Below are 72,089 nucleotides of genomic sequence, written 5' to 3'. Positions count from 1 at the left end.
CACAGTTTGGGTGCAGCTGTAAATCATGGACTCCAACAGGACTTCAGCCACGTTGAAAAAGAAAATAGAGATATTATAAGAAGAAGAATTTGAAGAATTTAATCTGTTTTGCTGATAGGTTGGGAGAACACCATCTTAGCTCCACCCATATTATATTTGTATTTATGTTATATTTACTCATATTTATAGTATATTACACTTGGGAAATTTTCAGTGATTCAGCAGGCAGCTTGCTTTTTGATAGTATCAGTTTTTTTTAGGAAACTGAATCATTTCTTCCCTCAAATCCTCCCCGCCCTCTTTATTTCTTTGCCATTTATAATGAACAATGGTTCTTTAACTCACTGGAATGGTAGAGTGTCTCCACCAAAGGGAGTGACTTACAATAGCAATCTAATTGCTTTTTTGAAGGTAGGCTTTAGGCCTACCTTCAACAAACACAGTACCAAATGAAAAAGGCTTAGGCACAAATATATAGCTAGGGTGCCTTAAGACTTCTGCACAGTACTGTAGTAATTTTATGTACTGCACCTTAATAAAGCTGCTGTAAAAAAATAGAAATTTCATGATGGATGTGAGTGATGATAAACCGGATTCTGATATGGGTCTCTATTTTGGACTGAGAGTGGGAAGGGGTCAGGGAGGGAGTGGGAAGCATCAGAAAAATATTCTGTAATGATCAATAAACCAGTTATTTGGAATCAAATGGTGTCTCAGGGCTGGGTGTGTCTGTACCCACGCCACCTTCTGCACTGGCACAACTTCTCTGCCACCTGTCCGAAACCTTTCCCATGGTGCTCCACCCTCACCACTCCCAACATCCTTTGCTCCTGTCAGATTTGCAGACTTGCTCTCCACATTGACAAATACAGTACTGTGCAAAAGTCTTTGGTATTCTAGTTATATACATATGTGTGCCTAAGACTTTTGTACAGTACCGTATGCCAAAATAGACATTTAACAACTTTGAAGTTGACTTTTATCTGGCTTTTAGTCATCAGCAGTTCAACAAAACATATTATTTTGGTACTGTTTATTTTCTTTTATTTTAGCATTAATGCTTCTTCCAATGACTGAAATAATATTATTCCCTGCACAAGGAAGACTATTTGTCATTTTATAATATAAAAATAAAATGCAAACATCAAATACATTGTTTGAAGTCATAAATTCAATGTTCCCATTTTACTAGCGCACTTACCTAATTTCATCTTTAAACTGCATGTGGCAAACCACTACATCAAATGGACTACTGGGACCACATCAAAATAAGGAGTAGTAACATGTGCGCATATTGATGATAAATGTTGCAAATTCACTGATTGTAATATGCTAATATAGCAGTGATATCAATGGGAAGCAATAGGAAATCTGCAAATGCTGGAAATCCGAGCAACACACACAAATTGCTGGAGGAACTCAGCAGGCCAGGCAGCATCTATGGAAAAGAGTAAACAGACGATATTTTGGGCTGACACCCTTCATTAGGACCTCTGACGAAGGGCCTCAGCCCAAAACATCGACTTTTTACACTTTTTGATAGATGCTGCCTGGCCTGCTGAATCCTCCAGCATTTTGTGTATGACACCAATGATACCAATCTAAGTTGGTAAAAAAATAAGTTAAATAAATTTGGAATAAAATAATATTATCTGATATGGCAGCTTGGAGGTTATTGAATCGTTATGAAAACCTAACTGTTTTACTGAAACCTCATCTATTCTGGCTTAAAATGTATCTACAGTAACAACTGTTCCTAAAATAGCCCAGAAGGTCACTGGCACATAAGATAAAAATTACCTTTATTTGTCACATGTACATTGAAGTACATCATTCGCATCAAATCAAATCAGCGAGGGTTGTGCTAGGGACAGCCTGTAAGCATCGCCATACTTCTGGCACCAACGTAGCATGTTCACAGCTTACTAACCCTAGCCTTAACAGTATATCTTTGGAATGTGGGAGGAAGCCAGAGCACCCAGAGGAAGCCCACACAATCACGGGGAGAAGCTACGCTCAGCAGCGGAAATTGACGGTCAGTCTGTGATCATCGGCACTGTAGAGCCATTGCACTAATCACTAAGCTACCATGCTCCCCCTTAAAAATAAGAATAAAACCGTTATACCAGCGACATCTCAAGCAACAATACATTAGTAACAAAACATTAAGTGCCGAAAGAACAGTTGAAATGAACATGATAGAAGTCCATCTCAGAACTATTGCAGTACTGCATTAGAATTAGCCAATATCTTATTACTTAAAGACGATAAAAATAGTCTTATTGTGAGCTGATCTATTATAAGAGTCCAGGATGTGCTTGCCCCTCTAAGAGTATTCCCTTTGAAGTAATTTCTTTTGATTGTTTCATTATTTTTTTACAAACTCTGGAAGTAGAGCTGTGTCAATTCAAAGCTAAATACTTCCAATATTTTTATCATGTATTGTAGAAAAAACTTTATAGAGCTGTGTTATTATGTTGGATATTTAACTATGAACAAGTTCCTGTGAATAATGTTTTAAGGAGTGAGTACGAGCAGCCAAGACAGATGCTCGTAAAATGCCGGTGACTTTATTGAGAAAGATCATCGTGATCTCTAAACTGACTTGGAAAAGGCTTGTCGGTTTTTTTTCCCTAAAACATTCAGTGATGAGAATACTGGATAACCAGAGCAACCATCACTTGAAAGCATTTTGCAACAGATTAAAGCAAAATGTTTGATAGCAGATGATAATGTAATCAAAAGAAGAATCAACATATTTCTAGTTTTCTGTAGATTGGAATAAGTATCTACATTTGGCTAAATGTAATGAATCGCCAGTAAAACTAAAGTAGACACAATAAGCTTAGATGAATACTGAAATGGGAAAGTATAGAGTATTCATCGGATTGCTTGAGTATAACATTGGGGGATGATGGGGTAATGTGTGGGAGGGAAATTCTTGGACCCCCACCACCCAGAACATGTTCTCTTCTCGCTGCTGCAATCAGGAAGAAGGTTCAAGACCCTCAGGGCTAGCACCACCAGATTCAGGAACAGTTACTACCCCTCAACCATCAGGCTCTTGGTCCAGTAGGGATAACTTCACTCAACCTCGCTTGCCACATCATTGATGTGTTCCTACAAGCAATGGACTCAATTTCAAGGACTCTTCATCTCGTGTTCTCAATAGTTATTGCTTATTTATATTATTGTTTCTTCTTTTTGCATTTTCTCAGTTTGTTGTCTTCTGCCCTAGTTGGGCAGTCTTTCATTGATTCTGTTATAATTATAATTATTATTCTAGAGATTTATTTTGAGAATGCCCAGCAGAAAATGAATCTCAGTGTTGTATATGGTGACATATATGTATGTTAGTAACAAGTTTACTTGGAACTCTGAATTTTGATGGGGTAATGTGTTGGAGGAAAATGCTTGGATATACAAGGTGATCAATATCATGGAAGAAAGATGGCCTTCAGAAGCTGAGAAATAGCATAGGTATTTGTAATAGAACACTGATGTAAAGTATAGAGAAGGATAGTAGAGTGTACCCCTAATTGATGTAACAACCGTTTATCTTCATCTCCAACTTTACTGGGAACCTTTATGAGTAATTGCAAAGGAAATATTTGGTCAATCATTCCAACTCTCGGCTTGGTAGAAGCATCTCATAGTAATCCATTGACATTGGCTATAAAACTTAATAAATACCTTAATTTATAATTCCCCACAGGCCCTTTAGAAATAGCTCCATTAGCAATATTGTACAACATGGCTAACAAAGTGTAAAGTGCTAAAAATGTTGTCAGAATGCCAAGGAATTTGTAACTAATCTAAAAGACAACAAAGCCAATCAAGGTATTAATAGCAGGGAAACTAGCAATAAAATCAGACTGTATGTTTTACAAACGCATAAGAAGAAGGAGGTCAGCAAAGCATTTCTGTCCCTTAGAGAAGGGACAAGAAAACATTATGATAAAGAAATAGCAAAGTTATTAAACAACCATTTTGCACTTGGCCTCAGAGTAAAAGCCCAAAGGAATGTGTTTGAAATTATGTGGAAATGAGAAGAACAATTTAAATTAATTAGTATGAGGAAAGGAAAGGTAGTGGAGAAAATAATGGGACAAACAGCTGATGAATTCTCTATGCCTCATGGTCTACTATGTCTTGATAGGATGAATTTGTTGAGGTATTGGATATAGTAGGTTTGTTGTCTTGATTTTATTCAGATTTTGGATTGGCCCCTGTAAATTGGATATAATGATTGCTATCCAGGTGTTCAAGAAAAGTGAGAAAGAACAGTGAGCTGGAAACACAAGAGACTGCAGATGCTGAAATCGGGATAAAGAAACAAAAACTACTGAAGAGAAGGTTTGATAACCACATGGATGGGAGGCATTTGGTGGGCTGTGGTCCTGATGTAGGACGATGGGACTAGGCAGAATAACAATTCAACATGGACTAGATGGGCTGAAGGGCCTGTTTCTGTGCTGTATAACTCGAAATGCTGAAGGAACTCAATGGGTCTGTCAACATCTGTGGAAGAAAATAGACAGTCAACATTTTGGGTCAAAACCCTTCATATGGACAGAAAAAGAGGGGAGATAATCCACCTTTCTTTCCTGCTGGGAATTTTGAAATAATCAACTTTAGTTGGAAGAACTGAGAAGCTTAATTTATTTTCTTATAAAGAAGAGAAAGAAATTAAATTTGGTATTCAGGTGAACTTGGACATTATACAAATCAATGAGCAAGGCAAATTGGCACTGATCTTTGTGGTATTCAACTAGCTACACTTGCTGCCTTAATGATGACTTGTTCATTGATCCTTTATGCTTTCTATTTGCTAGCATTACTTCTAACCTTTTGCACAAAAACAATTAGAATGTCACTGTATTTGCCGCACTTTGTTGAAAGCATTTGGAAAATCCAAATAAACACACTTGTTGGCTTCTTGCAGTCCTGATGAAGTGTTTCAGCCTGAGATGTCGACGGTACTCTTTTCCATAGATGCAGCCTGGCCTGCTGAGTTCCTCCAGCAGTTTGCTGGCTTCTTCCAGATTTTCCCTGCAAAATAAACCCCAGTAAATCAACAAAAATATGCCCCCTTAGAGTTCTGTCATTATAGATCCATCCAGAATTGAGAGCAGCTGCTACTTATGGAATAGAAGGAATCCACACTAATTTCAGTGGTAATACTAGCTGTACCATGTGTATCTATCATGATTAGCTACAGATCTAACTAACTTCCATCTTCTAGGTTTGGGAGTCTAACTCATGAAAGGTACCTGAAAAGTACTCCGCATTACACACTGTCAACCAAACCAGACACACTCAATAAATTCAGCTACATTATTTATGTATGAAGGACAGTGCCGATCACCCAGAATTAAAGAGGCCCTGGCATTTTCCTGCAAAAAGTAATATTGCAGTTAAGTAAGCAGAATCAGATTCAGGTTTAGTATCACTGACATATGTTGTGAAATATGTTGTCTTGCAGTAGTGAAGTGGTTAGCACGATGCTTTATAGTACCAGTGACCCGAGTTCAATTCCATCTGCTGTCTGTAAGTAGTTAGTTCCTTCTCTGCAAGACCATGTGAGTCTCCTATGGGTACCCTGGTTTCTTCCCACAGTCCAAAGACTTACTGGCCGGTAGGTTAAATGGTCATTGTAAATGGTAAATTGATCAGGCTAGGGTTAAATTGGGGCATTGGGGGGTGGTGTGGCTCAAAGGGCCAAAAGGGCCTGTTCTCCGCTGTATCTCAATAAATTAATAAATACAGTGCAATACTCGTGATATACTCTAAATAACAATAAGAATTATATACGTAACCCTTGGTTCGGCTAGTGGCTTAATTTAGGGGATGATGGCACCCGGCCCGGCCAAACTTAAGACATCTCATTTGGGTGTATGGTGTGCAGTGTGTCCCCTGTTACGAATCAGTACCATGAAATAACAAACAGTACACAATACGCGATTAAACAATTGAGCTTTATAACTCTTAATTTGACTATATGGTCAGTAAAGAAACAAAAATAAGAAAAGGGCCCATTCTCATGAAACAGTCTAATGCGCAAACGTTGAAGCTCACAGTGTCGTCCATTTGTTCCCGTCATCCTCTTCTGAGCGTAGCTGACCCTCGGACCCTTGCTTCTCAGTCCACTCCATCCAACGGTCTACCAACTCTCTCCATTCACGTCCTCTCTCTTCATCTCCCCACTGACAAAAAACCATGAAATCTTTAAGTTAACCATGAAAGTTTTAAGTTCTGGGGTGTCAACATTTTAGGAGATCTGTCCTGGGCCAAGCAGATTGCTGTGAGCCCTATGAGTGATATCGTCCAGCATTTGTTTTGTGCTCAGTTCTCAATCAGGTTTGATACCATGTCTCGATCCTTGCTTTGGATAGTCCAGCACTTGGGTCCAAACCATCCTCGTCAAGAGCTCTCGTCACAACATGATTGAACCAGCATGGACTCAGTGGGGTATCAGAGTCTTTCATCCACTGTGGCCAACCACAGAGCCTGGAGACACACGACCTCCAGGTAGCCATTTGTCAACTTCTGCAAGAAGGAAGTCAGAGTTGCTTGGGAGAGCCAGTCGGTCACTCTGTGGAGCCAGTTCACCTCTGGATAGATTCCAGGGTTCCTTCCATAGCTTCCTCATCCAATGCTCATTAGTGTTTGAGCTCCAGCCATCCTGGTTCTCTTCCGAGCATGGAAAGGTGACCTTCATTATCTCTTTTCTGACTGGAAGAGTCCTGCCCTGCGAATGCAGTTCAGGGATTTGCTCAGATTTGGAGGAATTCATTGCTTCCATGCGGAAGGTGTTCCATCACTCCGCTGGAGCCAGCCAAGCCTTGGACTACCTGATGAAGATTCAACTAGGTGGGCAGTCAGCAGCCAACTACACAATCAAATTTTGGACATTAGCCCATGAGAGTGGCTGGAATGGAGAGGCCTTGGCCACTCAATACCACCACAGACTCCGAGATGGACTGAAGGATGCCCTCACTTTGGGAAAGCCTGTGATCAACTTAGAGGTTCTCATCAACCAATCTATTTGGCTCGATAATCATCTGGCAGAACATAAGTAGGACTACATCAAGCGGTCAAAGAGATTTAGCTTGAGCCCAGCCTCAACACATCGTAGTTTCAATCCCTGATCTCAGACCATGACCAGCCCATTTTCTGCTCAGGATTTTGTTGAGCCCATGCAAATCGGCCGCATAAGAATCTCTGCCAATGAGAGGTTCTGGCGTCAGAGTTGTGTTTGCCCCTATTACTGAGAGGAAGCGGGTGACTTGTGGGCTGAATGTCTGAAGCTGCAGCTGCTGGCAGAACTATTAAGACTGTCTGGTGTCAAGAGGACTGTGATGGTAGCAGCTACTACTCTAGCCTCACGGATTTTGGAGCAACACCTAGGATGGAGATCTCCTGGGGTATGAACTGACGACAGGTGAATGCCTTTTTGGGTTCTGGTTCAGCGGGAAATTTCCCGGACTTGGGAACCACTGGTAGGTCCAACGTCCCACTGCAAGAGTTGAGCCACTCCATGCCTGCAACTGTCTTGGACAGCCGTCTTCTTGGTTCCGGGCAGATCCAGCAGCAGACAGCAGTCTAGCAGATGAGGATAGAGGATCATACAGAGGACATTAGCTTCTATATCACTGAGTCTCCTCACATACCTCTAATTCTAGGGAACCCTTGGCTCTACCAGCATAAACCTTCCATGAACTGGAAGGATGGGAGGATCATTGCATGGTCCAGACACTGCAAGAAGGTATGTTTTCAGTTTGGTGTTCTGACTCCCAGACTCTCAAGACCAACGGCTGATGAGGGTTCATACTTCTGTTTGGGGTAACCGGGAGCCTTCAGGAAAGAAAGTTCTGTCTTCAAGGGGAGACAAGCTGGCTCCAGCCAACAGGCCCATGCGAGTCCCAATCCTGTCTAGTCAGAGGTGCACTGGAAATAGATGTCTAGTTCAGGAGGAAGCCAAGGACGTGCCTAAGCAGTCTGGAATTCCAGCAGCTAAGCCAAAGGGCCCCAGTTGCCAGGTCCCATCTAAGGGGAAGACTCCAAAACGGAGACCCTTGGAGCCTAGTCCCAAGAGCCCAGGAAACATTTGTTGCATCTTGCTGCTGAAGTCTGAAGATATGGATGAGGATTTGGACTGCGAGTTGGCCTCGGTTTTCACTAAAGAGTCTTGTGAATCTATGGAGGAGACTCTGGGATCTGCCAAATCAACTCCGCTACCTAGGGAGCCTCAAGAGTCATTCTTTGAGGAAGGTTCAGGGGTAATTGCAGCACCCAAGCCACCTACGAGGATTTGGAAGAGGTTTTCAGCAAGGGAAAGGCCATGACCTTTCCACCACACAGACACTATGACTGTGCTATAGATCTACTGCCTGGTACTTGTCCTCCACAGGGTTGATTATACCCGCTCTCAGGCCCGGAGTGAAGTGCTATGGAGGAGTATATAAAGGAGGTTCTTGCCCTGGGATTCATTCAGCCCTCCGCTTTCCAGCCGGTGCTGGCTTTTTCTTTGTAAAGAAAGAGGACAGGAGCCTGCAATCATGCATTGATTATAGAGGGCTGAATCACATAACAGTCAAGAATCATTACCCTCTTCCACCCATTAACACTGCCTTTGAGATTGTCCAAGGGGCAAGTGTATTTGACGCTAGATCAGCGGAGTGCGTACAACCTGGTTAGCATTAAAGCAGGGTGATGAGTTAAAGAAGGTATTCAACACACCGACAGGGCACTAAGAGTACCTGGTCATGTCCTTTAGCCTTGTGAACACGCCAACCATTTTCAAGGCCTGTATAAATGTTGTGTCCGGGTTGCTCTCCATAAGTAAGCCTTTGTCTACTTGGACGACATTCTATTTTCTTGAAATCCATAGAGGAGCATGTTACTCGGCTAGAGATATCCTAAAGGGGTTTCTTGATTATGGACTTTACGTTAAGCTTGAAAACCACCTTTTCATTTTTGGGTTTCATCATCTCTAATGGCAATCTCAAGATGGACCCCAGTAAGATGCAGGCAGTCAGAGATTGGCCACAACCTCCAGTGTGAAACAACTGCAACAAGTCCTGGGATTTGACAGCTTTGGCCGAAAGTTCATCAGAAACTTCAGCTCAGCTGACAGCACTAACCAAGAGATCCATAAACCTTTTTGTTTGGACTACTGGAGCAGAGGCTGCTTTTGCATGACAGCTCCTGTTTTGGTTGCACCTAACCTGGACGTTCACTTCATCGTGGAGGTGGGTGCCTTGGATGTCGGACTGTCTCAACGGACACCTTCGGACAGTAAACTGCACCTGCGTGTATTCTTTCTGACATTGAACTACGACATTGGAAGTAGAGAGCTGCTCACAGTCAAGTCGGCTCTGGAGGAATGGCATCGCTGGCTTGATGGAGCCAAGAACCCTTTAGTTTATGGACAGACCACAAGAACCTGACTTATAATCAGGAGGCCAAGAGACTGACACAGGTCAGATGGTCTCCTTTTCGTAACTGCTTCAATTTTGTCCTGACCTATCGACCGGGGTCAAAGAATTGGAAGCCAGATGCCTTCCCTGTCATTTTGATAAACCCGAAAGAGAGGAGCAGCAAACCACCATTTTGCCCGCAGTCAATGTGATAGTGCCAGTTCATTGGGAAATCAACACACTTGTTTGCAAGGCCCGGGCACATGGGGAGGTTCCTCAGAATAGCCTTCCAGGTCAGCTGTTCGTTCCTAGTCCTTTCCGCTCTCAGGTTCTTCAATGGGGATACGCATCGAGATCGACTTCTCACCGAGGGATTGCCAGGGCCCTCGAGTTCATTAAGCGAAGGTATCAGTGGCCTGGAATGTCGAAGGAGATCTGTCAATATTTCCTGTTAAGAAACCTTCCCAACTGCACCAGCTTCTGGGATTTAGGCACTCTAGTTCTCCAGAGTAGGGATAGTTGGCACGGCCCCTTTAAGGGTTCAGGATGGTCCACTAATTGGCAATCAGGTTTTGGTGCCAAGAATTGAGTATTTAATTATCACCTGAACGGAGGTTCAGTTCTCGATCGTAAGCCTGCTAGTGATATCATCTGGTGTTTGTTTGGTACTCAGTTCTCCATTCAGTTTGATATCGTGTCTCGATTCCTGCTTCTGATACTCCAGCATTTGGGTCCAAACAATCCTCATCAAGGACTCTCATCACAAGGAGATTTTGCATGTCACCAAAAATTCCAGCAAATTTCTCCAGATGCACTGTGGAGAGTATTCTAACTGGTATGAGGGCTCTATTACACAGGACTGAAAAAGCTGCAGAGGGCTGTAAACACAGACAACTTCATCATAGGAGTTAGTCTCCCTGCTATTGGGGACATCTTCAAAAGGGTGATGCTTCAAAAAGGCAGCAACCATAATTAAAGATTCACGCCAACCAGGAAATGATTTCTTCTCACTACTACCATCAAGGAGGAGGTACAGGGACCCAGAGAAGATCAAATTTTCAGAAACAGCTTGTTCCATCCAGAAAGAGATACAGGAAGGGGGGGGGGGGGGGGTTGCTGCTCGCTGCAGCTTACATGTGGGAAGGGGAGCTGGGGGGGGACCTTTGGGGTTCTCAGGTTTAATTGTCATTCATTCCTTGGGGCACTTGTCTGTTTTTGTGGAAGTTTTGTGAAGAAAAAGCATTTCAGGATGTATATTGTATAAATTTCTCTGACATTAAATTGAACCTTTGAACCTTTTCCCCTCCACCATCAGATTTTTGAATGGTCACTGAAAAGTATGATATTAATCCATCAAAATTGAACAAAACTCCCATCCTTCCTTTTTGTAGCAACTTTCATGTACTGTACATATACAGTACAGAGAAAGGTCCTTTGATCACAAAGTCTGCGCTGCTGGACAGAATGCAAAGTTACGCTTAATGTCTTCTGCCTATGTGTTCTTTTCTTGGGAGCATGAGAAGCTGAGGGAAAACCTGATGGAAGCTTATAAAATTATAAGAATAATTAATCAGAGTAGAAATGATACCTCTGGCAGCCCATTACAGGTACGTGCCACTCACCCTGTGCTGAAAAGACTTAGCCCACCCATTTCCCTCAATCTCCCTGACATACAGAGGGTTTTGGGATCCAAGTCCATAACTGTCTGAAAGTAACCATGCAAGAAGATAGGGGGATAAAGAAGGCGTATGGTATGCTGGCTTCCATTGGTTGAGGCATTGTATAAGAGCAAGGAGATCATGTTGTTGCTCTATAAAATTTTCACTAGGCTGCTCTTGGAGTATTTTGTGCAATTCCAGTCACCCCATTACAGGAAGGAGATCAAGATATTTTGCCCTGGGAGAGCAGATAGAGGACTTAATTCAATGGTTCACTGTCAATATAGAATCCTTTTAGTATCGCAGCGAAGCATCAGCCTAGCTTTTGGCTTTGGGTCCCTGGAATGAGATCTGCAAATTAGTGACACAGTTGTGAGCATGTTATTGAAAATCAGAGGAGTACAAATACTGGAAATTTTGGAAGCCCTCTGCATTTCAGATAGCATTTGTGAAATAAAATAAAGTCTATGTTTCAGATTAAAGAGCCTTCAGGGAATATTTTGACAAACAGTGATACAAATTGTGGAGTTGGCATATAGCAGTAATCTCATACAGAGCTAGTATTTCAGAGGGTTGGACTGATTTTCCTGGTTCAAATCTAAATTTAGTTAATTAAATTCTGGGGTGCCTATGTTGGTGACCCTAAAACTATTAATCATAAAAAAAGTTCAGTACAGTACTTCCAAGAAAATAAATTCTTGCTCTAAGATTTCTTCCCACCGCTGTCTGTAAGGAGTTCGTATGTTCTCCTCGTGACCAAGCGGGTTTCCTCCGGGTGCTCCGGTTTCCTCCCACAGTCCAAAGACGTACCGGTTGGAAGGTTAATTGTTCATTGTAAATTGTCCCATGTTTTAGGCTGTAATTAAATAGGTGGGTTGGGGGCGGCACAGGTCAAAGGACTGGAAGGGTTTGTATCACACTGTAGCTCAGCAAATAAGTAAGTAAATAAATGCCTCAGTTTAACAGCAATTAAGATTGAGTAATTAATGCTGATTGGCATAGGCAAACACCTTTTACAAAAAATGGATCAATTGTCCTAACAAAATGTATTTCCCACTCTCTCAAAAAAAGCTAGTCAAATCAAAAAATCAAAAATCAACATTTTCTATGGAGACGTACCAACAAACCACTTGAGGATGTAAATCAAATTTTTTAAACCATCGTAGAATTTCTAAATCTGCCTTTTTTGAGAAAGAAATACACTAATTTGCTTAAATTCCGTATTTGTTGTTTGTCATCCTCATTTCATCCCACCCCAGAGTTTATGAGCTATATTCAATTTAGGCAATAGGCTTAGTTGTAGGTGATTTCTGGGCCCCATGTAACTCACTTTAAAGTGCTCCTTTCTGTCAAATTAACCCATGTTTTGTTCTTCTATTTGCACAAATTTTCTTCTTTTGCACATTGGTTGTTTGTCAGACTTTGTGTATGATTTTCATAAATTATATTTCATTTTTAGGAGACTTAATGAAGGGTCTTGGCCCAAATTATTGGCCCTTTATTCCTCTCTGTTATGTAACTTCCAAACATTCAAAAGTAATTCAAAGAAAGACACGGGAGTCCAAAATGCAGGTGTAACATTGTCTTTACTTAAAGCGAGGCATGCACATATCATGTGTTAGTGAGATGACATATGCAATTCATGTATTTTTACATATAATCCATAACTAATTATTTAAACAAATAAGCATGCTTAATATATATATATATACACACACATATACGTACACAAGATTACACAAATATTACTTAATTATTAAATACACAACACCTTCCTTAGATGCTGCCTGACCTGCTGAGTTCCTCCAGCATTTTGTCTGTTTCTCTGGAATTTTTATCTGGTGTTTTTTATCTCTTTATTTTCCTGTAAATGCCTGCAAGAAAATTAATCTCAAGGTAGAATATGGTGACATACAATATATGTACTGTACTTCGATCATAAATTAACTTTGATTCTGACTTTGTCTTTGAAATGGAGCAAAATCAAAACACAATTGATGCCCAATGTCACCTTTTCAAATTGAGTTAAAAAATAATTCCTGGCTCATGACTGGTTGGGGCAGAGACATTATCTTGTAGAATTTCACCGAAGAAAATTGTTCAAGATCTGTGGCAAATTCTGCATCCAGGTTAACGACATGTCTTTTTCCAGTTGTTCACCAGCTGCCGCATATTGCATTACACAACTTTCACCTGAAGGGTTTTCGGAGGCTTCAGCCATACTTGTTATTTTGTCTAAAGGTGATTTGTCTTTGGTTTCTCCAATAGAATACTCTCTGGGCCTGCACTCACTGGAACTTAGAAGAATGAAATGGGATTTCATTGAAGCCTATTGAATGTTGAAAGGCCTAGATAGAGTGGATGTGGAGTGGATGTTTTCTATTGTTGAGAAGTCTAGGACCAGAGGACACAACCTCAGATTAGAGGGACATTCATTTAGAATGGAGATGAGGCGTAATTTCTTCAGCCAGAAGGTGTTGAATCTGTGAAATTCATTGCCACATGTGGCTGTGGATGCCAATTTATTGAATGTATTTAAAATGGAGGTTGATAGATTTTTGATAATTCAGGGTGTGAAAGGTGATGGAGAGAAGGCAGGAGAATGGGATCGAGAGGGAAATGGATTAGCCATGATGAAATGGTGGAACAGAGTTGATGGGCCAAATGAACTAATTCTGTTTCTATGTCTTTAAGGTCTTATTCCTGCAATATTCTTCATCATTTTTTTGTGTCCCAAACATAAGGAAGAAGAGCAATTTACTTTGTTTTATTCCAAGACACTTACTTTTATCTGTTTTGCCCAAAATTAGCAAAGTTAAGAAATCTAGACCATGAGGAATAAGAATATTGCTACTGTGCACTATTCAATTATAAAAAGGCATCTTGTTCCTTACTGGTTTTATAACACTGATGTTATAAAGGGAAGAACGATTGGAGGAAATCTAGTGCCATTGCTCTTTTGTACTGAGACACTATTATTGGACAACTTCCCGGCAGTTGTAAATAACCATTCCTCAGGGAACATTTCAAAAAATATAATGAAATATGGTGCGTCTCAACAGGATCTTTACAAATTTTTAACTTAAAAAAAGTAACAACAGACAAAAATACCACCAATGTATGCTGTTTACAACAAGGAAAATCTCCATTTGATGTTAACCGGGAGATGAAGCCTAAGATCTATACAACAGTCACGAACAGATGTGATGGAAACTTGGGTGGAGAATGAAACAGAAAATCACATAATATAAGTTAAAGTGCACTTTGTTAAGTAAAGTAAGCAAAGCAAATCACCCATGAAATGGTAAAACATTGAGGAAATTTAAGAGAAATGAAGAAAAAATGAGTATCACGATGTGAATAATACAGCTGAGAATTTAAATTAGAATGATCACTGAATGGAAAGTACATTTTTAATTTAAATATTTGAAAAGCTCTTCATTTGAGCAAAAACATCTTAGCTGAAGGATTTTGGACTAGAAGTGTCATCTTCCAGGCAAGGTATTAATCAGAGACTTTGGACTTCTTCCACACATGGATTTAGAGATACGATGGCATTGTTAAATTTATGGCATGTGGGTATGACTGGGAAATTCCGTTTGATAATCCAAGTCTAGATTTTATTGGGGATGTAGCTGATAGAACAGAAAGGAGGACCGATAGATTTTCAGGAAGTCCATGGACAGAAATAGTATAATATGGATGACTGTGAAGTATTCCACATTGGTAGGAGATGCAAAAGTAGAGTATTACTTAAATAGTGATGGATAGGGAAATATTAATGTATGAAGAAATCTAGAAGTGTACCAGTTTCAGAAAGCAAACATGCAGGCCCAGTTAAGGAGGTAAATTTAATGTTGGCAGTAATTACAGGAGGTTTCCGGTACAGGAACAAGGATGCCTTAACACAATTAGGCAGCCTGGTGACAGTAAAATTTGAGTAACGAGTAAAATTTAGGTTTCCTTACCTAATGAAAAGAGATTTTCCATTGTAGGAATGCAGCGAAGGTTCATCTCAAGATCAACTTCTGAGGTGACAGGACTGGAAATGTCCTGATAAAGTCGTCAATGTAGTGAAGGAAAACCTTCAGACTTAACCAGTTCCCCTCTACCACCACTCTCCTCCGTCTAGCGGAATTAGTCCTTACTCTTAACAATTTCTCCTTTAGCTCCTCCCACTTCTTCCAAACTAAAGGTGTAGCCATGGGCACCTGTATGGGTCCCAGCTATGTCTGCCTTTTTGTTGGCTCTGTGGAACAGTCCATGTTCCAAGCCTATACTGGTATCTGTCCCCCACTTTTCCTTTGCTACATCGACGACTGCATTGGCATTGCCTCCTGCACGCATGCTGAGCTCATTGACTTCATTAACTTTGCCTCCAACATTCACCCTGCCCTTAAATTTACCTGGTCCATTTCCGACACCTCCCTCCCCTTTCTTGATCTTTCTGTCTCTAGCTCTGGAGACGGCTTATCTACTGATGTCTACTATAAGCCTACAGACTCTCACAGCCACACGTACAACACACTGGAGGAACTCAGCAGGTCAGGCAGCATCTGTGGACATGAACAGTCATTGTTTTGGGCCGAGACCCTTCGTCAGGACTGAAGAGGGAGGGGGCAGGGGCCCTATAAAGAAGGTGGGGGGAGGGTGGAAAACCAATCAGAGGAAAGATCAAACTGTGGGGGAGGGAAAGCAGGGAGGGGATAGGCAGGAGAGGTGAAGAAGGAATCTAAGGGGAAAGCACTATGGGTAGTAGAAGAAGGCAGAGCCATGAGAGGTGATAGGCAGCTAGAAGAGGAGATAGAGTGAAGGTGGGATGGGGGAAGGGAAAGGGAGGGAACTACCTGAAGCTGGAGAACTTGATGTTCATACATCTCATATACCATCTGAGTAGTCTCCAGCCCCTTGATATGAACTTCGAATTCTCCAACTTCTGGTAATTCCCTCCCTCTCCCTTCCCCCATCCCACCTTCACTCTGTCTCCTCTTCTAGCTGCCTATCACCTCTCATGATTCTGCCTTCTTCTACTACCCATAGTGCTTTCCCCTTAGATTCCTTCTTCACCTCTCCTGCCTATCCCCTCCCTGCTTCCCCTTCCCCACCCCTTGATCTTTCCTCTGATTGGTTTTCCACCCTCTCCCCAACCTTCTTTATAGGGCCCCTGCCCCCTCCTTCTTTAGTCCTGATGAAGGGTCTTGACCCAAAACGTTGACTGTTTCTTTCAACGGATGCTGCCCGACCTGCTGAGTTCATCCAGCTGGTTTGTACATCTTGACTTGACCACAGCATCTGCAGTGTACTTTGTGAAGGCTGGTAGGTGCCAGGTGAAAAACCAGTAAGAGGAAAGATCAAGGGGTGGGGGAGGGGAAGCAGGGAGGGGATAGGCAGGAAAGGTGAAGAAGGAATGTAAGGGGAAAGCACTATGGGTAGTAGAAGAAGGTGGTACTATGAGGGAGGTGATAGGCAGCTGGAGGAGGAGGCAGAGTGAAACTGGGAAAGGGGAAGGGAGGGGGAGGGAATTACCGGAAGTTGGAGAATTCAATGTTCATGCCAAGGGGCTGGAGACTACCCAGATGGTAAATGAGATGTTGCTCCTCCAACCTGAGTTTGGCCTCATCTTGGCAGTAGAGGAGGTCATGTATTGACATATCTGAATGAGAATGTGAAGCAGCGTTGAAGTGGGTGGCAACCGGGGGATTCTGTCTGTTGTGGTGGACGGAGCGGAGGTGCTTGATGAAGCGATTTCCCCCAATCTGCGTCGGGTCTCACCAATGTAGAGGAGGCCACATCGGGAGCACCCGATGCAATAGATGACCCCAACAGGCTCACAAGTGGAGTGTTGCCTCACCTGGAAGGACTGTTTGGGGCCCTTGAATGTGTAAGAGAGGAGGTATAGGGACAGGTGTAGCACTTACGCTTGCAGGGTTGTGCCAGGTGGGAGATCTGTGGGGAGAGACATGTGGACAAGGGAGTTGCGGAGGGAACAATCCCTGTGGAAGGCAGAGAGGGAAAGATATGCTCAGTGGTGGGGTCCTGTTGAAGGTGGCGGAAGTTGCAGAGGATAATATGTTGGATCTGGAGGCTGGTGGGGTGGTAGGTGAGGTCAAGGGGAATTCGGTCCCTGTTGTGGTGACGGAAAGATAGGGTGAGGACTGAAGTGCGGGAAATGGAGGAATGGTGGTGAGGGCATCATTGATGATGGCAGAAGGGAAACCACGATCTTTAAAGAAAGGGGACATTTGAGATGTCCTGGAACAGAAAGCCTCATTCTGGGAGCAGATGCGGCGGAGACGGAGGAACTGGGAATAGGGAACAGCATTTTTGCATGTGGCAGGGTGGGAAGAGGGAGAGTCTACTCTACATAGGTGAGACCCGACACAGATTGGGGAACCGCTTCGTTGAGCACCTCCGCTCCATCCATAGTGTTTTCCCCTTACATTCCTTCTTCATCTTTCCTGCCTATCCCCTCCCCCACCCCTTGATCTTTCCCCTTACTGGTTTTTCACCTGGCACCTACCAGCGTTCTCCTTCCCACCTTCCCCCCACCTTCTTTATAGGACTCCTGCCCCCTCCCTCTTCAGTCCTGACGAAGGGTCTCGGCCTGAAACGTTGACTGTTTGAGTGCACGGATGCTGCCCGGCCTGCTCAGTTCCTCCAGCGTGCTGTGCGTGTTGCTTTGGCCCCAGCATCTGCAGAGAATTTTGTGTTTAGGATTCTCACAGCTACCTGGACTATTCCTCTTCCTGTCCTGTCTCTTGCAAAAATGCTATCCCCTTCTCACAATTCCTTCATCTCCGCCGCATCTGCTCTCAGGATGAGGTTTTTCATTCCAGGATGAAGGAGATGTCATCTTTTAAACAAAGGGGCTTCCCTTCCTCCACCATCAACTCTGCTCTCAAACGCATCTCTCCCATTTCATGCACATCTGCCCTCACCCCATTCTCCCGCCACCCCACTAGGAATAGGGTTCCCTTGTCCTCACCTACAACCCCACCAGCCTCCGGGCCCAACGTATAATTCTTCATAACTTCCGCCACCTCCAATGGGATCCCACCGCCAAGCACATCTTTCCCTCCACCCCCCCTTTCTGCCTTCCGCAGGGATCGCTCCTTATTCGACTCCCTTGTCCATTCGTCCCCCATCCCTTCCCACCGATCTCCCTCTTGGCACTTATCCTTGTAAGCGGAACAAGTGCGACACCTGCCCTTACACTTCCTCCCTCACCACCATTCAGGGCCCCAGACAGTCCTTCCAGGTGAGGCGACACTTCACCTGTGAGTCGGCCGGTGTGGTATACTGTGTCCGGTGCTCCCAGTGTGGCCTTTTATATATTGGTGAGACCCAATGCAGACTGGGAGACCATTTCGCTAAGCACCTACGCTCAGTCCGCCAGAGAAAGCAGGATCTCCCAGTGGCCACACATTTTAATTCCACATCCCATTCCCATTCTGATCTATCCATGGCCTCCTCTTCTGTCAAGATGAAGCCATACTCAGGTTGGAGGAACAACATCTTATATTCCGTCTGGATAGCCTTCAACCTGATGGCATGAACATTGATTTCTCTAACTTCCGTTAATGCCCCTCCTCCCCTTCTTAACCCATCCCTTTATTTATTTGTTTGCTTGTTTATTTATTATTTTTCCCTTTTTTCTCTTTTTATCACTCCTTGCCTGTTCTCCATCTCCCTCTGGTGCACCCCTCCCCCTTTCTTTCTCCCTAGGCCTCCTGTCCCATGATCCTTTCCCTTCTCCAGCTCTGTATCCCTTTTGCCAATCAACTTTCCAGCTCTTAGCTTCATCCTTCCCCCTCCTGTCTTCTCCTATCAATTCAGATCTCCCCCTCCCACTTTCAAATCTCTTACTATCTTTTCTTTCAGTTAGTCCTGACAAGGGGTCTCGGCCTGAAACGTCGACTGTACTTCTTCCTACAGATGCTGCTTGGCCTGCTGCGTTCCACCAGCATTTTGTGTGTGTTGCTTGAATTTCCAGCATCTGTACTATTTCCTTGTGTTTGAATTGTTCCATTCAGTGCTTTTTGGTTCCTGTATGCTGCAAGTACTCAGCTTTCAGCAAGGATTCCAAGGAATCTGGAACCTTCTTAGCACTTCCCTTCTCAAGTCCTCATGGTGCCCCTCCTCCTTTTCCCTTGGTCCACTCTCCTCTCCTATCAGATTCCTTCTTCTCCAGCCTTTTACCTTTTCCATCAATCACCACCCAGCTTCTTACTCCATGCTCCCTTATCCATTGCATCTGGCTTCATCTATCACCTTCTAGCTTGTACTCCTTCCCTTTCACCCACCTTCTCACTATGGCTTCTTCCCCCTTCCTTTCCAGTTTTGATGAAGAGTCTCAGCCCAAACTGTCAACTCTTTAATTCATTTCCGTCCTCCAAGAGGACCAGAACAACCTTGTCTAAGGGTTTGGAGGCTTGCATGCCTCAATGACCCAGAGAGCTATGTTGACAAGAGTCAGGGCCTTGTGGTTGGGCTCTTGGCAGGGTCGCCCATGCCAAACAGGTCAAAGGGTAGAGGCCAGACAAAGAGTGGTGCACTCATCCTTCAGGTTCAGGGGTAAAAAAAATTGTTACAAAAACAGCAATGAAGCCACAGTCAGAAATGGAGGACCTTCATTGCTGCCCTAAACACCAGCAGCTTAACGGGCAGTAGGTAAGTTATTCATTTCTATAGGATCTGCCTGAACTCTTTAGTTCCTCCAACATTTTGTATGTTTCTGGAGGTGTCAAGTTCCAGCATATTCACCTTTTTTATTGCATTGAGGTGGGAGGTCCAATATTTGACCATTCTCAGGTCCCCTGCTTTGGGCATGTGCTGTAGCAACCCAAGATATGTGTTGAAAAACGAACCGCAGTAAAATTTCTAGTCTTCGATATTTCAGCTTTATGATTAATTCATTCTTCTCACACAGTTGGCTCTAGGTAGCAGTTCCTGAGCTTTCATTTTCACACGAGCTCCCTGTAGGCCTTAAATAAGTTAAGCTAAAACAAACAATGGAAGATCTACAAGCTACCTAGGAAGTCTGGAAAGGTAAGTATGCATTCCTACAACTAGGATGATTTATTATCCACATACAGATTGAGATTAGAGTTGGGTACTAAAAGTGTAAATTTGGTTGTTATGCCTGAAATAACTCCAAAGTAAATGAGAGGCACAATTCTTCAGGGAGCCTCATTGTGCTCTGTTCTGGTATTGAGTCCAGTTATATATTTATTCATTACACAAGTAGCCTAATTGCACACTTAGCCTGTCTCCTGCACTCTTCTTTTGTATCTTTAGGTGCAAAGCAACGTTGAAGTGCTTTGTTTTATTTCATCCACCATCTAAGTGCACCCGGAACTCTATGTGAACCTACCATGATTTTCAGAAATACCAAGCAATTGTATGTTCCAGTGTTACGGAGGCATTCATCTAAATGTTCTTTGATATAATTTTCCAATCACTATAAAAATAACACCTCTTTTACGCCACAGAATTGTGACACCTTTACACCTTGAGACATTCTGGAGTTCAATTCTGACACCAAATGTAAGGAGTTTTTACGTTCTCCCTGTGTATACCTGTCTGGACACGCCCCTATGCTGACTGCTCCCGTTGCTCCTCCCACAGACCCCTGTATAAAGGCGATTGGAGACACTGCTCCTCCCTCAGTCTCCAGGATGTTGTGTGGTGGTCTCTTGCTGCTAATCGTGATCTCTTGCAGCTAATAAAAGCCTATCGTTCACCTCCCGTCTCCGAGAGTTATTGATGGTGCATCACCCTGTTACTGTGGATTTCCTCCAGTGCTTGGGTTTCCTCCCACAGTCCAAAGAGATACCGGTTAGTGGGATAATTGATCATTGTAAATTATCCTGTGATTTAGCTAATGTTAAATAGGTGGGTTGCTGGGCTGGGCTGGGCTAGATAGGGTGAATGGACTCGGTCTTATTCCCAGGGTTGGGGAGTTGAGAACAGGAGGGCATAAATTTCTCACAACTTTTAAAGGTGGTCAATATATGGACTGAACTGCCAGAGAAAGTGATTGAGGCAGGTAAAGTATATTTAAAAGCCATTTAGACAGGTACCTGAATAGGAAAGGTTTATAGGGATATGGGTCAAAATGAGCAAATGGGATTTGTTTAGGATGGGCAACTTGGTTAGCAAAGGCAAGTTGGAATGAGTAACTCTACGGTTCTACTGACACTGACAGGGGTGAATATGACTGGCAGCCAATTCTTGTGCAATATTCTGAACACTTCGAAGTAACAACAAAATCTTTATTCTTAGAAATCTTCTTGTTAATCTTGCAGTCCATCCTGGTGTGGATAGCAATCTATAGTTTTGGACCTAATCTGACTAGAAGCAAGAGTCTCTCAGACTTGTCACACTGGGTCAGTGAGAAAACAGTCAAGGTAGTGGGATTTCACCAACAGTCCAGGGGAGCCTCCGATTTTGCATGTCTCATGTCCCTTCATAACGCCAGTCAAGCTCAACAGGGTTGTCTTTCCCCACTGATTCCGCCAAGCTCATTCCCTTGGCTATTGTTCACTAGATGGGAGGTAGGGAAACTGGGAATCATGTTCATCCAGTCACTAATTAGATGGAGGGCATCTTGGCTATGCTCTTTTCTCACTGCTGCCATCAGGAAGGAGGTACAGGAGACTCGCACCACAAGGTTCACAAATAGATATTACTCCTCAAACATCAGGCTCTTGAACCAGAAGGGTAACTTCACTCAACTTCTCTTGAAAAATCACTGAACTGTTCCCACAACCTATGAACTCTCTTCAAGGACTCTTCATTTCATGTTCTCCATATTTATTGCTTTTTATTATTATTTTTTTTTCCTTTTTGATTTGCAGAGTCTCTTGTCTTTTGCACATTGGCTGTTTATCTATCCTGTTGGGTGTCGTCTTTCATTGGTTCTGTTTCTTGTACTTAATGTGATTGCATGCAAGAAACTAAATGGTACATGGTAACATGTATGTACTTTGATAATAAATTTACCTTGAACTGTGAATTTTGATGACGCCTTTTGCTAAAAAGGACAATATTACTTAACCTTATTTCGACTTTTTAAGTAAGTTGTCTGCTCTCTAAAATAAAAGGACCTATTTAAGGAGATACTTAAACCAGCTGAAGGTGCCATACATCAGTTTTCTAACTGCATTGTATTCTGTGTTGTGCGTTAATTATGTTTACTATGGTAGCTAGTCATATGGGTGGGGGCATGGTAAAAGTGAAGGTTTAGTTACATATTCATGCTTTGTTCTCAGTTTAGAGCTGAGGATCAGTGGGTGTCATATCTTTTGTTGACCACTTAATTACATTTGAAATCGCTTAAGTACATTTAATGTCACTAGTTTTGTTTAATAACTTTCATCGCTTCAAGGTTGTATGTTTTGCTAGTTGCTAATAAAGGATCGAATACATTTTCTTCGACTGTTTTGAACATTATTGTTGGACTGATCAGAGCACATGTCATACAAAATAACTCCCCTTGTTTGGTTTCCAGCAGTGGCATTGGCTTGTTCGCATAGCCACCATACTAGCCAAGAGATAAATTAAGAGTCACACCAGTTAGATTGCTGCCCAAAAATAAAGAGCTAGGGTTTTGAACCATTTGAGATATCAGTTGCCATTTTAACACAATTTTATGTGCTCAGATTAAAATTGCTCATACAGTATTTAACATTTATTTTTAACAATAGGCTGGCAACGGTGGTGGAGGCAGATACAATACGATCTTTTATAGGTACATGGAGCTTAGAAAAATAGGCTATGCGGTAGTGTAATCCTAGGCAGTTTCTACAGTAGGTTACATCGTCAGCACAACATTATGGGATGAAGGGCCTTTAATGTGCTGTAGATTTCTATGTTCTATGTTTAAAATGAAAAATAAAATTGCAAGAATAAGATATAAAAGTTAAAAGTAACACATAAAACACTAACATAGCATAACCTAAAAATATAAAACAGTCCATTAAATACTTAATGTTTATTCATTCCGAAAAAAGCAGTAAATGTGGTGGCCCACAAAATAAAGTTTCGTACCTTTGTAGATACTTAAAAAATCCAATATTCTCAAGTTTTCTGAAAATGATAGCCCACTGCATCAATAAAACCAAGGAATTAGACAACAGTAATGTCAAGATTGTCATCTATGATTGATTCCAAGTGTCTGTACTTATTAGATTTCTTGATAAAAACTGCCCAGAAAATGTTGTTTTCAAAGTGAAATGAGACAGCCAACACCACACCTGTCTTTGACATCTGGGATCCAAGCAAATCCTGCTTGATGTTTAAAAACAAGTTGTTCTTTAAAAAGAATAAAATCAGCCACTCCATCCCATGTATATAAAATATCTGGAACCATATTATATCTGAATATTCACTGCTTTTTCACTGAGGCGAATATCTTGCTAACCCACATCTTCCATGTGACCTATCTAAACTGGCTCTGGCCAAGGCCAATGTGTTCCTTACTGGATATAAGTTTGACTGCAGGAGTAGGGCTGTAATATATTCAGACTGTTTAAAGGGTATAAGATCCCTTATTCACCGATTGGATTCTTGTAACACTGAGTTCCAATCGCTTGATCACCTCGTCCACTCCAACAGTGAAATTCAACATCCCTCTAATTGTTCCTCCTCATAGTGACCTTGGCCTTACTGGCCTCATCCCTATCATGATTCTCTATATGACATGTGGCATTAAGGGAAGCTAACTTACTATATTTCTCAACAACCTTATCAACATTGATACCCACAAATCGGAAACTCCAATCTGGCAGATGATTTTTAAAAAATTCACAATGCTTCCCAATGATAGACAGGGGGATCCAGTTTCCACTTTTGCGATCCACATTATCATCCCCAGTCCTGGAATAACAATGCCTGTTTTTCTCACAGCTGGGGCAGTATAGATACTTCTTGATGAAGTCAAAGAGTCATAGAACACTACAGCACAAAAACAGGCCCATCAGCCTGACGAAGGGTATCGGCCCGAAACGTCGACAGCGCTTCTCCCTATAGTTGCTGCCTGGCCTGCTGTGTCCCACCAGCATTTTGTGTGTGTTGTTTGAATTTCCAGCATCTGCAGATTTCCTCGTGTTTGCCCATCAGCCTGTCAAGTCTGAGCCAAGCTGTTAGTCGGCCTAGTCCCTTTGACCCACATCTGGACCATTGGACTCCATACCCCTGGCATCCATGTACTTACCCAAGCTTCTCTCAAATTCTTGAGGCCTTCCGAGTGTCAAGTTCGACCATGGATGTTACATGATATGCAAGCTAGGGCAGTATGATGTGAAGAGCAAGCTGTTGCCCATGTAGCAGCCTCTCCCTCTCCACGCAGTTGTGGAATCCGGAGGAAAGGTAGAGACTGATACAGTTGGGCACCAGGAGTCGCCTGTCAGCATTGAATTCAACATAGAGAGTTGCCTTAGGGTTTACTCCCGAAGACTTCCCCATGAATAGGGTATAGCCGCAAAGCTGCTGAGGTCTGAGATCAGTCTTCCATCTCCTCTTACATTCTCTTAAATATTAAGTTTTGTCAAGCTTAATTAAAACATTTTGTGAGGATTCATTTAAAAACAGGAAATAATGAATTAAGGGATAATGTCAGTTTAAAAATCTTAGCTGTTTAGGATGGTTTTAGCCCAGCCCAAAGAAGACTCCTGCTCCATCTGTTGAGTTTATTACTGCAATGCCGGCTGGTGGAATCAGCACCCGACTTCGGAAGTGAAGGCTCCCAAGTTCGAACCCGGTCGCCACCCCCCCCCCCCCCTCCGCCCCCAGGCACGCTTTCCACCTGTGCCGGGTTGAGCGCTGAGCTAGCCACTCAGCCTCGTAAAAAACAAGGGTCGAGTCAGGAACGTTCATATTGTGACCCGGTTAATCTAAAAGGAGACTAATCTTGACACCATGCGCCAGACAAGAATGGCTGACTGTCTGGTGTGACAAGCTATAGAATTGCTGCAAAATTGTTTTCTTGCACAAACTCTCTAGGACCTTGATGTTTTGGACATGCCCTTCTGAGAAGTACTCAAGGGTCATGTCATTGGCAAAAACCAGGGTAGTATAGAAAGTTTAAATTCCTCTCTTTGACGTCTCTTTATGTTTCTTTTTTAAGGTGGCTGGAGTTAGGTCGAGGTCCTGATCTGCAAGTGGCACTCAAACTGTGTTTTTTTTTTTACGGCGGATGACTTCCCGTTCCTGGAGCTTGTTGGCCGTCTGTTTTCCGACATTCTCCAGGCACAGCTTCGAAGATGCCGCCTCTGCGGTGTGGCCCTGTGGACGGCCAGTGTCGCTGACTGAGGAGTCATGGAAGAGGGAACATCAGGATTTTGCTGCTGTGGATGTATGGAAAAGTGAAGCAGCAGATTGTCGTATCGTAACAGCCTCTCCTTTTGCTGATAAGTCTTTGTGCCATGACAGAGAGAGAGAGAGAGGGAGAGAGAGAGGGAGAGCCTGTGACATGTCCAAGTGTCGGGTAAACAATAATTTTTGTTGTCTCTCTCTGAGTGCTTTGCTGTTGCTGAGTGGGTGGTAGGCACTGACACTTTTTGTTGAAACGGGCAGGGAGGGAGTGGGGAGGTTGTTGCATTGATGCTTACTGCTGCTTGCGCAGGGGAGAGGGAGAGGGGGCTTTGGGGTTCTAATGTCTTTCATTCTTTTGGTGTTCTTCACGGATGTCTGTGAAGACAAGTATTTCAGGTTGTACACTGTATACTTTCTCTGATAATAAACGGAGCCATTTGAACTACTTGAAGCATTTTCTGTTCTGAGACAGAATCTGTTTGCTGCTTGGTGGTGCAAATGTTGTAATCTATCAAGTAACAATAAATTCTGGGAAAACTGGGAAAAATTAGAAGGGGATTCAGAGTTTTAAAAACCCTGAACCAAATTCACTTAAGTCCTGTTTAGTGCCACTATCGATAATCGTTAATGTAGACAATCGTCTGATCATTAATTTTAAAACATAACTCCAATGGACAAGTAATGCAAAGAAGGCAAATGTAACAGTAATGTCCAATTTGTAACTCCAAACAGAATTCAGTAAATTATTTGTATTTATTGTCAACCTTGTAAGGATGAAACATTTGACAGCAAAATTACTGAAAGTAATCATTTTCTTGTCCATATCAATCATAAACTAATTAGACTTCTGAAATGTGCACAATACTCTAGATAAATGTATAAAAATGTGTGATACAGTCAGTAAATTGAAGATCAATAACAGGAGTCAAACTGTGATGTTCAAATCACTTCATTAATGTATTTTCTAAAGCTAATCTCGTTCTTTGCAGTTACAGTTCATGTGGTTGGCAATTTGTAATGGTATATAGCAATTAACTGCCATATTTTGCATAATTAAAAATACATTTCATTCATCTGTAACCTAAGAGAACACTTATTTTAACTCAATATTTTGCTATCATTAAATTTTCAGATTGATAACCACTTCTTTCTGCATGCCCATTAAAATGAAGGGAAAACAGTCTCTCAGGTTTCTGTTTATTAGCACCAGTAATATAATGATGCTGAAATACATCCAAGCTGATAACGCAATGTCTGCCACTAATTTAATGGCTTAATTGGTTTGCACAAATTTCATTTAACTAATAAATATTCTGAATAGACCATTAGACATGAAGTAAGAATCAAAAAAATGTGATTTTTTATACAAATAATCAATATGGAGAACGACTCAATTTCTTTTGAGGTATCTTGTGTATTTGTCAATAGATTTTCTACGGCTTAGAGTGATTTCTCCACTGTACCTCAGAGTTCAGCTTGCAAGTTAGCAAATCCACAGTAAACATCGCTTTCCTAGTTTGCTTCCCAGTTTAGCTCTCACATAACAATTGATGAAAACTGTGTTGTTATTATATTGTATTTACAACAGTGTCTCAGAGGTAAATAGAGCTTTAGTATTTTTTGAATATGCAAAACATTAGCATTGTTATAATAACCTTTCTACAACATATTTCACATGCCAAATGCTGCCAAATCCTATTTTCCCATTAACAATCTGTGAATATTCCCATGTAGAGATTGGAAGCCTTGATTTTGTTTATATATTTATAGATTATAGACAAATGAATTCATCTTTTTAATCTGAAAGGCAAAGTACTGTAAAACTTCTAAAAAGGAACTGACGGCACCTTAGTATAACATTAAAATATTCAAAACAAATGTGAAATATGTCCATTGAAAGAACCAGTATTTCAACATAACATACAATAATTTCTGTTCGCACTTTCCCTTTAAATTATTAAGTTATTTAGCCTAACAGGATCAGTTGTTATTACTGATCTAATGAAATTAATTGCACTCACAAGTAGTTTACAAGAAGACAACTTTAAAATGGTTTCGATTTCATTTGTAGTTTTGAGATGAACAGCATACTTTTCACTTGATCGCTTGTTGCCGGAGATGTTGGAATTAATTGATTTACAAATAAGGCTTGTTCCCAGAGATGGAAATAGAAGTGTGTGCTGGGATATTCAGATAGCATTTCACCAAACAGAAAAACACAATACAAATACCTGGGTTCATGTTATCTCTTTCAGTTCCTTCGGGTATTTGGATTATCCACTCAATGATAGATGCAGAAAAGCTGCAAAAACGACTGTAATTTACGCCAGCGTCAAAGTACACCAAGATTCTTGTCTGAGTGGAACATTAACTCCAGTCTGTGGGATCACACTGGCTGAGGTATAAGAATAATCTTCGGTTACATATTTCAAGTGTGAAGGACCAGGATTCAAATCTTCACGACTTATCATTGCTGTGGGCGGTGCCTACAGAAATAAGAATCACTGAACTTATTCCAGTTGTATAGTAATACACTATTTACAGTATATTGATATTTTAATCCACTGAATAAAAGCTAGCATTTAAAAATATACTGTAAAAGTAAGAAGTGTAACTGTATAAAAATTATTTCAGAATCAAGTTTATTATCATTGACATATGTTGTGAATTGTTGCTCTGACACAGTAGGACAGTGCAAGGCATTAAAAAATTACTGTTACAATAAAATACAGTTTACTGTTAGTGCAAAAGAGAAACAGTGAGGTGGTATTTGTGGTTTTATCCACTATTCAGAGATCTGATGGCAGAGGGAAGCTGTTCCTGAAACATTCAGTGTGGGTCATAAGTTTCCTGTACCTCCTCCCTGATGGTAGTTAACCATAGTAAGGACCCAGATGATGAAGCTCCTTCCTGGTTTATGAATGTCCATATTATTACACCCCACACATAAAAACTAGTGGCTATGAGGTTGGTAGTATGGATTTGCTGGCTGTTGTGTGGGAACTCTGTGGTTATGAACAGTTCACAGGAATGGAATCATATCATAAGCTCAGAAAGACCTGAATTCATTACTCACGGTTCATTATTCCATACAGATTAACTCAAAATCATCAAACTAAGTTAATATTTAAAATAATTGTCCAATAAAAATCCAATGGATTTCCAAATTTATTTTAACTTCTCTGTAATCACTATGTCAGCTGTTTGTCTTAATATTCTAGGGTTATTCAATGGTTTGGTTGCAAGTGAATGATGCTACAAGGCCTCGTTACTTTACCTGAGAAACAGACACCACTGTTTGTCCGGCATATGGAGATGAGGCCAAATCAGATTCAGTTTTGATAGTTGATGCAGTTTCGGAGTTCGATATAGAAGATGGAGAATTAGTTCCTGAAGTTGTACCTGAAAGAGAATAGAACTTGTTAATCATTCAGCTTCTGAACTGTATGACAGATGTCTAAGATAATCTCACTTGATTCTTGGAAACTGAAGCCATTGATAGAAAAGAACTGGCATCTCTACAGTAACGTAACAGAAGACATGATGTGCATCCATTTTGCTTATCAAGTGTGGAAATGTTTTTCTCAGTTAATGATCTTTTTATGCTCATCAATATCGTACACAGCAGAATCTGACAAGTAGCAAAACAATAATTTTTATGTTGTTTAAAGCAGGAATCTAACTATTTTTGCTCTCTTTTTGCACTAGTATAATTTTATACATTATTTTAATTTTATGCAGTATTGTACCTCTACTGCAAAGCAACAAACTTCACCACATATGCCAATGATATTAAACCTGATTCTGATTCTGACTCCTCAGCAGGCTGGGACTGCAATGATGTAGCACTCTTTTCAGTACTTCACCGAGCTTCAGCAAAGATCTAGCACTTCATAAAACCTCAATAAACAACATTTTGTTTCAGGAAGACAAAGTACTGGTGACAAGGCCAATCTGGAAATATAACATTCAATTAGAATTGTTTAATTATTTTAACCTACTAAACTGTAAGAATAAAAGACTTTCTGGACTGGGGAAGTTTAAAGGATTTAAAACTAAATAATGGGAGCAAGGGATCAAAGGTAGGAAGATTGGTAAATCAAAAAGACAAGGCTAGAGAGAAAGCTATTAACTTGGGAAATGATAAACAGTCTGTAATGGGAAGAGGATCAAGAGTGCAAATCCAACAGCTATTCAGCAGATATAGTTAGCAGATATAAATAATAAGAATAAAACTAAAGGTTCTCAATCTGATTGCCAGAACAGATGAACAGAGAGTGCAAATTAAAATATGACCTAGAGGGCAAAGAGGCCAGAAGTTTAAAGAAAGTATTACTTTTAGGAAGCTGGGAAAAGTGGAGGAGTGGACCTGTTAATGAAGACTTTAGTACAACACAGGGATGCTCTAAATTCAAGAAATTGGGATATATATTGGGTTGTTTGCTGATGAGTAATAACAAAGGCACAAAATGAAATATGGGAATTGTGTACGTGCACCCTGACAGTAACCATTTAGTGGGACAGTGTACAATGTATGAAATAATGGAACTTGTCAGAAATTTATGATGGTAATTAATTGGGATTTTAATCCACAATAGATAAATGTAGCCTAGATGAAGAGATCAGAGAAATGCTGGGATAGTTTCTTAGGATAACATATTCTGAAGCTACTGAGGGAATAAATGCTAGTCCTGGCATTATGCAGTAAAGTAGGATTAACTAATGAATTCCTAGTGAAGACATGTTATCATCAATGCTACTGAGAAACAATTTCAGTTTGAGGGAGAGGAAATTGGGCCTAAAAACTAGAATTTGAATTAAGGGCAAGCTAAGGTGAAAGGGCAAATTATATTGAGGAGTTTATCAGTTGAGATGCAAGCAAATATTTATGTCCCAGACAATGTTTGCCAGAACTATAAAAGTAGATAGCAAGAGTTTCCGTGATATTTGTCTCAGGTGTTTTCCACTGGTCTTGATTATAATGGATACAAGTAACATTGTTGAAAAGGTGCCCTGAATGTTGAAATTGGAGGCAAGAGTGTAGGGGAAATTATAGTCACTTGAGAACAAATTGGCGGAGCTTCTGGCTGACATGTCTTTGGATTCTAATGGACTTTATCCAAGTGTATTTAACAGGTAGCTTGTCAGAGACTTGTTGCATTGGTTTTAATTTTTCAAACTTGCCCAGATTTGAAGGTTGGAAAAAAAAGAGATGTCTTTTATTCAAAAGGGGAGATAGAAATCAGACAAATGCAGGTCAGTTTGCTTAATATCTGTCATAGGTAAAATGTTATTGGAAGATATTACTAAAGATTACTACTGGGGCATTTGCACAAAATAATCTAAAGTAGTCTGGTAAAGTCAAAACTGTTTTGTGGAAGGAAAAACTATTGACCAACTTATTGAAGTTCTTTGAAGAAGGAATGTGCTAGAGAAAGGGAACCTGTGGATATACTATACTTGGATTCCAGGAGGTATTTGGTAAGGTTACTGTGAAAAATAAAAGGAGATATAACAATAGCATAAATTGGTTGGTTATTGGAAAAGAAAACAGGAATAATAAGTCTTTTTCTGGTTGGGACAATGTAATGAATGTTGTGCCATAAGGATTGGCGCTGGAACTTCAGTTTTTGCAATTTGTTATAATGACTTGAAGGCACTGAAGGTAAGGCAGTCATCCTACTGAAACCATAAAACTAGGTTGGAAATTAAGTTGCAAAGAGGACATCGAGAATACAAAGGATATACAGGCTGTCTCCATGCTATGAAGGAGTTACATTCCTGATACCCGTTCTTGAGTCAGAATGGAACAAAAATAGTGTGTGGGTCTGAATCACAGAGGTGGCTGTGTTGGGACAGTAAGCTAGTAAGGGAAGAATGGCTGTCAGCCAAACTCACTGAGCCTTAGTGATTCTGCTCATTACCCCCAGCTCTGTTCAGCCCATGATTATTGCAGCTTAGGTGGGTAAGGAGGTTGAGGCAAAAGAGCACACAGAATTGCCCAATTCCCATTTAACAGAAGTTGCCTCCAAACTTTTAGACCATAAGGTAAACTGTAGGAACAGAATTAAGTCATTTGGCCCATCACGTCTGCTTCAGCATTTGATCATAGGTGATTTATTATCCCTCTCAATCCTATTCCCCCGTCCTCTCCCAACCTATCAACTTCCACTTTAACTAGATCCAATGATTTGGCCTGCACAAGCATCTATGTGCAGATTCACCACACTCTGACTAAAGAAATCCCTCCTCAGCTCTGTTCTAAAGCTGTACAGCAGTCTGCAAAATACATCGCCCTCAATTCCACCAGTCTCCCAAATGCTCTTTCATATAAACTGGGTGTCTACACATCAGGTGTTTGCAACGTGGGGAGAACCTGCAGATAAGTTTAATGTGCGGGCTGCAGCCAGGCAAATGCACTAAGATGTGGGAAAATGTGAAGTTACCCTTTTTGGCAGGAATAATAATCTAAAGTAGACTCTTAAGACTATTTATCTTGTTATGCTTGTTATTTATTACTATTTATTTATATTTGCATTTGCAGTGTTTCTTGTCCATTGATCCTGTTCATCAAACTGCTCCCTCAATCCGCTTTAAGTCCTCTTGTGGCTTTTCCATGCTACGGAGCAATTTACACTTATTAATTCACCTTCCAGCACACTCTGGGATGTGAGAGAAACCTCAAACTGTCACACTGAGAATGTGCAAGGATTACCTGGGCAGTATCCAAAGTCAAGGTCAAATCTAATAGAGCTGAGGGGCACCATATTACCTGCTCCTAAGCTAATAATGTTATTTATTGTCAGGTACTTGAATACAGAAGTTTTCAGTGATATTGGTGAGTCCACAAATGATATTCTCTATGCAGTGTTGGCCTCCTTATTAGAGGAAGGATGTAAAGATATTGGAAGCAATTTCAGTAAGATTTACCAGACTGGCTGGGTTGACATACAAAGAAAACTTGGACAGAAAGGGCTTCCAGCCTCCAAGTTTAGCAGACCCTAGCAGGGTTGATGTGATGAGGATATTTTCTCTTGTAGGAGAGTCTAGAACTAAGGGTCAGAGTTTAAAAATAAGAAGCCACCTATTTAAAGTTGGAGATGAGATGAAACTATTTCCTCTCATGTTACTGAACATTTAGTCCAAGAGTGGTGAAAGCAGAATCTTCACATATTTTTATGGAAAGGAGAGATTCCTGAAAGGCAGGAGGCTTTGGGGAGGAGACAGCTCAGCACTTTGGTAATTCCAATTAGACCAGACATGGAGGAGGGGCTTGAGAGCCTGGGTGGCCTGCGCCTGCTCTTAACTTGCAGGTTCATCTGAGCAGTTACATCTTTAGTCTGGAACCCTGAAACTATTTCTAGACTGACAACTAAATATTCCATGAGTTGGAGCACTAATTGCTGGCAAAGAGGAATTGGTAAAGCTGGATAACTTTTGTGACACTGTTATTCTGTAAGAAAGATCTATACAGTTGCCCGGTGCTACAATGCAGCCTGCACCAATCTAGATTTTATCTTCAGGTGGCATGGCATTGCTATAGGATGCTGCCTCTTCTGGCCAGAGGCAATACATGGACAATGATCCATTTGCCCAGTTACTATTGAGGAACATGCTTGAAGGTTAGCACGGGGAATGGAAAACAGTTCAAGTTATTGACAACGATAGCAGGAATATACAAGCACCTGAGGAACCTTTGGATTTGTTAACATTCTTGGGTTTCCTTTTCCTCGTCTGGATGCTTTCCTTCTTCATCGCCAGTGGGCGTGGTACCTGCCGGACAAAGCACAATAACAGTGTGAATCCTGTTCTATACACCAAGTACCTCATAACACATTACATTGTATGCAGTGCAGAAACAAGACTAAACTAATATCACACCCAAATCTATGGTGTTCAGTAGAACCTATTCAACGTCCCCTTCTCAGTTATTCTCTTTCATATCCTGGAGACACTTGTTTTTCTCTTCTGTATCAGTTATATCAACGCAGAAAACTCTATGGACACTTCATTCCAAAAATGGTAGATCAAAAAGTGAAAACTGCTTTTAAAATTTAAAAGAAAATTACTCTTAGACTTTCTGAAAATACTGGAAATGTTCGCATGTCAGGCAGCAAGGGGAAACATTTACTGTTTCAGGCCTGGGACCCTGTGACAGAATGGGTAAAGAAAAAGAACATCCGTTTTACAGTAGGAGAGGAGTGGAGAAGGAATGGGTAGAACAAAGTGAATATCTCTTGTATGGAGAACTCAAATGGGACGTAGGGGCAGATACAAACACATTATGCCTCCTTATCTGGGTAATGTGTTATAAATGCATACGAGATATGAGATATGTTCAGCAGGCCAGACTAAATGAACAGAATAAGGAAAACTAAGCCAAAATGAAGAGTGGAAATAATCAGTCTGATACAGACAGAAAGAGCGAGCTACCAAAGTTGTTGTATTTGATATTCAGTTTGGAAGACTGCAATGTGGTCAGATTGGAGACAAAGTATTTCTCAAATTTACACGTGCCCTTTTCTGTACATTGCTCAATATCATATTTTCTTTAGTAAAGCTGAGGAAATTATTTTTTGATAAAGAGATCATGTAAAAGTAAGATTAAATTTTCAATATGTTTACTTGAAGAAAATTACGTCATTTGGGGGAGATTGTGTTGGAAACAGCCCACACCTTGCATTCGCCCCAAACAATCAAACTAAACTTTACCACCCATGCTGCTCCCAATCTCCTGGAAGCACTACTGTTACAGGTATCCCACAATAGAGTGGTCCGTCAGCAGTGAACAGCCCTCAAGCTGTGGATCCTGAGGCACAGCTCTGAATCCTCTTGTGCCCTCCCGAAAGTTAACATTTTCCCATCCTATCTGAAAGTCTCCAGTGATGTGAAACACTAAAGACTTGAAATACATTGAAATTAAATTTTTATAAGTTAAGAATCTTTAAAAATTTGTATAAATTCATGAATTAAGAAGGAAAAGAACAGAAAGATCAGTCATTCCCATTGCATTGTTCAGTAATTTCTATTTTGAACTTTGATCTCAAATCAATTTTCTTGCCTGATCATCATGACTTTCACTGCTGTCTTGTCCAAAACATGTCTCTATCTCGGACATGAATATGCATCCATGAATTGAATATTTAATTTTTCAATGGAATAATACACCCAGTGGCCACATTCTTAGGGATACCAGTTGACCAGCTCATTAATGCAAATACAGTGGATTCTGGTTAATTGGGTCATCAGTTGCTGGGGACAATTCTTATGGAACAAAATCTAATTGAGAAAATATCAAGGATTCCCTTCATTTATGTGGGACACTATATTGCTTAATTGGGACAGGAGACTGTAACATCTCTAACCAGTGTCAGTCATGTGCGCTTGTGTGGCTGTTAAGACACTACAACGTGCTTGGAGCAGTTTTAAATAGCATTGGTTGTATGCGTTAGTGTTCAAGAAGTGTGATTTTTGTCACTAATAGTTGGCGAGAAGAAGCAGTAAGGCAGTTCAGAGCATTCAGGCTTGGATATACCAGAAACATCTGGGAGTGAAAATGGAATGATTTCACAACTTAAACAAGTTAGAAGTTATGAAGAATTTGTAAGTATTGTCTTGAATATGACAATCAAACTGAAGATTTGGAGGAGGCTATGATTCCAGTGATTGCAAAGGCAGTGCATTGTCTGCACTGTCACGGTCTTGTCCGTTGACTTCTCATTTCTGTTAACTGCCTTTGCCCCATGTTCTACCGGGCTCCGTGATTAGGGCAGCAGATTCTCATCTGAACTGGCAGCATAAAAATTCCAGCTTACATCTACTCAGTGCAGGACCGTCACCTTAGCCAGAGCGGCAATGTACGTTCCGGGCTGCCAAGAATTCTGGACCATCACTTGAGCCTCCGGGGCTGTGTGGCAATGCTCATTCCGGGCCGCCGATAATAGGGACCATCTTCCGAGCCAAGACATGAATTGTCTGTCGTTGTCGGGTTTTGTCGTCTCATATCCAGCTGGCCGTTTGCCGCTCCTCCGAGCCAAGATACGAATCATCTGTCTTTGTATGGTGTTGTCATCTCTGTGTCCAAGTCCAAGTCAAAGTTCTGTGTCCGTGTCCAAGTTCCGATTCCTGGCTCTGTGTCTAGGTCCAGGCTCCATGATCCAGCTCCGGGTCCAGGTTCCTCCAGTTTGTTGCCCAAAGCTCACATCCACGTGAGCTCTAATCCTCGCTCTCTGGTCTTCCTTGCAACCATTAATAAACACATGTCTGTTAATGCTACCTCTGTGTCTGTGTCCTGCACTTGGGTCCGCTTCAGCCGCTCATTGCAACATGCGCTAGGAGTCAGCTCTGATTTTACTCATTTACAGTCAATCAAAAGAGCACGGCAGTGTACACTGGATGATTCCTCCATCAATTGGAGCTACTACACAGTTTTATAGTACTGTAGTAGTAGTGGTAGTGTTCTAATTTTTTCTGCATCTCATTTAAACTCAGTTAAATGAACTACTCAGGTGGTTTGTCTTTGTGATACCTTTTTAACTATTTCAATGAAATTTTGACTAATTGATGCAGCCACTTAATTGGGCTAAAATGTACTGGTCCTGCTAGGTCCCAATTAACTGGAATCCACTTTATCTAATCAGCCAATCATGAGGCAGCAACTCAATGTATAAAAGCATACACACATGGTCAAGAACTTCAGTTGTTATTCAGACCAAACATCTGAACGGGGAAGAAATGTGAACTAAGTAACTTTGACTGTGGAGTGATTGCTGGAGCCAGACAGGGTGGTTTGATTATATCAGAAAATACTCATCTCCTGGGATTTTCTTGCACAACAGTCTCTAGAGATTTCAGAGAATGGTGCGAATACAAAAAACAATGCAGCGAGCTGCAGTTCTATGGGTGAAAGTGCCTTAATAATGAGAGAGGTTGGAGGAAAATGGCCAGACTGGTTCAAGCTGACAGGAAGGCAACAGTAACTTAAATAACCACACATTATGACAGTGGTTTACAGAAGAGTATCTCTGAACGCACATGTTGAACCTTGAAGAAGATGGATTGTAGTGGCAGAAGACCATGAACATACACTCAGTGACTGCTTTTTTATGTATCTGAGGCTGCAAATAAAGTGTCCACTGAGCGAAAGTTTGCTCTTTGAAGTGAGCTGCCCATGCTCATGGTGATCTACATGGGTATGGACTTATTTCCCCTGAGTCTGTATACTTTGTCATGCCGCCCAGAGCCTTTCTGATTCAAAATTGCCAGATATTCTGGGGCTGCAGGAACTTGTATAACATAATGGCCACCCAAGATGAGCAGAAATAAACTCCCATACTCTGAAGCTTAGCCAGCTGTCAACAAAAGGAAATGTTTTTGACTATCACTAAACTTCAAAAGCATTTAAAAAAGTTACAAAGTTTAAAAACATTTTCTTTCTATATAGATTTTTGTAAATGCAAGCTATTAAAATAGTAAATCACCAAGTACCTCATGAATTTCCTTTACATTGAAATTGGCAGACTCACATTTTTGTAGGGTCTAACTGGTACAGATTTGGTGGGCATATTTCCCAATTAATATATTGGGAAAAATTGGCAGTAGGTTTGCATTCCAATGCTAAATTCCATTAAGTGTCCCACTTCAAAGCCCAAACAGAGAATTCCAACTTCAAAATAAATTTATTATCAAAGATCTTATATGTCACCTTATGATTCATTCAACTATCACTAAAGAACAACCAGCAAGCTATTAAGTTCTGTGTTTCTGTAAGAACCCTGAGCTTTGTTGCTTTAATATTGAAATACCAACAGCTCAGAATAAAACTACTGTAATCTTCCAGCATCTTCCAGCTCCATGGACTTAACCACACTTGAAACAGATTGTTAACTCCACATAAAAAGGCTTAGATAAGACCATAAGACTTAAGAGTTGAGTTCAGCCCATCAAGCCTGCTCTGCCATTTCATCATGGCTGATCCCATATCCCATTCAACTCTATACACCTGCCTTCTCACCATATCCTTTGATGCCCTGACCGATCAAGAAATGATCAACTTCCACCTTAAATATACCCACAGACTTGGCTTCCATCACAATCTGTGGCAGAGCATTCCACAGATTCACTACTCTCTGGAAAAAAAAAAATTCCTCCTGTTCTAAAAGGTCACTCCTCAATTCTGAGGCAGTGCCCTCTAGTTTTGGATACCCCGCCATTGGAAACGTCCTCTCTATATCCACCCTATTTAGTCCTTTCAACATTCGGTAGGTTTCAATGAGAACTCCCACATTCTTCTAAATTCCAGTGAGTAAAGGCCCAAAGCTGCCAAACGCTCCTCATATGTCAATCCCTTCATTCCCAGGATCAACCTCATGAACTTCCTTTGGACTCTCTCCAATGATGACATTGTGTAATAAATTTACATCAAAACTTTTCTGTAGTTTCAATCATGACAGCTATATTGAAGTGGATCTGATGCAGTAAAGACTTTTGCTGGAGTTCAGTCATTTTGGCTAGAGGTGGATGGGAAGTTCATTGGTTAAAATCTCATGATTTTGTCATCTGTCTATCTGTTTACTTACTGATACAGCACAGTATCAGGCCCTTCTGTCCCAACAGGCTCGCACTGATGAACTACATCCATGTAGGCAAATAACCAGCTGACCCTTACATCTTTAGAATGTGGGAAGAAACTAGAGCACCCAGAGGAATCACAGGGTGGACGTACAAGCTGCTAACAGGCAGCAGTGGAATTGAACCCGGGTCGCTGGCACTGTAAGGCATCACATCAGCTAATATGCTACTGTGGCTCCCAACTCAGACTGCTGGAGTTCTAACCATTATATTTTACCAATGCATAGAGTCCAGGGCATCTTTGGTATGGTGCACCAAAACCTTGCCTATTCACTTTTTTATCAATAAATCCAAGGCATTTTGTGAAGAGGTTCAAGCTAATACACAATTTTTCTCTGTCGTAAATGTACTGGGAATAAATTGGGCTTTGCAGACTGTGTTACTTAACAGCAGTGCCTTACATTCTACATTCTAAAATAATCTATTACTTGATGCATTCTAAAGGGCTATGTTATAATGTTTATTTCTTTGGTTTCTGCTTTTGAACCTTCAAGGAGAATTAACTTCTTGTGGTCTTGCGGCATTTTTCAGCTTTCTGGAAAATGTCAAGCCCTGACCACTCATTCCCTTCTACACCAGTGCACTGTGGAGTCGTGTTCACCTTTTATATAAAAATAAAATACTCTTCAGCACTTCCCAAATCCACCACATTCAGATGAGAGAGGAGGATCGCATGTAGATGGAGGAATCACTGCATGGAAATTTCCTACCTAGGTCATACACTAACCCTCGCCTCTATCATCACTAGAGTTTAAGTCGCTACCCAACAATAATGTGGAAGAACCATCACAAGGAATGCAGTATGAGATCTGAGTTACCTACTCAAGTACAGTTAAGAATGGGAAATAAATGCTGACCTTGCTAGTGAAACCTACATTCTATACAAAAGCACTAAATAAATTCTGATATTCTCAGTATTCCCTGGGCTATGGTAGCATTATTGAAGGGGGAGACTATTGAAATTTACTTCCACATCATCTGTCCATTTCCTCCCAATGATTTTTTAAGTTATAGCTTTGCTTTTTCCTATTAGCAAATGACTTAAATAAAAATTCCCCATGGATTCTTGTTCTGCTATTCTTACTGAGTTTGTTTGAACAGTTCTCAAAACAGCCTGTCTAACCTTCCCATTTTACTTGGCACACTTAACTTAAAAAGCTATCCCATAATCCTTAAATCCTGTCCTTGACCTTGCTGCTCCAGATTCCAGCATCTGCAGTCTCTTGCGTCTCCTTGACTAAAGTAGTTCCCTGGGTCCAAACCTTCCCGAGCTGTTAAAATTGCTAAGCCCTTCCTGTCATCATATTTCCTCTCCAAAGGTTCAGCAGACGAGCACTCCCCCTTCTGAGTTCATGTGTCCACTGTTCCATTCTCTTGCTCTCCCACTTTATTTTAATAATTTTATTTTAACTATTCTTTTAATATGAATGTCAAAAGACAACCTGTCAGTTGTAAGTTAAGTGGTAGCCCAAACATGAGAAAATCTGCAGATGCTGGAAATCAAAAGCAACACACACAAAATACTGGAGGCCAGGCAGCATCGATGGAAATGAGTAAACAGTTGATGTTTCAAGCCAAGGCCTTTTATCAGTTTCGGTCTGAGATCCTGATGAAGGGTCTCTGCCCGAAACATTGCTTGTTTACTCTTTTCCATAGATGCTGCCTCGCCTACTGAGTCCCTCCAGCATTGTGTGTGTTGCTTTAGTTCAGTGGTATCATTCATTTTGCTTTTAAGCCACAGGCCTTTCTTTCACCTTCATTATCTCCAAACACTGAAACCACACTTTTATTAATCAATTTTCCCAAATCTTCTTGCTGCTCTGTTATTAAAATCAGAGTAATTCATAATCCACGGCTTTCCACCTAATCTCCCGTGTTTATTACATATAAAGGCCATTCATTTTATTGGGTCCATGGTAGATCCCACAGAACAATCCTGTCAATCCTATTCGCCTGTAGCCATGCAACTTATTAACCCTTCCATACCCAAGTGCAGTTTTGCTCTTTTGTCACTTACCACACTAAGGAGGAATTTCCAGTAGCTAATTAACTAAACAGGTAGTCTCAGTTACACTTTATCACCTCTCAGTTCACTGACAAACATGGATTTTTTGATATTAACTCTCATTGGTTCGTTTTACCATTTGCAAATTTTGGATATCTTAAAAATGTTATTTTCCAAATCAACAGCAATTCTCTAATTAATGAAAATTAAAACTAGCATGTTCTTCTGCAATTCTCATACAGTACAATGCAAAAGTCTTAAGCACATATATATAGCTAGGGTGCCTAAGACTTTTGCATGGTACTCTATTTGTCAATGTGGAGCAAACAGCAAGTTTGTAAATCTGAAGGAAATTAAGGATGTTGGGAATACTGCAGGAGAAGTGTGGGATAGGTGCAGAGAAGGAGTGCCGGGGCAAGGGGTGGCATGGGTACAGCCACACCCTGCCCTGAAACACCAGGCAAGGTCCCTTGATCCCAAATAATTGTTTTATTGAATATTACAGAATATCTTACAGAGACCTATATCAGAATCAGGTTTATCATCAATCACATGTGGCTTGAATTTTTTTCTGGCAACAGTACAGTGCAATACATAAAATTACTACAGTATTATGCAAAAGTCTGAGGTACCCTTGCTATATATATATATATATTTGTGTGTGTGTGTGTACCTCAGACTTTTGCACAGTACCGTATCCCTCTGTTTTGTCTACAATTAGCCACACATTGACCCACACTAATGCACCTCTGCTATGATACAAGGCCTATGAATCTGTCTATAATGTGGAAAAGTGCATATCTTCAAAATATTAAATGTCACTGAAACTGAACTTAAAAAGACTTGCTAAGACTGAAAAGCACCTTATTCAAAAATTTAAGTAGCCCTCACAGAATCAAACATGGCTGTAAACAATGTTAGTTCACAATCTGGTTTAAACTTGTTGATTATAAACATGAGTTTAAGTGGTTCTCTGACGCTGCAGATTTGCTTATGGTCTGCAAACAACTCCGAGATAACTTTGTACCTGAAAGCTACAAAACCTAAAGAACAAAGTTCATTTATTAAATTGCCACATGATCAAATGGATTCAGCGGCAGGTGTATGGTTTTGAATTTACTCGTGTAATATCTTGTATTGCTTAATTATGAATTAGAATTATTTATTGATTATTTCAATCAGGACATTGAGGGTAGGCGGTCAATTGATTTAATTCACAGTTAATCTGATAATTATGCTTTGGTAATAATTTCTCTCAATTACGGAAAAAAATTCGTCCAGCCATTTTAAGTTTTGTTTGAAAATTTGCATTCTCTCTCATTTTATTACTGAATAAGAGTTGGTAAATACTCAAACCTTAGAAATTCTGTCATAAACCTTATATTTTGCCCTTTTTGAATAGTTCACAGATCTATTAAATTTTAATTGTGGAAATAATAAAAGTATTACCCCATGAAGTTTCATGTAGAGTCCACAAGCATTACACACTGGTTCTCCTTCAGCGTTTCTTCTCCACAGGGTTGTGGTAGAGGTGTGGCAGTTGGTACAACACAAGCCGGCACGTCTGGAAGAAGACTGTAAAACACAATTTTCGGAGCAGTTTTCAATAATGTAATAATCCACAATGTTACTTTGATCCACTTTAAAAAAAAATTTATACTTCTAAAATGACGACATAACTGGAATTTACAGAAGAATTTTATTGATCGGTAGTAAGATTATAATTTTATTTTTCTCATTGTGTTATTGTCCTTTATTCCGCTTTGTGAAAATAACTTTCTGAAGTGTGCTTGTGCACACAAGAAGGAATCAAGTATCATAATGCACCACAAGCTTAAATTAAGTGGTCTAAGAAAGGGAAGCCTAACTACAACTGTGTGTGTTGTTTTCAAACCGAGATAAAGGACCAAGGTTCCTCTCATACTTATTGAAAAGCACAAGGCTAAAATAATTTATATCGTCAAGGCCTAAGTAGTTTATTCAGAATGGGGGAATGGGCCTCTGAAAGATGCCTCTTCACAACACTGACCTTGTCAAGGAAGTTGTTGACCCCCAACATTGTGATGTAGTGTTGTTATTTAAGACATAAAAATTATGAGTGTGTTTTGCAGGCTTTGCAACTTGAATGGTGTTTAAGGACAGAATGTTAAATATAATTTAAGTAGCAGAGCTTAGGTTGCATTGAGTCTAAAAAGGAACTAGTTAAAGCTGCAGTACCTATGGTTGCTTGGTTTTGGACAAGTTAGTGGCACCACCACACTGCCCCTCACTCCAGTCTTTAGTTACCAATTTCTTGTCAGACTTCACAACTAAAATCAATGAAACCCTGATCTTTCTCCTGATCTACAGCAGTCTGACCCATCAGTAAATTCATTGCAATGGTGAAAGGAAGGAGAAAGTCTTATTTTTAACAGAAAGGTGACCTGTTGAAACAACCACAGAAATTCAGCGCTTAATATTTTTTGCAGGCTGTCCTTTTTCGAACTGTAAGTGGTTCCCCAGATTATTCAACAGAGAATCGTGGGATTTAGGAGAGATGTATGAGCAGGTCTTCCAAGATGTTCTGCACTGGTTGTAAGGTTTTTTTAACAAATGAATCAGGATCAACAAGCTACTTACCAATCTCCTCTGTGGCTTAATGAGTGGTCGGTTCATCCCGTTCATCTTGTGATACAAGCCACAGGCATTGCAGAGATAATGGCCCGTCCCATCCCGTCTCCAGAGTGGAGTGGACATGGACCCACAATTCACACACTCCCGGCCCTCAGGGAACTCTTCCAACATTTCTATTTCATCAAATAAAAGGGAAAGGAGAAATCAGTGACATCTGGTTTGTATAATGCAGAGATTTGCGACTGTCAGAGAAGTGCATCCTGTTAAAAACGCGTTCTAAAAGAAATAAAATTTAAAAAATGGCTCCACAGCTAATAAATTAAATTATTTATTACCCTGCTTGGTCCTGGAGTATGTTATCTTATATTCACTTAAACTAATGTGCTTTCCCATGTATCAAACTGGGTGTAGTTCCACAATATTAGCAAAGAAAAATAACATTTAAATCAACCCCACTTGGTTTCTAGGGTATTATTGAATTCCACTCATTGATACATTGCAACAAAAGGGTTGCAAAATTTCCCACTGTAATAATACTAATTATAAATTTCAATTATCACCATTCATGTCCGTTTTGTGTAACAGTGGAAATAATTGATGTAAATATCTTGCAAAAATTGATTAATTTTTCTGATGTTTCAACAAATTAAATGTCAATAAGGAAGATTTACAGTTGATCAAGAAAATTGTGATAGGGTGTGTTCACATAGACAAAAGTTGCCCCTCAACATATACATTCAAACTATCAGTATTCCTTGCAACATTGATTTTCCATTGCATTAATATTAAAATGGAAGCCAGTTAAGAGATTTCTAGATTAAAATGATGCAAGGAGATTTCTGAATACAGTATATCAGGAAATTTTAGATCGTGTAAAGTAATAACTAGTCATTCCCTTGTTCAGAAAAAAACAACCAACATTTGATCAGAGTCTAGTATTCCCTTCCAGTCAGCAGCTGTAATGAAAGTCGTCAGTGAACTGTACTTTACAGACCATTTTCCAAATAATTGCCGGTAACATCCTCAACATTTCTAAAAACATACGTGTACTTCAGTAATAACTTAAAATATCACTGTAAGGAAGATGAGCATCTGATAGCGGCACTAATATTGTGTAGCCAAAACTGATCTGACAATCCAAGTTATTTCTCTGTTGCAGGGGCAATTCTGGAACTAATAAATTTTATTGTGATAAAAAAGTGGCACCCAAACGCGCCTGGGACTGTACTGTTATTTGTGCTCTGTAAAGTATGTTCCACTAGAAGGCACAAATCATTTCAGAGGGAAAAAGACGATTAAACTGTAGGTTTTTTTTATGAGGGTTGGTGATAGAAATCATAATGCCTTGCCAAACTTTCCCGTTTTTCATCAAAGTGTTTTTGGATGTTGACTAGTGGCGACAAGGAGACTGGCTCCGAAGACTGATGGAATGCTCATTTGTGTTACAGAACGCTCTGTGATCCACTACTCGATTTATCAATCACACCTATTGCACTCGGCTGACAAATGACAGCCCGTGGACGGAAAACAGGTCAACATTCTGGGTTTATTCCTGCAGATGTCAAAACGTGCTGTAAACAAATACCTTTCTTATATAAAGGAGTTAAATATACCCTTAAAAATCCAGATTCGTTAGTTGTTGAGAGAAAACTATCTACTCAGACGAAACCAGTAACTCCTATCCTACACTTCAGTTCTGTATTACACGAAATTTCTACCATGGCGACTATGCGCACGATTGCAGACTCTACTCTAGCCTACTAAGATCTATTTAGCTGTAGATTTAGAAAACTGAATGTGGGCAGCGAACTTAATTGAGTTCGGGAGGCAAATGTTGAAAATTAATATATAGTTGCGATAATAGTTTATAGGAAGTCCGAAAATTGTTAACGAAAGAAATATTTTAAAAAGTATGATGGCAGGTTGAAATGAATATCGCAATATATTTATAAAGAAAAACGTATTTGAATAATCAGCTGACGTTTTAAAAACATTCTCGTTAATATATTTTGGATTCGCGAAACCGGCAAAAGTAGAGCTTTTTTCTTACGATGTGAAACACCCTTAATCTAAATTCTTGTGATAAATCTTATCATTGTGCATTTATCACTTAATTTAATATCGAATAATGTAAAGATTTTTAAAAAGTATCTATATTCTGATATCACTTCTCCACGGGCTGTTAAAATTTAGAAAATATACATTTGCAATCATTTCTATTAATTCCAACCTATGACACTTAAAAGTAGACGTTGAGTATTACAGGTAATGAAGTGCGTTTGATACTTGGGATGGTTGATCAAGTTTCACTGTCTCTCTATCTTCATCTTTGGTAAATAAGAGGCGTATTTGTAGATTGTTTTGGAGATTGTGCCAGAGGACTTATAGACTTTTTAAAGAGACTGCACTGAGCTAATGTGATCCATTGAAGTGCCTAATAGGCTTACAAGCCATAAATTTCGTAAGTTACTTTAAACATCTTCAAAACTGTTAGTGTTAGAAAATGACTCTAAGAGTATTGTCGAGACCCAGATTCAGCCGATCTACATTGCTTAATGCTATCAGACAATGACATAAATTACAGCCCTGCATTTACTAGACTGAATATTTGCAGAGATAAACACACTTCAGTGTAATAGGTTTGTAGGCAGCCAATCAAACCAAACTAGTCTTGGGTATTTTTATTACTTCAGAACCCAATTTTTTTTTGTTTCAAAACTGGATTTCCAGACACCGAATAAAATGAGGTATTGTCATGTTTAACTTAGCCATAATAGAGGCATCTCCGGGTCTAGTGTTGATTCATTTCTCTGCACTAGATAGAAAAGCGGCCTTGAAACCCTCGAGTTTGCAGAAAGATAATTGCAATATTTACTACTTAGGACTAAATGCCACAGTTTTATTTTATTGTGTCACACATTGCAACATCTCGGCCAATGTGAAAAATTAAAGGAAATGGCATCAGCAGTTTTCTGTTGGAAGAGATGGTACCAATAAGGATGTGGATTATTTAAATGTTCTTTTTTCCGTTGTTTTCACTGTATAATCTTGATTTGTTCGTGTTCATGAAAGTTGTAAAAATACGATCGGGTAAGTATAGAGTATAGCTAACTTTTGGGGTTCAAAGCGAACTGGACCACTGCCTCCCCCGAAACGCCGGAAAGACACACAACATACACCTTTTCCTTTATGAAGACGCAGAAGTCGGCTGACGCAAAAGATGTTGAAAAGGCCGGAGTCAAACAGATGTTTACGTTTGTAAACAAAGTAAAAGTAAACTTAAAGTTGAAAGTAATTTTTTATATCAAAGTGCATAGATGTCATCCTATATAACTCTAAGATCCGCTTTCTTGAACTCAAGACATGAAAATAAACTCTACAAAAACACATTTCATGGAACTCAAAAAATATGTCGGAGAAAATGTCGCTAAATGGACAGACAGTTACTATGATTCTATGCCGTGGCTCAATGCCCAGCAGAATATTTTGTTGTTACAATTTATATTTGGATGTAAGTATCGCAATTTTAAAAAGCGAATAATTGGTTCCAAATTTTAGCGTCCCTGTGACTCGCTATTATTTGATATTAATACAATTACAACATGAATGTTCGGCGGTGATTTAATTCACATGCTTTGTTCAAGGACTAACTTCAGCAGGCAACAGAGAACAGCTGAATATAATTCTAATTTCCAAAAAAGTATAACAGTAATTAATCTAAAAATAAATTAATAATATTTATTATTTTATTACAGATATTTTTATCAACTAAGAGAGTAATACATAATCTAATTTCAGCTAAGATAGTTACGTTTCAAGGATTTAAGTTTTTGACTAATTTTTGCCAATCTTATGCATACAAGATATCTTTTTGGAACTAAAAATTCGCTGAGAGCCGGTCCGATTTGGCTACGTGAAATTAAGTCCTACACAGAGAACAGCTTTAGAATGACTTATTTACAGATGTCAGTGCGCTATAGTTTCGGATGAATAATACGGTGTGGAAGCAATTGCTTACCCGCATCGCAACACTCGGGACTACACTCTGCTTAAAACGGGTGAAAAGGTGGCCCCATTTTTAAAACAAATGACAGTCGAAGGGTGTGATAAATCAAACACTGACTGTAATTTCAAGCTATTAGGTACACAGTTGCCCCGAGGTCATCCAGAGATCTCTAACCCTCCGCCGTTCTCCATATTTACCATATTCATCATAAGCTTGGACTGAACGCCACTTCTCGTCACCCATCAAGCAGCAACAGTTAAAATCTGAATATTACGTTTCAGTTACGATTCAGAAACATCGGCTTTTATTGAAAGATGATTGCTAGTCTTTATTATTATAAATTATATTAGTAAATAATAACAATCGTAACTTTCCACTTGCAGATTAAATGTCAAACAGCAACAGCTGAGATCGGAAAACCACGTTTCCATTATTATTTATAAAAATCCACTTTTATTGGAAGAAAATTGTTATTATTTATTATTATTTTGGTGGGTAAGGGCTATAGAGTGTCCAGTGGCTATCAGCTCCGAATGTTCGTCCCAATATTTCAGTGGTTAAAAAAGGCCCTCAAAGGTGTATTGGAAATATAAACTTTTCCTGCTGACGGAGGGAGTACAAAACTTCTACTTGTTTTCGAGTGGTTGATCAGTACCCTCCTAGTTCTTGTGTTGCACTTGAAGAAGAATTTCAGACACTTACCCAGACTGGATCTCCTTCCAGACATGGAAACTTGTCTTGCCTGAAGGCCATGGATCATGGAACTCTCGAAGGGTCCAGTTGGCCAGGCAGAAGTCATCTCTGGCCCCACGTAGGTAGGATACGGGTTGGAATACGTTCCGTTCACCGACCTGACCAGGGCATTTCCGTACTGCTCCCTGCCGCTGGCGCTGATGACCAGGGGATTAGTGTACGCCGCGTCTCTCCCTGCGCCGTGGCTCATGGGGGGACTGTGAGAATAGGAGAAGGTCGTCGAAGGGTGCGGGCTGCTGGGGTTGAATCCAGAGCTTTCGGTCGCCGGCTGAGGCCAACCCGTGTGATTGCTCAGGTGATGACTCTGGTGGGCCGATTCACAGTTCTGGAGGTACGGTATGCTGGGTAACATGGACGGGACCCGAGTTGTCGGCACGTACACGGGTGAACCCGCCGAAGAATGCATAAAATTGCCGGAAGCCTCGTGAGGGTAGGTCGGCTGTCCATGATTCGCAGCTAGCGCCAGACTTTGGTACATCTTCTAACCGAGTTAAGGCCTTGATGCGTCGCCGAAACGAATGCTCACTTCAAATTGTTTGAGCTCCAGATGCACTCAGATTGTCTTCACTTTGAAATCAGTTCATTGCTAATTTCGTAAAGAGGAGCCCCTCAAAACGAAGGTGACCGCGGGAAACCTTTAATTCTCCTTTATCCTCGCTCTGGTCTCAGTAAGTACGTCACCTGAAACAAATGGATCACAGTTACAAATTACCCAGACAACAATCTCCAATCTAATACCCGCAGCCAGTTTCATGCCATCCATAAAGTGAAGTACCTGTCCAAAGTGACAACTTCCGTATAACGTGAGCAACTATGTTAACATTTTCAAATCGGGACATCGAGCTTTAATAAATATATGAGCGCAGCCGTTCATCTGAATTAGACTTCCGGAGTTGTAGGGTATCTTCTGCGCTTCCGTATGAAGCATTTCGTGCAATAAGAAAATATTTCACGGTCTGTTCTAACTAAGTGCTTTGGTTCGGTCCAGTTGATCAAGATTGGCCATTTCAGAACTTATCTGACAAAAACTCAAATTCACGCAATTTATCGCATTTGATATTTCTCTAATTATTCAATCAATAGAATATCAATTACGTATAAGTTCAGCCAGAGTCGCGGAAACACTTAAATAGTATATATCGAAAGGGAGCCGGGAGACTTAATAGAATGCTTGTACCTTCATCCCGGGGCGTCCTATAAAACTTTCTAGCTTGGGGTTAAGTTGTTATTATCTATGACCACACAAATCACAGAGAAAAAAATCGATAACTGTGCTACTCTAAAGTAATGGCAATTTAGTTAAGGTTTTACATGGCATCCTCTATCTATGCGATAAGGTAACCTGACAGATAAGGGGGGAAAAAACCTCCAGCCGGCAGATTCATTGGCTGGGGGGGTTACCTTTAACAGAATACTTACGATCGAATCCAAAGCAGCCGGCCGTTGGACTGAGTGGAAAAATTAAAATAACCGAAAATTCTCTTTTTCCCTTCTTTATCGTTGTTGTACCAGTATCCAAGATTGCAGGGTGGAGATTGCAATTTGTCAGTACGACCTGAGCGGCGAGGGAACTGTTGCGCGCGGAGCTTCTGATACCGACTGACCTGTCTCCTATCTTGATTGGTGACTTGTTTCAGAAAGCTGCCTGTGTTTTTCTCCGCTCCGACCCTGCCAATTCACTGAGCTAATTGTAGCTCTGGGATCACGTGACGCAGGCCCTCCTCCTCCTCCTCCTCCTCCTCCACCTCCTCCACCACTGTATTTACATAGCAGAACACTTCTTAAAGAGACAGGGAACCCATTCGTTTGGCGTCCTAATCCAATTTGAAGAGCGCTAACAATGTGAAATCAGATTACACGGATTCCTACTCAAGCATCAACTTAATACTTGATTTTGAAAAAGGAACAAAATGACAAAATAGCAATAGTAAAGTGAAGGAACTGTTCCTGAAAATATATTGCACGAGTCAGATATTCTCGATTCACTCCATGAGGTCTATAGAACAGGGAAATGCCTAAATACAAAAAGGGAACACGGTAATTCTAATGTGAACTATTAAGACAATAACTGACAAGTTTAACGTGTAAGAATTCTGATTTCTATGGGACTCCGTTCTGACATCTTTGTGTTTATGGGCATTGCTTCCTTACTGAACGCTGTCAAGAAGTCTGTTTCTATGTTCTAGAGCAGAACATGACAAAGTGTGGAATTCATCTATAACCTTGTGACGCGCATGTCTGAAAGCAGCGCTTGTTTAATATTAATCGAGATCAATTTCCAACTCACATCAGATTTGAATATTAAGTCTCAAGTTATGCAAACTGTGAAAGTGCGTTAACAAAACAGCGAGCACGCCCCGTGACCGACAATGACAGGACGCCGCGTTTAACAGCCCTTGGAGTTTACATTTAAATTTTCAGTTAGTCTATCTACTGCTCCCGCTCCAAAGTGCTGAATTCACATGCTAACCTCACCGCAGTGAGAGATTAGTTCAAACAGTTTGAATATATTAAAATCATTTCGCGTAAAAAACAAAGTATAAGAAATGTATTTACATCTAAGTACACGGCACCTAACCCTCGATATGGCTTCAATAGGTGTAACATGACAGAAATCGTTAGCACATCCGTGTAAGTTTTCCGGTAGCAAATCGCTCTGGGATATTCCGCCAAGTGCATGAAAAGTGCCATATAAATGCAAGAGTTTCACTTCTAATATTCTGATTTAAAGAATTTTACAGAGTATAATTCTTCTATTTATGATCCTGAGATAAATAATCGTTTCCATCTAATCCAGTGTTGTTAGTTTTTGACTTGGTATATTGTTCCAAGTCTCTGATTTTATGGGGAATAAAAGAGGGGAGATTGTATCTTTCTTTCTTTCTTGTCCATACTACAGCTCGCTGTTGGAATAGATAATCCGGCCTAAGTATGGGAATATGACCGATCCAGGGAAGAAGCTCTGTGCCGCTGTATAGACAATTGAGGATTCTTTCTGACCTGGCGTTTCTAAGTCACAAAGGATAGTTGGAAAGCGTTTGTTTCCATACCAGCCAGGTAATAAGATTGCTAGAATCCGTGGCATGGATTAAACGCGCATGATTTTTTCAGAACGAGTTGAGTAAGCAAAAGCTTTTGCTGGTGTTTCCTCAGCCTTCATTCTCTGCTCATTCTCCCTTTAGTGCAATATCTCCATACTCTACAGCAAATCCTGGTAGCATTCATAACCTCTTTAAAAAGATCTCGTCTGAGATCAGCATGGATTTTCATTACAGAAAAGAAATCCAGTTACAGCCCAGTTAAGGTAACATGGGTCAGGTTGAACTGCGGTCGCTGTTCTACCTCCATCATCCCTGAACCGGACAACAGCGCGTTACAAGTCAGTTCAACTGGTCACTTCTTTCCTTTTTAATTATAATTTATAAAACATTATAATATTGATAGGTTACTGTGGATATGCCGGTGACATTCAACCTGATTCTGATTTTGATATGTAAAATAATCTGCAAATTACTTTACAAACAACATCTCAAGCTAAAAAGGCCACGCGTTATTGAATTCTGTAAAAATATTAAAATTCCATTTATTACACATTTATTTTTACAAAACGACCTTGAGCCAAACGTTCCCCAGTAATGAGCACCTTAGAGACATTTTACAGCAAGTTCAGAATGGTTCTTCGCCCGTGTTATTTAATTGCTTTAATTTGGTTTATTTAATTGTTTATTTTGGTGGTGGTAGTGTTGGGGGGTATTATATCACCGCTATATTTATTTCTTCAGAAAGAATTTCTAATATGAATCTTTTCATTTACAGTTTTGGCCATTGAAAAATGTTTTTTTTAAACTGAAGATAATTGCATCTCCGTCAGTGCAAGGAGTTATCTTAACACTTACGCAGGGAGTTATTTTTGCTTTTACTCGGACGCTGTCTTCATGCTCACATCTCGATTGGCAGCAGCATCGCGATCTTTAATTTGTTGCCGACAAATAACTTTATGTCGTGTCGCGAAATTTCGCGTTCCCAACGACAATATCGGCAATTTCAGGTGAGTTTCGTAAAAGCAACAGACAACCAGCCTTGATCTCTTTCAAGTCTTTAAACTGTGAGAATTTCAAGTAAAAACAAACGAGCCGGGGAAATCACAATTTTACTTAGTCTAAAAATAAACAAAAAAATGTCATAACTATTTTCGAAGTAAGTTCGTTCTGTTGATGTTGTGAAAGGCCGCAACGAATTTGATTAACAGATGAGGATATCGAGACTGTGAAGATATAATTATCTCAAAGATGAGCAGTAAATGAGCTGATTGTACTGCGAGCAATTGTGGTGTTTGTCGTCTCTTAGTTGGTCATAACTGGCTCCTGACAGCGACTTAAATTTAATTATATCTAAACGGTAAACAGTAAAATCCCCCTTTAGTAGATTATTTTAATATAATTTAGATCAGCTTGATGATTGCATTAGTCGCGTCTGCTCGGTTTCAGGCCAACACAATGACCTATGGAGTTTGCCGACTTGAGACGTGAGGGGGAGGTTTGTAGGGAGGGGCAATCAAGTGAAAAGAAAATGTCAGCCTGTACTGTTTGTCTTCGACTGATAATGTAAATAACTACTTAATTAAGGGAGACAGCGAAACTGTGTGTGTGCTTGTAAGTAAGTAAGTAAGCGTGTGTTGGAAAGAGACATTTCTGCGTTCAGAATTTCCTGTTACTGGAAGCAAAACGCCACATTTATGTTTAATATTATAGAAAGCATTGTAGTGTATTCTCAGTGTACGGCCCAAAACCATTTTATTGGAATTGCTTTGTAGGTTGTGAAATAAATTCAACTGGAAAACGGGCTATAAAAGTTATTAATATATTCACTTCTAAGTATGAGGTAAACAGATTAATTATCATAAAATCATACTGATTAATTCTATCCAGAGGTCTATTCGCTCCATCCCGTTTATCCCCACAGAAAAAAAGAGTAATATAGACTGATCCAACATTTCAATTCCTAAATGGTTCTTGCATTCAACGCCCTTTCGGACAGCGAGTTTAAACCCCTGCTATTTCCTGAGGAGCGAAAATCCTCAAGACCTTCTAATCGCTTTACTATTTACATTAAATCAACGGCTTCGATGCTATGATCTTACAATCATATTACTTTAATACCTCGATCATATGATCGATTTAGCTTAATGCGATTTTATTTATCTCAGCTACAAATCCCAGTCTACACATTGAAATTTAAGCGCACATCTTTAAGAATTAACGTGTTTATTCCGAACAGACTTAAACTAATTTTCTTTCTTCAATAACGCGCAGTGCCGCTCTTTAAAATGCATAATGATTTTAAGCGTTTTTGAGTGGTTTCTTTGTACCTGCTAAAGCAATGTTCACTTTCCAAAAGTTAATGAACATTCTTAAGGGATTACAGACAATTGGGTATAAACTGATCTGAACAGCCGCTAAATAAAGTTAAAAAAAAAAGACCAGAGATTCTGCAGATGCGAGAATTCCAAAGCAATGCACACAAAATGCAGGAGGAACTCAGCAGGTCAAACAGCATCCATGGAAATGAATAAACAGTCGAAGTTTCGTGCTGAGACCCGTTCAGAATCCATCCTGATGAAGGGTCTTGGCCTGAAACATCGATTGTTTGTTTATTCGGGGCCGGACAGGCTGAGTTGCTCCAGCATTCTGCTGAAGGGTCGACTGTACTCTTTTCCACAGATGCTGCCTGGCCTGCTGAGTTCCTCCAGCATTTTGTGTGTGTTGCTAGTACTGTGTAGGTGTCGCAAAAGTCGCTTATGTAGTTGTAAATGCTGTACTCAACAGGTCAGGCAACACCTGTGTAAAAACAGACTCAGATGCTAGACATAACTATCATCATAAAGTGTTGATTCTGCCTCTCCATTTATGCAGCTAGACATCCCTAGTATGCTCGGCTTTCACTGTTTTTATTTCGACTATTGTGGTCAGCCCGTTGTCATTTTGTAACTGACCGTTTACCAGCAGCGAATGATTGTGACTGTATGTTTACTCTGTGTTATAAACTTCAAATATAAATAGCAGTTGATATTGTGTAGCAGCGCCATAATCGAAAATGTGTTTATGCTATGAGTAGAAAAAATGTTCTGGAGAATGATATGCTATCTTAAATATTTAACTTTTCCAATGTTTCTTTCTGTCTATTATGACCGAAGCCAACTCAATATTTCTATATTATTTCAACAGAACGGTTTTAAATAACTGGTGTGTGTTGAGTCTGGTCAATGTGCAAGCTGCCCCCTTTAAATAAAATTACTGTCGGAAGCAAATCGCGAATGTACATACTGAATGGAACGAAACAAACTACATGACTATCTTGTGTTTAACAGTACATGTTAAAATTAGTAATAACGTAAAAATAAAAAGTTGGGACGAGTTAAGAAGATTGTCTAGACCATTCATACCACACTGCGCTAATTTTTTGCTTATGCCCCCCGCCCCCCACGGTACCTGCAGTTCAGTGAGGTCCCGCTCAACTAGGTTGGAGGGCGGCTCTTCAACTAAAGGATATTTTTCTAGCATCTAACCGTGAAATTGCTTAATTATACTATTGAGACCTTTCCATGTACACGGAATTGCTCCTTGTCAAGTTCCAGAGAGTGTGCGTTGTTTCCGTCTGTGTGGTTAAGGATGTGTCCAGGTTTCTGCACGGCCGTTTAGGTTGTTGTGGTGACCGCTAAGTTACCCCGTCAGGCCCCGGCCTCTTTCAGGATCTGTAGTTGTTCCGTTGGCTCCAGTACATTAGTGGACCAGTACATTTACAGGTATCTGCTCATTATTCACGTGGAAAGCTTGAATGTTGGTTCACGCTCTGGGTACCTTTTATCAGAGTCTTCTCTGTATAGTCTATATGGCGTCTTTCATGTTGGATTCCGTGTTGTTGTTGTTGCTGCTGTCAGTGGAGATCTAGGCTGACCATCCACTTCCCTGTAGGTGGTCCTTCACTCTGTTCATTTCGCAATGCGTTAGATTCTTCGGGGCATGGGGAGCGCGGGTATTGTGGGACCTATAGACCCATTCACAGGGTGTTCCGAACACTTCGCAAATGCAGAATGGCCAGTCCTCACCGGCCTCTCTGAGCTTTTAGCCACCACCTTCCTCACATCTGCCAGCTCCCTGTAATTCTGGGCTATCTGGGGTCTCGCTCTTTGCCTCGCAGTCCGTGCAAGGCCGACTCCGACTTTGAACTGACTGACCACTCCCGCCAGGGTCTCTATCACTCACACACCCACTCTCTGACCTGATACCCGTGAGTTCACACTCTCCGCGTAGATCGTATCATAAAATGTTTACAGCTCACCCGTTTCCAGTCCCTATGGAGTTTTCTTTTCAGTAATCCTACAAATCTGGTTTTTTTTTAGTGTTAACTGTTATATCCTGATAGATAGATTGAATCTATTTTTATCTAACTTCACCTCGTCAGGCAATAGGCTTGAAGATACATAAATACATAAGACATTGAACAGAGTTATACCTTCAGCACAATGTTTCTGCTCCGCCATTTAAGATTGGCTGATTTATTTTCCCTCTCAACCACACTGTCATTCCTTCTTCCCGTGACCTTTGACGCCTTTAATAATCAAGAACTATCAGCCTCCACTTAAAATAGACTCAATGGCTCGGCGGTGTCATATTGTAAAAGTTTTTGCAATAGTAAATAATATTTTTTTCTCTTGTAATAGCTTTGTTGATCTAAACCTGTTTTATTTTGTTCTTGGCCATTTCATCAAAGGGAATAACTTCATACTGTGTATATTCTACCTGGAGTCTGGGCATCTCCGAAGTTCAAAGCCCTCTAGCACATCTTTTGCCACATTCTCTATTGTATGCAGAATGGCCCCAGCTGTGGTAGCTTACACCTGCAGCATGTTCCTTGCCCCTGGAATTATTTGGACCCTTTCCAAAACTTCCTGTACTTTCCCAAGTGCAGTCTCCAAAATTGAATGGCACATTCTATTTCAGGCTAAATGAGCATTTTAATCAATTTTTGCTCACTTTTGCATTCTATTTATAAAATCTATTTTGATGCACTGTTAATTGCATTTTCAACCTGCCGTGGGGTTTTCAAAGCTATGTTCATGCGTCAAGGTCTTTCTGCTCCTGTGCACACACTAGGATTGTGATTGTTATATTCCCTCTCTTTGTTCTTCCTACCAAGACCATAAAACATAGGAGCAGAATTTGGCCTATCAAGTCCACTCCACCATTTTATTATCATCCCTCTTAACCCTCTTCTGCCTTCTCCCCATAGTCTTTAACACCCTAACTAATCAAGACCTATCAACTCCACTTTAAATATACCCAATGACTTGGCCTCCATTGCTACCTGTGGCAATGAACCCTGCAGAATCACCATCTAGCTGAAGAAATTTCTCCTTGTTTCTTTTATAAACTGATATCCTTGTATTCTGAGATTGTGCCCTCTGGTCCTAAGTTCCCTCACTATCTGAAACATTCTCCCCATGCCCATTTGTACCATTTGGGATCCTTCTTCTATTAAGTTTCATCTGCCATTTGCCTTCTCATTCCACCAGCTTGATTATGTCCTCTTCAGCTATTATTGTCTCCATTACTGCTTGCCCTATTTCCAAGTTTTCTGTGATCTGCAAACTCTTATATGGAACACTGGCACAAGAAAGCAGTATCCATCATCAAACACCTCCACCATCCAGGCCATGCTCTCTTCTTAATATTACTATCAGGTAAGAGGTACAGGAGTCTTAGGTCACACACCACCAGGTTCAGGAACAGTTATTACCCTACAAACATCAAGCTTCTGAACCAGAAGGGATAACTTCACTCACTTCAATGGTAAACTAGCTCCTCAACATGCAGACTCACTTTCAAGGAGTCTACAACTCATGTTCTCTGTATTATTTATCTATCTATCTATCTATTTATTTATTTATTTATTTATTTATTTATTTAGTTGCACAGTTTGTCTTCTTTTGCACATCAGTTGTTTGTCAGTCTTTGCTTTTGTAAGGTTTTTCCATAAATTCTATTATATTTTGTATTTTCTTGTAAATGCCTACAAGTAAGTGGCTCTTAGGGTAGTCTAAGAACATCAGACAGAGGAGCAGAATTAGGCTATTTGGCCCATGGAGTTAAGAAGGATTTATTATCCTTCTTAAAGTTCAAAGTAATTTTATTATTAATAACTACAAGTAGTCTAAGAACATCAGACAGAGGAGCAGAATTAGGCTATTTGGCCCATGGAGTTAAGAAGGATTTATTATCCTTCTTAAACTTCAAAGTAATTTTATTATTAATGTACATAAGCACCACCATATACACTCCTTGAGATTCATTTTCTGTGGGCATACTCAATAAATGCACACCAGAATAATAACCAGAATAGAATCAATGAAGGGCCACATCCCCATAACCACTCTGCTGCCTTCTTCCTGTAACCTTAATGATAAAGAATGTAATTTACCTGGTCCACTTCCAGCAATTTGCTCCCCTTTCTCAATCTCTCTGCCTCTATCTCTAGAAACACTTCATCCACTGATGCCTATTACAAATCCACTAACTCTCACTACCACCTGGACTATACCTCCTCCCACCATGTTACTTGTAAAAATGCCCTTCTCTCAATTTCTCCTTTTCTGCCACATCTGCCTTCAGGAAGAGGCTTTTCATTCCAGAACGAAGGAAATGCCCTCCTTCTTCGAAAAAACAGGCTTCCCTTCCTTCATCATCAATGATGCCCTCAATTGCATCTCTTCCATTTTGCTCACATCTGCCCTCACCCCATCCTCCCCATCCTCCTGCCACCCCACCAGGGACAGGGATCCTTTTGTCCTCACTACCACCCCATCAGTCTCCGCATCCAGCACATAAGGTGAGGTGACACTTCACCAGTGAGTCTATTAGGCTTATCTTTTGTATCTGGTGCTTCCAGTGTGGCATCTTGTATATTGATGAGACACAATGAAGATTGGGAGACTGCTTCGCTCCATTGCCAGAGAAAGAAGAATCTCCCAGTGGCCATCAGTTTTAATTCTATTTCCTATTCCCATTCGAATATGTCTATCTGTGGCCTTCTCTGATGTTGGAGGAGCAAGACCTTCTATTCCGTCTGGGTAGCCTCCAACTTGATGGCGTGAACATCGATTTCTCAACCTTCCAGTAATGCCCCCCTCAAACCCCATTCCCTTTCCCTCGCTCACTTTATCTCGTTGCCTGGCTATTGCCTCCCTCTGGTGCTCCTTCCCCCTTTTACTTTCTTACATGGCTTTCTGTCCTCTCCTATTAGATTCTCCCTTCTCTAGCTCTGTATCTCTGTAACTAATCAACTTCTCAGATCTTTACTTCACCCTTCCCCCCAACTCTCAGTTTCACCTATCACCTTGTGTTTCTCCCTCCCTTCCCCCCACCCTTTTAACTCTGACTCCTCACCATTTTCCACCCTGTTCTGCTGAAGGGTCTCGGGCTGAAAAATTAAGTGTACTCCTTTTCCATAGGTGTTGCCTAGCCTACTGAGCTCCTCCAGCATTTTGTGTGTGCTACTTCAATAAAGAACGTATCAATCTTCGCATTAAATATACCTAATGACTTGGCTTCGACAGCCATCTGTAGCAATGAATTCCACAAATTCACCACCCTTTGGCTGAAAGGTTTCCTCCTCATTTCTGCTCTAAAGGAATGTCCTATTCTGAGGCTGCACCCTTTGGTCCTATACTCCATCACTATAGGAAACATCATATATATGTCATTTTGATAATCTATTTACTTTGACTGGAAGTGATTGACGCATTGCCTTGACTTCTGGGGAGTGCCACTGTTGTGTTCTTAATTCAGTGCATCCCACACAAAAGAAAATTTACTAACTGCTGTCCTTTTCTAGGCTAGTTTCTTATTCGTGCTGCCATCGTGCTTTTTATTCCATGAGTTTGAGCTTCGTCTCAAGTTCAAGTTTAATTATCATTCAACCATACATGTGAATGCAACCAAATGAAAAAGTGTTCCTCTGGGTGCAAGGTGCAAAACACAGAATCAACAGATACACACAGAATAATGCACATGAGGCACATATAATTATGATAGCAGAATAACATACAGTTACAAAATATATATAGTGCAAGACCCTGAGGGTCATGGTCTACAGATTGATGGGGCATAGGTGTTGTCCTGGAGCCATGTTTCTGTGGAACAAAGCCATAGCAGTTCCTCATATCACGTAATGCAGCTGCCGACAAACGCAATCCAACTTGACTCTCATTGAGCGAACACAGGAGGGCAGCAACGATGGGAGGGGCTAGCCGCCAACCCAGCGTGGAATCCAACAGCACACCACCAACTCCAGCATCTCCTTCATCGGCAGCTGCAACAGGCAACCCAGAGGCATGAAGGAGGGCCTTATCCGTGCCACAACTGAGGCCATGCAGCTCCCCCGCCATCAGGTTCGCCAATGAACCAGTGGATCAGAATCGCAGTGTTCTGCGTTACCAACACCCAACAGGGTCTTGCGATCACAACAAAAGCATCCAAGATAATTACTCCACAGTCTTGGATTGCGTACCACCTGGGATGTTTTTCCAAATGCCTTTTAAATGATCTTACACCAAACCATGTCATCCTAACCAACTCTCTAGTTTAACTAAATATTCAATCATTTCGGTACGCAACTTTATTTTCACAGATCCATGCCAACATGAAGGAATTAATCTACACACTGCTTATTTTGCCTGGATTATTACTTCTAAAAATTTCCATATCACAAACTGATTTACAGTTGATAGGATTATCTCTGCTCTTTCTATTTTGCATAAATACTGTTTGTAACATTTGCATTTTCCCATTCCTCTGTCACTAGGCCCATATAATGTCCACACTTGCTCCTCTTATCAACATGTGGTCCTTGAGACTTGCTTACTTCAGGTACAACAAGACATTATTAAGGAATCCACCTCCCCCCACCCCAACCATTGTCCAGGACATGCTCTGTTCTTATTACCACCATCAGAGAGGAGCTACAGTAACCTGAAGACGCAATTTAACATTTGAGGAACAGTTTCTTCCCCTTTGAATAGACAATCAGTCAACCCATGAACACTACCCCACTACTTTTGCTCTCTTTTAGCACTAATTTAACTTACTCTTTTTTATATACATTACGATTTATAGTATTTTAATATGTATTGCCCTGTACCGCTGTCACAAATCTACAAATTTCACAACAGATGTCAGTGATAGTAAACCTGATTCTGATTCATTCTAATGGAATATCTTTATCAATTTGAGCTGCCTCCTGTTACTGTGATGTTGGCATCAACTTCCTTGCCACATAATTGCAGAGTACTCAGTAACTCAGACATGCTTTCTGCTTTCATGAATTATATCTTTAAAAAGCTGCTCCCTCCTCTTCCTATCTGTTTATAATTTGTATGCCAGGAGAAGATATTTTGTATCTATCTTTCAGTGCTGACCTTAAAATGGTTTCTTATTTCATTGGTACTGTTTCATTCTTGAATAAGATCAATATTTGCTCTCATTATTGGTAGTTTTCTCCAGGAGGTAACAATGCCAAAAAAAGTGGAACCTACTAAGATCCGACCAGAGTCTCTCCATATTGAGTCCTGCATGGTTCTACCTACACATTTGTATGCACCACTTTCAATTATTATAGTCCAACACGAGGCAGCCTACAGAATGGAGGTGGAAGAGCTTGTGGCCTCGTGCCAAGAGAATAATCTCTTCCTTAGTGTTAAGGAGATGGTTATCGACTTCAGGAGAACTCACACCACTCACGCCAGCGACACAGCAGTGGAAACTGTAGGAGGTTTCAAAGTCCTCGGAGTGCATATCTCACACAACCTCTCATGGTCCCAGAGCACATCCTACACAATCCGGAAGGCTCACCAATGCTTCCACCTTCTGAGGAGGCTGAAGAGAGCTGAGCTATGCACATCCATACTGACGATACTCTACAGACACACAATAGAGATTATCCTAACCAGCAGTCACACTGCGCTAGGCATGAAACCTCTGAAGCGGGTAGTCTAAACTGCCCATTGCACCACTGGCACCAGGCAAGGACATATATACAGAAAGGAACAGGAAAAGGGTCAGTAGCATTATAAAGGATCCCTCAAACCTGCTCATGGACTGCTTGTCCAATTCCCATCAGGGAGGAAGCTACGTAGCAGGACCACCAGCCTCGAAAACAGAAACTTATCCCAAGCAGTGTGGCTGATCAACACCTCCACCCACTAACCCACCCCTCCACACCACCAAGCATTACTTTATGGACATACAATCAATCTATGTATATAAGCTATATAGGCTATATGTATTTATATTTATTGTGTTTATTATTATTTTTAATTTTTTTCTCAGCTCAAGCTGGTAAAACCTGAGGTATGGGCATAGCCGAGTGCACTCACTTATCAATTGCTAGGAACTTTCGCACTATTCTAGTGGTGTTTAGTATTGTGGCTTTCTGAAGATATGTAGCCCTAATTGTTTAATGCTAATGTGTCGTACCTTTGGGCTGACACCAGTTGTAAATATTACCATTGGGACAATGTATACCTTGTTAATGTTCCAAGGTCTTTCAATTTCCACTTTCATTTAAGCATATTTCTGGTGATTTTCACTTATTGATTTCTGTAAGTTATTCTCTGGGCATGCCCTTCATGACAAAACCAGAGTATTTAAAACAGGGTTTGCTGTTCAAAAATAGGGAGCCACTCCTTTATCTTTCCTCCCTCAGAATATCATGGGTTTTTGGAGTGCTTTCCTTTAAAAGGTGGTGTAGACAGCTTCTTGGAACTATGTATAAGGCAGAGGTAGATAGATCCTTAGTAAGCAAGGGCTAGCATAGGTAGAAAGGTACGCAAAGTTGAGTTTGCAATATGGTTAGTCATAGTTCATCACAATCTTATTGAAAGACAAAACAGACACTCCAGAAGACTCCCAAGATTTCTTATCTTTGTTCATACAGAAGTTAAAACAAACCAATTAGATCATTTTTATTCTTATATTCCAGTCATACATAGACAGCAACTCAAAACACAAATAGAAGTTTATATTTTTTAAATAATAATAGTCATTTTGTCATCTAATTTGCATGATACAGCTCAAAGTCCACTGATTTTACAAAGTTCTTCCTGAGTGAGATTTGATCTGAGTGTTGGCTGGCTAGGCGGACTTCTCTGGTGTCCGATGCCAGAAGAGCTTGGAACATTTTGCGAGGTTCAAGGCACTGTACATTGCAAGTAGCTGTTGAGAAAGGAAGTAGATTTAATGTCACCCTCTGAGAGGATTGTATCTGCAGGAAATCCTTACGGCTCATTGATTCTGGCAGAGAGACAGAAATGCAATTGAGGAATGTAATTGCAGACAGAATTATCTCATTCAGACTGTGGAAGCTCAGTATTCTCATTAGATTCAGATTGGCCCCTGGACGCAGAAGCCATTATTGTTATGGAGCCATACAGTACAGCTACAGACACTATGCCCACTGTGCTGACCCCACCTCACTGATTGCATTTTCCCCTCTTGCTTCTCCATCAGCTGCCTCCAGATTTTCATGTTTTATTGTCATTTAGCCAAATCTGAATTCTCATGAATTCAGCCAAATGAGACAACGCTACTACATCAGTCACCCACACAAGAAACAACTTTAAAGTCTCCAATTAGCCATTTTCAGCTTGCGAGAGGAATCGGGGAGTACTTGAGAAAATCATGTGGTCGCAGAGAGAGCATGTTCATCCATGGTCAGGATTGAACTCAGGTTCTGGAGCTGTGAAGTAGCTTATCTCTGTACCATCCATCCACTACAACTCCCTGAGACCATGTTGCTGCAGCAGTCACCTGAACTGTTACACTTCTAAGGTCAGAGTACATATCGCAAGAGTCCTACTGGTACAAGTCGTAAACTCCATTATCCAACCATATTTGTATCAATCCTTGACCATTTTTATCGGAGATTATTACTTCTTAATTAATAAGCTGCCTTGAAACCTCCGTTTCCCATCTGATACAGGTTGCTTAGCCTCGATTTCCTCTTGGGCTTCCAGATCACAGAGCCAGATAGTGGTGAATCTGTGAAATTTGTTGCCACAGGCACCTATTGAGGTCAAGTCTTTATGTATATGCAAGGCAGAGGTTGATAGATTCTTGACTGGTCAGGACATGAAGGGATACAGGGGGGAGATGAGAGGTTGGGGCTGAGAGGAAAATTGGATCAGTCATAATGAAATGGTTGAGCAGACTCAATCGGCCAAATGGCCTAATTCTGCTCCTCTATGTTATCGTCTTATGGTCTTATCCTCAAGCTTATTCATGCTACACAACTCGTGGTTCCTTAATTACTTCATTTAGAATGATAATTTTTGTGGTGATTTTGGACTGAAAGTGGTGATAAAGTATGTTATTGAGATGTTAGCTATGCTAGTAAATCCTGTTCTGGATGTTTCATTAGTCATTGGAGCGGCTGGCCTCCTCCATACAGCATTCCCAATGATGTGAATCACAGAACAGTCCACATAGCTGTGCCCACACTACTATTTACTGTAAATATCCTAATCAGATTTATTTTTGCTGACTTATATAATGTGAAATTTCTTGCTTTGTGGCAACAGTCCAGGCAAAGGTATAAAATATATTAAATATAAAGATAGCAATGCTATTTACTGTTAAGATAGTGCAAATTATTGAGTAAGGACAGAAAATAAAGATCACTTTCCAGTTTGTATGAACTTCCAACTAATCTCATCAGGACTATTTGTGACAAGCTGTGGTCTCTAGTAATCTCACTACCTTCCAAAGACTTTCCTGACTCTTCCTGTGATCTGCAGCAAACACTGTTCAGAGGAACTCAGAACTTCTACGAATCTGCTTTTCTGATTCCATTTCTATGACATTCCTTACTTTTCCAACTTTCTTCATTAAAGGGAGATTTTAAAAATGCCCACAAATGAGTGAGTGATAAAAATACTTCCTCAGCTAAATTGTGCATCCATGTGGCGTTGCTGTTTTAAATAGGGTGCCTTGAAAACTTGCAGAAAACCTTACGGTTTGCACTGTGGGTGAACAGAGTAATTGTGCATTAAGATAGCAGTCAAATGTTTTCACAAGTTTCTATTTGCATAAATGAGTTTGCATATACATTCACTAGCTATTCTATTAGATACCTCCTGCACTCAATAAAGTGGATACTGACTGTATATTCCTGGTCTTCTGCTGTTCTAGCACATTCAATTCAAGGTTCAACATGTTGTGCATTCAGATATTCAGTGTTGTAATACGTGGATGGTTGAGTTACTGTTGCCTTCCTGTCTGCTTGAGCCAGTCTGGTCATTCTCCTCTGACCGTTCTCATTAACGAGGCATTTTTGCCCACAGAACTTTCACTCACTGGATGTTTTTATATTTTTTCCACCATTCTCTGCAAACTCTAGAGCAGGGGTTTGCAACCTGGGGCCCATGGACCCCTTGGTTAATGATAGGGGTCTATACTTTTATTATATGTCTATCGTGCAATGGGGTCAATCCCGCTCTCTGAGCTCTTATTGTTCTGGGTTTTTTTTACATTATGTAGTTTCATTTAAGTCTCCACACACTGATGTCAAGATAGAGTTTTGTTGCATGTTTCACTTCTCACTGTGTTTTGGTATATGTATGTGTCGGGTTTTTGGCAAATCCAAAGAGTCACTTCTCTGTTTAATTTGGTCATTGTGTGATATCCCTTTCTGCATTGATAGTCAATCAGCCTCCTGTGGTGTGTGTATGGAGGCTCTCGTAGTTTTGGTGTAAATTCGTAATCTACTCTTTATTTTAGTGTATGTCCTTATTCCCTTTTGAGGGCATTGCGCTCACATGGATCAGTCTCATTAAGGTGTAATCAGTCAAATGTCAATAAATCAATGAATCAATGAATTAGAGATCATTGTCATCGTCATTATATCGGAATCAGGTTCATCATCACTGGCATGTGTTGTGAAATTTGTTAACTTAGCAGCAGCAGTTCAATGCAATACATAACATATAAGGAAAAATTAAGTTAATCAATTACAGTACATGTATATTGAATAGATTAAAAATTGTGCAAGCACAGAAATAATTTATATTAAGAAATTGTGGTAGTGTTCACGGGTTCAATGTCCATTTAGAAATCGGATGGCAGAGGGAAAGAAGTTGTTCTTGACTCACTGAGTGCGTGCCTTCAGGCTTCTGTATCTCCTACCTGATGGTAATAATGAGAAAAGGGCATGCCTTGGTTGCTGGGGGTCCTTAGTAATGGACGCTGCCTTTCTGAGACACCGTTCCTTGAAGATGTCCTGGGTACTTTGTAGGCTAGTACCTAAGATGGAGCTGACTAAATTTATGACCCTCTGCAGCTTCTTTTGGTCCTGTGCACTAGCCCCTCCATACCAGACAGTGATGCAGCCTGTCAGAATGCTCTCCACCGTACATCTGTAGAAGTTTTTGAGTGTCATATGTACGTGTCATATGTTATCCATGACCATGATTGTTCTTGGCAAATTTTTCTACAGAAGTGGTTTGCCATTGCCTTCTTCTGGGCAGTGTCTTTACAACTCGGGTGACCCCAGTAATTATTAATACTCTTCAGTCAGAGGTGTCAGAGGTGGCATAGCTAGGACTTATGATATGCACCAGCTGCTCATACGACAATTCACCACCTTCTCCCATGGCCTTATGTGACCCTGATCGTGGGGGGGGGGTGGGGGGGGTGGGGGGGGGCGGAGGTGGGGATGTTGGCTAAGCAGGCGCTACACCTTGCCCAAGGATGACCTGCAGGCTAGCGGAGGGAAGGAATGCCCTACACCTCCTTTGGTAGAGAAGTATCTCCACCCTGCCATGCGGAAATAGAGATATAGACCACCAAAATAGACTGAAAAAGTAGGGAGGGAACATAATCTATTCTCTCTACTGACTGTAGTATGGGGTTGCACTCACTGTATGTAGTGTAGAAAATGAGGCTTCATTTATTCATCAATTTCTTATACCTTTGAATGAACGGAGCCTTAGTTTGTTGGTAATTCTATGTAGTGATACTGTGTGTATGCATTATTTTAGGAAGTATTTGAAGTAAAGTCTGTAAAGTGTTTTACTCTCTCTATACAAATATCAATATCTTTCTCAGTTTGTATTGACCAATGTGAGAAGCTTCCCTGAAGTCTCAGTTTCCTAATTCTTCTGCAGGATCTCTCATAATTCAGGTAATCTATAAATTTCCATCCAACTACATTAAGAAAGAATTTTGTTGTTGTTCCACCATGTAATCGTGTTAGTTCTTTGTGTTGGTACATTCCTAATTGTTAATGCCCAAATTTCAAAACACTCATAGTAAATAGAGGTTACACCTCCAGCTCTATATTATGCAATGATTTCTACTAGGAATCTTGTGTAGGTTCTTTGATTTTTAGATAGTGAGTAAAGGTGGAGTTACTAGGATGGAATGTCATGGAAAGTGACTGATTCACTCATAACCCCACAGAATCAACAAGGGTAGGACTTTCTCATTTGCCTATATGGGTGCCATTCAAAAACATAAAATCCTCAGTTCTATTTGGACCCAAGTTGTTGTATAATCAGTACCCCATCCACTAGCTTAAACGTCCAGAACAGCTGAACAAAGCTGCACTGCGTCCCACTTTCAAGGCACTATTCAATCACTCATGTCTTCTGCAATGGTACTTCTCAAACCTACATCTACTACCATCTGGAAAGTAAAGAAGACAAGTTGAGAATCAAAGTCAAGTTTGCTTTCACTGTCATGTTGTGAAATTTGCAGCAGTACAGTGCAAGGTTTTAAAAATAATGTTACAATAAAAATAAAATAAATAAATAGTTTAAAAGAGGAATATTGAGTTCATGGACCATTCAAAATCTGATGGTGGAGGGGAAGAAAACATTAAGTGTGTGTCATCAGGCCGCTGTACCTCCTCCTTGGTGGTAGAAATAAGAAGAGGACACGTACCTGATGGTGACCATAAGACCATAAGACATAGGAGCAGAATGAGGCCATCTGACCCATCGAGTCTGTTCCGCCATTCAATCATGACTGATTCTTTTCTTTTTCTCCTCCTCAACCCCAGTTCCCAGCCTTCTCCCTGTAACCTTTGATGCCATATCCAATCAAGAACCTATCAATTTCTGCTTTAAATACACCTTATGACCTAGCCTCCACAGCTGCATGTGGCAACAAGTTCCACAAATTCACCACCCTTTGGCTAAAGAAATTTCTCTGCATCTCTGTTTTGATTGGGTGCCCCCTCTATCCTGAGGTGTGCCCTTTTTCCCTGGACTCTCCCACCATAGGAAACATCCTTTCCATATCTACTCTGTCTAGGCCTTTCAACATTTGAAAGGTTTCGATGAGATCTCCCCTCATCCTTCTGAATTCCAGCAAGTACAGAACTGGATATGATAACCCTTTCATTCCTGGAATCATCCTTATGAACCTCCTCTGGACCCTGTCCAACGCCAGCACATCTTTTCTCAGATGTGGGCCCAAGACTGTTCATAGTACTCAAGCTGAGGCCTCATCAGTGCCTTATAAAGCCCCAGCATCACGTTCTTGCTCTTGTATTTTGGACCTCTTGAAATTAATGATAACATGGCATTTGCCTTCCTCACCACTGACTCAACCTGCAAGTTAACTTTCAGGGTGTTTTGCACAAAGGACTCCCAAGCACCTCTGCATCTCAGATTCCTGGATTTTCTCTCCATTAAGAAAATTGTCTGCACATTTATCTCTACTACCAAATTGCATGACCATGCATTTTCCAACATTGTATTTCATTTGCCACTTTCTTGCCTATTCTCCTAATCTGTCTAAGTCCTTCTGCATCCTACCCATTTCCTCAACAGTACCTGCTCCTCCACCAATCTTCATATCATCTGCAACCTGGCAACAAAGCCATCTATTCCATCGTCTAAATCATTTACACACAGCATAAAAAGAAGTGGTCCCAACACCGACCCCTGCAGAACACCACTAATCACTGGCAGCCAACCAGAAAACAATCCTTTTATTCCTGCTCGCTGCCTCCTACCAATCAGCCAATGTCCTCACCATGTTAGTAACTTTCCTGTAATAGCATGGGCTCTTAACTTGGTTAGCAGCCTCATGTGTAGTACCTTGTCAAAAGCCTTCTGAAAGTCTAAATATACAACATCCACTACATATCCTTTACTTATCTTACTTGTAATCTCCTCAGAGAATTCCAACAGGCTTGCCAGGCTTAGGGAAACCAGGCTATCTTTGTCCTATCTTGTCCTGTGTCACCAAGTATTCTATAAACTCGTCCTTAACAATTGACTGCAATATCCTCCCTACTACTGTACTACTGAGGTCAGGCTAACTGGTCTCAAATTTCCTTTCTGCTGCCTGCCTTCTTTCTTAAAGAGTGGAGTGACATTTGCAATTTTCCGGTCCTCGAGAGTCCAATGATGTAGAAAGATCATTCTTTACCAGTAGAGCCACCCCCCCCCCCCCCCCCACCTACCTTCCTATCCCTCAATGCAACATGAAACCTTGGACATTCAGCGCCCAACTACAAGCATCCTTCAGCCAAGATTCAGTGAAGGCCACAACATCATACCTGGCAATCCGTAATAGTCCGGTGAGGGCCTTTAGTGATGGATGCCCCCTTCTTGAGACACCTCCTTTTGAAGATGTCCTTGATGCTGGAGAGGCTTGACCCTCTGATGGAGCTGGCTGAGTATAACTCTCTGCAGCCTCTTTCCATTTTGTTCATTGGAACCTCCATACCAAGTGGTGATACAACCAATCAGAATGCTCTCCATGGAACGTCTGTAGAAATTTTCAAGTCTTTGGTGACATATCAGATTACCTCAAGCTTCTAATGAACTATAGCTGCTGTCATAGCTTCATTGAAATTGTATCAGTATGTTGGGCCCAGGATAGATCTTCAGAGATGTTGACACACAGGAACTTGAAGCTGCTCACCCTTTCCACCACTGAGTCCTCAGTGAGAACTGTTACATTCTCACTCATGTAAACATGACCAGTCCTGAGTCCTGCTTCCCCTCACAAACTCTCTTGAATTGGACATATATTGCTAATCCTACATTGAAACTCAGTCGAATCCTATAGCTCCCTATTGAACACCTTTGGCCACACTGTTCAAGAAAGTGGCCCACTCTCAAGGATAATAAGAACAGGTATTAAATGATGTCCGCACAATCAGAGACCACATCCTGCAAATCTGTGATGAAAATCATTATACAGGCTGTGCTACCATAAACTCTTTAAATGTGGGTGGAGGTCCCATGACTTTTTCAGCCATGGGTGGAGATCTCAGGTCAAGAATACCCTCCATAGATTCATTTAGCTTTTGCTACTTGCTGTAGCTGAAACCTAACCCCTCACACTGTGTTGACACTGATAAATGTTGCCATGTGTGTAGTAAGTGGTACTCTAAAATCTATGTCATGGCTGTTGTTGTTATCAATATCACTTGTATGGGATTTGGCTATAGTATGAAAGGATAATGACTAACTCTGAACCTCCCAGTGTATGAAAATATTGGTCAGCTACCAAGCTGCCATGGTGGTTGTGGTTATCAATATCACTTGCATGGGATTTGGCTATAGTATGAAAGGGTAATGACTAACTCTGAATGTTCCGGTGTATGAAAATATTGCTCAGCCACCAAGCTGTAAAAACAATTTGCATTTGGTCACATGCAATACAACTTCCATTGAATAACCTGACCACTGAGAGTCATGGATGCAAATATTGTAACGTTGCAATAGTGTCCAATAAGGATTTTACAAAATATCCTGCTATTGAGCTCTAAGATGTCCATGTGCAATGCACTGCTCAGAACCCCATCTGTGAGGAAGATACAGTAAAGTTGTGTTTATAAACAGAGCATCAGGTATCTAGGTGTGGACTGACGTGCATACTGATCTGAATTGCAAACTCCTGTCTTTGGCTGAACCAATCTGTTTAGCTAAAGTCAAAGTAAATATTTTATCGTAGTATGTAGGTACTACCTGGAGTTTCATTTTCTTGCAAGCATTTATCAGAAAATAAAGAAATATAATATAATTTATGAAAGCTATACATAAACTAGACTGATGTTTATGAACATCATGTGCAAAAGAAGACCAATTGTGCAAATAGTACTGCGAACATGAGTTGGAGATTTCTAGAAAGTGAGTCTCTAGCTTGTGGAATGAGCTCAGAGTTGTGATGAGTGAAGGTTGCTATCGATGCAATGCTCCTCAGACAGGATGAAGAGGTCAATACTCCCCAATGCCATTAGGCTTTACAATTCAACCGCCAGGAGTAAGATATGTTAAAGTGCCGGGGTTGATTGTATTTAATGTATTTAAGTAAACTACTTAAGAACTTTTTAAAAGCTATTATTAATGCTTTTTGAGAGAGTGATTTAGATGCATATCATATTTTTACTGAGTTAAGTATTGTATGTAATTAGTTTTGCTACAACAAGTGTATGGGACATTGGAAAAAATGTTGAATTTCCCCATGGGGATGAATAAAGTATCTATCTATCTATTGAGCTGCCTCAGGAGCCTGATGTTTGTAAGGTAATAACCTGGTTGTGTGGAACCTAAGCCTCCTTAGCCTGCTGTCCCATGTTAGTAGTGAGAAGAGAGCATGGCCTGGATAGGAATATATTATGACGGAGCTTTCAAACTTTATCAGTGGTTGCAGGCACCAGCCATACAAAAAAAGTGTGTTGGATTATTAATCAATTTAACATCATACCTCCATTCTACACAACTCTCCTAGGCAAAATCATGACGATCCAATGGTTTTGTTAACTGAGTTCTCTTCAGCTTCCTTCTCTGTACTGACCCATGTGTACATTGTTTCTTCATGAAGCCTTTCTATTTCTTTAAAAGCAGTTGATGGTGTTTATTTATCTTCACACTGTGCATAGTTAAAGGAGATCTGTGGGGTCAGTTTTTCCACACAAGAGGGTGGTGAATATCTGGAAGGAATTGCCAATGGCGGTGGTGAAGTCGAGACAATCACAACGTTTAAGAGGCAGGTACTTGGACACGAAAGGTGCAAAATGCTTGGTGTAGACTCGGTGGGCGAAAAGGTCCCGTTTCTGCGCTGTGAGCTTCGATGCTTCTACAACTTTCTCCTAATCTTTGCGTCGATCTATATTCAATAAACAAAGTCATTTAAAGCGAATGAACAAAACTAATATTTTAAATAGTGCGCATGGTAAAAACGAAGAGCTGGTCGGCGGGCGGTGTTCGTTGAATTCCGAACTTTTCAATCAATTTAGATTGAAGGGACTATTGAATTTCTACCTCGCTGGCGACGTGAGAGAAATCATTAATTTATCTCTGTGAGCACACAGATTGTATGTGTTTAACAGTCGTTTGTATCGATCCCGGCTAGTCCCTGCAGATGCTCAGTTGGTTTATCCTTAAAAGCCTGTTGCATTCTACAAAGCACGTATGGAAACTGACAACTCGCGCGTTTACTGAGCCGGTACAATTCGCATAGCATTTCTATTTAAATCTTGGTGAGTTCATTTATCTAGCTCTTACGGACGATGATCATCTCTGTAAAGCTACCCAGTTTACTCAAACTTTTAATGTGAATTACCAGGCTCTATCTCCGGAGTTAATGCTTGGTTCTGGCTGAGAACAAACTCAATTTTTTGGCCGTGTTTTCATTTTAAGATAAAAAAAAATAAGTGACTAATTAATCCCCGACGTTGGTAAATTCAGACTGTTAACAAACCGGTTCTTATATACATAAAAAACACGCGATTTCTAATTAAAGAATCGAACAGCAATCGTGAGATTTGAATACAGCCACTTCTCTGGAAATTGCGAAAAGTTAAGAGGAATGAATTACGCAATGCATATGTTGCTAGGTGATTTTATTTTTGCTTGACCTTAAACGAACCTTTATTAAAATCGCACGATGATTTTTATTTGTACTGTACGTGAAGTATAAGCTTGTTTGGCGAGTATATTAAGCAATAGTTTTGCTGGTTGAACAATCGCAGTGAATCGTATCCTCACAGATGGTTGAAATGCAGGGAATTACCGTGCATTATGTGCCTTATATGCCGATTTTAAACGTAGTCTTAACTGGAACAGATAAATGAAGATAATTGCACTTATATGCAGATTTTTACGTATTTATGCACATTTTATTCCATATCCGTACTTTAATCGCTAACTTTATTTTTATTTATTCTTTATAATTGTTCGATGTTTCTGTTGCACTTCGCGCTCTGACCAACACATCATAGCAAATTTTTTAAATACGTGTAACTGTGTATGGCGAATAAAGTTGATCCTTCTGGAATCCAATAACATTGCTGCTTGGAGTCCTTTGCAAAGGCGTTTTATGGGTGAAATGGTGACCGAGTAAAAGGAAGGAATGATTGACAGTAGATTATGAATGATCAATAGTAGAAATGTGCTCTTTAACAGCATCCAATTTTCCAATACCGCCTACTGATTTTATATGAAGTTCCAGCTGCGGGGCGATCTTTTATGCTTGCGTAACCGCGTTACATTTTTGGTAAAAGGTAGCTTACAGAAAATGTTTGATTCTGAAAGATTTTCCGCTGCCTTATTAATATTTTTTTTTCGTTTGGATTTGCTTTTAATTTGCTCGGTTCCTTTTCATAAATGTGTT

General features: G+C 40.5%; 1 protein-coding gene across 7 annotated transcripts; it reads right to left on the bottom strand.

Annotated features, from left to right (window-relative positions):
* Positions 1-26,130: 26,130 nt before the first annotated feature.
* Positions 26,131-54,970, bottom strand: gata5 (GATA binding protein 5). Of its 7 annotated transcripts, none has more exons than XM_073061940.1 (7): positions 54,916-54,970; positions 47,353-48,084; positions 42,651-42,817; positions 41,481-41,606; positions 33,082-33,169; positions 28,674-28,798; positions 26,131-27,882 (listed from the first exon to the last, which is right to left on the bottom strand). In XM_073061940.1, the coding sequence occupies exons 2-7, from the start codon at positions 47,879-47,881 to the stop codon at positions 27,718-27,720; spliced, it is 1,200 nt and encodes a 399-aa protein (XP_072918041.1). In that variant the 5' UTR covers positions 47,882-48,084; positions 54,916-54,970; the 3' UTR covers positions 26,131-27,717. The 7 variants fall into 7 exon arrangements, with proteins under 7 accessions (XP_072918041.1, XP_072918038.1, XP_072918040.1 ...); XM_073061937.1 differs by lacking the exon at positions 54,916-54,970 and adding an exon at positions 53,999-54,535; XM_073061939.1 differs by lacking the exon at positions 54,916-54,970 and adding an exon at positions 51,300-51,431.
* Between the last annotated feature and the right edge of the window lie 17,119 nt (positions 54,971-72,089).

Source organism: Hemitrygon akajei, chromosome 11, assembly GCF_048418815.1.
Source record: "Hemitrygon akajei chromosome 11, sHemAka1.3, whole genome shotgun sequence".
NCBI classification, from domain to species: domain Eukaryota; kingdom Metazoa; phylum Chordata; class Chondrichthyes; order Myliobatiformes; family Dasyatidae; genus Hemitrygon; species Hemitrygon akajei.
The sequence above is the reverse complement of the archived record's forward strand: the minus strand, read 5'-3'. Positions and strand labels throughout refer to the sequence as shown.

Bases quoted from the DNA above. Each gene is read 5' to 3' on its own strand.
- gata5 (XM_073061940.1), bottom strand. From the start codon at position 47,881: ATGTACCAAAGTCTGGCGCTAGCTGCGAATCATGGACAGCCGACCTAC. The intron at 42,818-47,352 runs GTAAGTGTCTGA...TTGATGAAATAG, and splicing joins TGGAAGGAGATCCAGTCTGG to AAATGTTGGAAGAGTTCCCT. The intron at 27,883-28,673 runs GTAAAGTAACGA...TTATTTCTGTAG, and splicing joins CAGTGGTGTCTGTTTCTCAG to GCACCGCCCACAGCAATGAT.